Genomic DNA, 72089 nt, shown 5'->3' with positions numbered 1-72089 from the left:
AGGAATCATATCCTTAAACCTAGTTACAGCGCTTTATGAAAGACTTCTACTGTAATGAAACTTATTCCCCATATAGTCCATCAGAGTAAATGTAAATGTTATTAAGAAATGATCAGACAGAAGGGGGTTTTCAGGGAATACTGTTAAGTCTTCAATTTCCATACCAAGATCTAAGGTATGATTAAATTGGTGGGTGGACTCATTTACATTTTGAGCAAAGCCAATCGAGTCTAACAATAGATTAAATGCAGTGTTGAGGCTGTCATTCTCAGCATCTGTGTGGATGTTAAAATCGCCCACTATAATTATCTTATCTGAGCTAAGCACTAAGTCAGACAAAAGGTCCGAAAATTTACAGAGAAACTCACAGTAACGACCAGGAGGACGATAGATAACAACAAATAAAACTGGTTTTTGGGACTTCCAATTTGGATGGACAAGACTAAGAGTCAAGCTTTCAAATGAATTAAAGCTCTGTCTGGGTTTTTGATTAATTAATAAGCTGGAGTGGAAGATTGCTGCTAATCCTCCGCCTCGGCCCGTGCTACGAGCATTCTGGCAGTTAGTGTGACTCGGGGCTGTTGACTAATTTAAACTAACATATTCATCCTGCTGTAACCAGGTTTCTGTAAGGCAGAATAAATCAATATGTTGATCAATTATTATATCATTTACTAACAGGGACTTAAAAGAGAGAGATCTAATGTTTAATAGACCACATTTAACTGTTTTAGTCTGTGGTGCAGTTGAAGGTGCTATATTATTTTTTCTTTTTGAATTTTTATGCTTAAATAGATTTTTGCTGGTTATTGGTGGTTTGCGAGCAGGCACCGTCTCTATGGGGATGGGGTAATGAGGGGATGGCAGGGGGAGAGAAGCTGCAGAGAGGTGTGTAAGACTACAACTCTGCTTCCTGGTCCCAACCCTGGATAGTCACGGTTTGGAGGATTTAATAAAATTGGCCAGATTTCTAGAAATGAGAGCTGCTCCATCCAAAGTGGGATGGATGCCGTCTCTCCTAACAAGACCAGGTTTTCCCCAGAAGCTTTGCCAATTATCTATGAAGCCCACCTCATTTATGTCTTTATGTCGGACAGAGAGAGCCACATTCACATGCAAACTAGTGGAGCAATCCTGATAGTTACACACTCTTTGTTTAAGCACATGAGATTATCATGAGAGGCTCTCCATCTGCTCCATCTGCTTTCACTGATCGCTGTGCGTAATGGCGCAGGGTGCATTGGATCAGCCAGGGGGCTATTCAAATGGGCCAACTAGTAAGATATCACTCCTGAAAACGATCTTTGGCTCATCACGTGAGGTAAATCTGCCCTACGATTGGATTTTGGAAAACCATGTGACGGTGAACCAATTCCGACTGGACACTCACATTGCGCACATCATCACTCAGCTTCTATGAGGAGTACAAAGATGGCCGACAGCTGGCTCGAAAGTCCGCGGAGTTAACTTTTCAGTTAAAAAAAAAGTAAGTTTCTATCTCATATCATTAAAAAGTTATTTATAATTTAATAAAGCTTGGCCTTAGCCATCGTATATGGCAGCGTTGGCCCCAGATGGTTAAGAATGAAAGAGAATGTTAAACTTGTGCATAATCGAGTCAGTAATATGTTCAAACTTCTTTTGTCCCAAGGAATCATGAGATGTCCAGGCCCATTTTAGAAGCATCCTGTCCAGTTTGATCATCGTTCTTTCATTAATGGTCCAGTCAGTTGTCAGTGATCCATGCTAGAACCCACTCTTTTTTCCTTCTTCTTCTTCTTCTTCTTCTTCTTCTTCTTCTGTTTTTTAGATTAGAGAGAACTTAATTCATCCCCTGAGAATACTTCTTCAGGGAAATTGAGGTTCCAGCAGGATTGTATGGCAGCACACAGAGCATCAAAAGTGAAAATAAAAAAACAATTTGCAAAAGGTAAATACAAATATAAATTCCAGAAATACTGCCTGCTACTGGATTACTGGCTGTTACTGTTCTTCTCATTCCCGTCCTTTGTCTTCCTGTTCTTTTGTCATCTTTGTAATCTTACAGCGAATGACCAGAGCTGCTCTTAGATGTACATTGGCGCTCATGAATGGACACATCCTAATGGCGACATACTGTATCCTGTCGGGATTGCCACATATGATGTTGGCTTACTTTATTCCTCATTGTCACGGGGGAAATTGTGCATTAACTCGTGATTATTTGGGCCGGGTCTTGAAGGATACAAGTGTTCTGCCCTTAGTTTTTAGGGTAAAGAAGGTCGTATTCATTGGCTGTATTCCAAGTAGCCTTTGAAATAGGACAGTCTAGCTTCATAGCCGATGCATGTGCTTGAAGGATGTGGCCTTCGAAGGATACGGCCCCTGAATTGGAATGCAGCCGCAGTCTAACTGACTCACTATATGACTCACTTTCTTCACTGTGGGGAAGTGGGTGGTACCTGTCAATCACTCAGCTACTCCCCCAATTTTGAAGGATGCATTTGAAGTTGCAATTCCTTTAGCTGTTCAGCCTAAGAATATCTCCTCCTGTGTGTTTCTCGGGCCAACTCTGCTTTCGATGTGTTGAACGTGAGTTTACGGGAGCCCCCACACTGAGATTGGACAGGTGGCTGGTCGGATGTCAATTGTAAGAAACTAATCCAACCATATTTGAATCTAAATGGCCACAATTTAAATTTTCTGATGAAGTTGCCTATTGATATCAGAAACGTGGCCCTGCCCCCTTCACCCTTAATTGGAATAAGTGGGTTTAGAAAATGGATGGATAAACTAAAGACAAATGGATGCACTGACAAAACACGCACTCTATATTTGAATAGCAGGGATTTTTTTTTTTTTTTTTTTTTTTAGCAAAATACAAAAAAATTCAAATGTTCTGGTTTGATGGAATTATTAGTGATCCAAGTCCAACCACAGCATTTCAGTTTTTACACTCAAACTTTTTCTATTAATTAGTTTCTTTTTGGGTTTGCTCAAGCAATCAAAACCTTTTGAACATCTTAATGATGCTCCACACAGAAGCATCATTTTAAAAGTGATGAATCAGACGTAGTGATGGCTAGTCATCACCAAAATGGATTAAAAGATTAATTTGATTATTAAATGTTTGCAACTGTTGCCCTGAACTAGAAGCCACTGGAGCATTCAGTTCAGCACAGTCAACGCAATAAGCAATGACCCGAATGTGTTAAACGCTCTGAAAACGACCTGATCTGTAAGCTGGAAGAACATAATTAATGCTGAACAAAGATGGAGATGAACTGGATCGGGCTGAGGATGTCTCATCACCGGACCGCCACGGTTCCCCTCTCTCTCTCTCTCTCTCTCTCTCTCTCTCTCTCTCTCTGAGTTTAGCTGTGAAACGACAAGTTGAAATTTGAGAAAGTATGACTGCTCTGCACTATATTTGCTCCACAACAGAGGAGAAATTGTTAATGCAGCATTGTTCCCGCTCCGGTTTAAAGTGAGGTTCCGTCGGCAGCTTCCTCTTGCCGTATGTTCAGACAGCTCAGCCTTGTCCTGCAGGAGCCACCTCAGCCAAGGCGAGTCTGCAGAGGAAGCTGACATAATAGCTCCAAGTTATAAATGACACAAAAACCCAAATAGAGCAGAAACTTCACCACAACTTCTACTTCCAGCAGTTACTGAGGGATTTTTGTGTGTGTGTGTGTGTGTGTGTGTGTGTGTGTGTGTGTGCGTGTGCGTGCGTTGCCTTCACAGAGCAGCTGTTTGTCAGGCTTAACTTTTGATGGCAGCGAACAAAATTAGTGAATTTACTTCTAAATGCAGGAGGAGATCAGGGGCGGATCTCGCTTCAAGTGGTGATGGTGGTGGTGGTGGGGGGTGACTAGTCCCCACACTCAAAAAATGGCTCTTTGGATGAACTCAATTCAATTATGTGCATGATTTCCATCTAATAAATATAAGTAGCCCCAACTCAAATAAAACACATCCATGCAAGATCCTATAATTTAATTGAGTTGGGACTAAATACGAGGTCTGTCAATAAAGTATAGGTCCTTTTTATTTTTATTTTTTTCAAAAACTATATGGATTTCATTCATATCTTTTTACGTCAGACATGCTTGAACCCTCGTGCGCATGCGTGAGTTTTTCCACGCCTGTCGGTGACGTCATTCGCCTGTGCGCACTCCTTGTGGGAGGAGTCGTCCAGCCCCTTATTGGAATTCCTTTGTCTGAGAAGTTGCTGAGAGACTGGCGCTTTGTTTGATCAAAATTTTTTCTAAACCTGTGAGACGCATTGAAGTGGACACGGTTCGAAAAATTAAGCTGGTTTTCGGTGAAAATTTTAATGGCTGATGAGAGATTTTGAGGTGATACTGTCGCTTTAAGGACTTCCCACGGAGCGGGACGTCATGCAGTGCTCCCAGGCGCCGTCGTCAGCCTGTTTCAAGCTGAAAACCTCCACATTTCAGACTGTATTGATCCAGGACGTTGTGAGAGAACAGAGAAGTTTCAGAAGAAGTCGGTTTCAGCATTTTATCCGGATATTCCATTGTTAAAGGAGATTTTTTTAATGAAAGATATGCGAGCGGATTGCAGCGTTGGCTCGCAGCCGCTGCGACGCTCCGCCACAGGAAAAACACCTCTGTTGGAAGCCTTAAGGACAAGTTGGAACATGTCCAGCTGTTAAACAATTTCTCATATACTCACTCCACTGAAAGCCATCAAAAGCCGCCTGGATTTTACAAATGGTTATCAACACGGAGGTGTTTTTCCTGTGCCGCCGCACCGTGCCGGCTGCGTCCCGACGCGCGGACCCGTCCGCACGTCTTTCATTAAAAAAATCTCCTTTAACAGTGGACTATCCGGATAAAATGCTGAAACCGACTTCTTCTGAAACTTCTCTGTTCTCTCACGACATCCTGGATCAATAGAGCCTGAAATGTGGAGGTTTTCAGCTTGAAACAGGCTGACGACGGCGCCTGGGAGTGCTGCGCGACGTCCCGCTCTGTGGGAAGTACTTAAAGCGACAGTATCACCTCAAAATCTCTCATCAGCTGTTAAAATTTTCACCGAAAACCAGCTTAATTTTTCGAACCGTGTCCACTTCGATGTGTCTCACAGGTTTAGAAAAAAATTTTGATCAAACAAAGCGCCAGTCTTCTTCTTCTTCTTATGGATTTCCGGCAGGCTGCGCGCCAGTCAGCGCATTGCTGCCTTTCACTGGCAGACCATGACTACTGCACTCTACTCACAGACTATGCTGCAAGCCAGAGCTAAACACAAAATCCATCAGGGCTTTGTAGACCTCTTGCTGACGTGCAGACGGATCAAGCAGCACTTTAATAGAAACAGACCCAAACCCAAGATCAAAAAGATGTGAGAAAAGAACTCTCCTCTGCTCAGAAAATCTTTTACACTCCATCAGAACATGAGGGATAGTCTCTTTCTTTGTGCAGGTTTCACACAATCCATTGTGGTGTTTACCAATTAGACATAGGTCAGCCGCCAGTCCACAGTGTCCCAACCTCAGTCTTGTTAACAGTACTTGCTCCCTTCTGTTATTCCCCCGGGTTGGGCAGTCACCAAAAACAGACTTCTGCACACTATAAAAATGTCTACCCTTATTTCCATTGTCCCAATCCTTCTGCCATTGAGCCCACACTACTTTTTTAATCATGGCTTTATGTTCAGAGCTGCTATGAGCCACCTCAAGATCTACAGTGTCATGTCTTAAAGCATTCTTTGCAACCTGATCCACAATTTCATTACCCCTAACCCCCACATGTGCCAGGACCCACATGAAGCACACAGCTGACCCTCCCTTCTCCACTCTGAGCAAAGCAGTCAGCACCTCAACCACCAGATCAGGCCTACACCGGGAAGAGGCCGACTCCAAGGACTGCAACACAGCAGATGAGTCAGAGCAGATGACAACCATCTCCGGTCTCACTTCTTCCACCCATTCAAGAGCCCACACCATAGCCAAAATTTCAGCTGTAAATACTCCTACTCCATCAGGAAGTCGTCTGCCAAGACTCAGAGACAGAGCAGGAATAAAAATCCCAAATCCCCCTCTCCGGCTAGTGGGGTCAACGGACCCATCAGTAAACAATTGCAGATACCCATCCCAATTGTTCTGCATAGCCTCCCTCACCACAGTTACAGGACATATTCCCCCCTCCCCTTTAAGGTGATCTTTCACAGTCCAGTCCACTTCCAATTGAGGGAGTAGCCAAGTAGGAACCGCTGGCCAGACAACTACTGGAGCTGTATCCCTCTGACTGAGCTCTGGCAACTCACCCTTCACTTCTAAGATGAAGGTTTTCCCCCTCCCTCTTCCTGACTCCCATGAGTCCTGAAGGAGTCTCCTCCCAGGGTGGTCACCCCTCTGACCCAGGACTTTGCCTACAAACTGGAGTGCTAGCTTAAGCCGTCTCTTTTGAAGGGGCATCTCTCCCACTTCAACTAGGAGGGCTGGCACAGAGGTTGTTCTGAATGCACCACAGCACACTCGAAGTGCTTTTGCTTGGATCACATCTAATTTTGCCAACGTTGTTTTAGCTGCATTTCCATACACAAGACAACCATAATCCAAAAATGAGTGAATCGTAGCTCTATAAATCATCAGTAGTGTAGCTTTATCAGCTCCCCAGTTGCTGCCAGAAAGGCACCGCAATACATTTATTACTCTACTGCATTTATCTACCACCTTCTCAATGTGAGTTTTGAAAGTCCCCCTCTCATCAAAATGGACCCCTAAATACTTAAAAGATTTAACCCTTTCCAAATTTAAACCATATAATTGCAAACTTGCATTGCCCAAATTTCTCTTCCTCCCAAACACTACAAACTTTGACTTTTCCACAGATATTTTAAAACCCCACCTACTTGCCCACTCCACAACATTATTCCTCACGTTACTCCCTGACGGCTGGACTTCTTAATCAGCGAGCTAGCAACTTTTTCAAAGCGCCAGTCTCTCAGCAACTTCTCATACAAAGGAATTCCGACGAGTGGCTGGACAACTCCACCCACAAGGAGTGCTCACAGGCGAATGACGTCACCGACAGGCGTGGAAAAACTCACACATGCGCACGAGGGTTCAAGCATGTCTGACGTAAAAACATATGAATGAAATCCATATAGTTTTTGAAAAAAAAAAATAAAAAGGACCTATACTTTATTGACAGCCCTCGTATATTTATTAGATGGAAATCCAATCCAATGAGTCAGTTTGAGTGAATCACTCAAACAAATAACTCTTTGGATGAACTCAATTCAATTATGAGCATGATTTCCATCTAATAAATGTATATAGACCCAACTCTATTAAATTAGATGATCTTGCATGGATGTGTTTTGAGTTGGGGCTACTTATGTTAATTAGATGGAAAGCCAATCCAATGAGTCATTCTGAGTGTATCACTCAAAGAAATAACTCTTTGGATTAACTCAATGTAATTCATTCATTCATTCATTCATTCATTCATTCATTCATTCATTCATCTTCTACCGCTCAGTCCAATCAAGGGTCGCGGGGGGCTGGAGCCTATCCCAGCAGTCATAGGGCGCGAGGCTGGGTACACCCAGGACAGGACGCCAGTCTGTCACAGGGCCACAAACAGACAAACAAACACAGACACACCCACTCACACACGCAAGGACAATTTTTTTTTGAAAGATTCCAATCCACGTAACCCGCATGTCTTTGGATGTGGGAGGAAACCCGCGCAAACACGGGGAGAACATGCAAACTCCACACAGAAAGGCCACGGGAATTGAACCCACAACCTTCTCGCTGTGAGGCAACAGTGCTAACCACTAAGCCACCATGCTGCCCCTCAATGTAATTATGTGTAGGATTTCCATCTAATAAATATATGTAGCCCCAACTCAATTAAATTAGATGATCTTGCATGGATGTGTTTTATTTGAGTTGGGGTTACTTATATTTATTAGGTGACATCCAATCCAATGAGTCAGTTTGAGTGAATCACTCAAACAAATAACTCACTGGATGAACTCAATGCAATTATGTGCAGTCTGCAAATATAAATATTTATACCAGATATATTGATCATTGCTGGTTTACTGGCTACTCCTGTTCCTCTCATTCCTGTCTTCTATCTTCCTGTTACTCCTCCTCCCCCTGACTGAGGAGTTGTACAGTCTGATGGCCTGAGGGACAAAGGAGTTTTTCACTCTGTTGGTCCTGCCCTTGGGGTTGCTCATATTAGTCCTAAATCCTAACACTTCTTTTTGGGGAAATGCTGTATATGCATACATATTTATGAGGGCATTTTCACAAAAGTAGAGTGTGTGTGTGCATTTAAAAAAAAAATTCACAGCTACTTAAAACTCTTCACTGTCTGCTGGATTCAGTCAGGTTACCATCTGCCTGAGTGTAAGATCTTCCTCCACAGGTCTGTCCTCGCTCATACAAAGAAAGCTGCAGCCTACAGAGTTCGGTAGAACCAGGGCCCACACAAACACCCAGGCGGGTGACTGGAACCGTACACTCATCCAGCATTTGCAAAAGCTACAAAGAAAGGCAGCAATAACCTGTTCTCTCAAAAATAAAATCACAATGGACTTTGTGAAAATGGTTTTTACAATGTACAAAGATTGACAGACCACCTTTTTTTTATCCACAATGAAATGTCACAGCTACAAGGAGTCGCTTTAATAAATTTTATAACAGAATAACAGATGGACCGCAGTTCTGTACTTGCTGTGGGAGCTTTGGGCCAAAATGTAAATCAAGAGAAATTATAACTGTGTGCTAGAAGCTATACAAGAACCTGAACTAACCATCCATCCATCCATCCATTTTCTTCCGCTTTATCCGGAGTTGGGTCGTGGGGGCAGCAGCTAAAGCAAAGCCGCCCAGACCTCCTGATCCACACACACCTCCCCCAGCTCCTCCGGGGGAACCCCAAGGTGTTCCCAAGCCAGCCGAGAGATGTAGTCCCTCCAGCGTGTCCTGGGTCTTCCCCGGGGCCTCCTCCCAATGGGACATGCCTGGAACACCTCTCCAGCGAGGCGTCCAGGGGGCATCCGGAAAAGATGCCCGAGCCACCTCAACTGACTCTTTTTGACGTGGAGGAGCAGCGGCTCGACTCCGAGCTCCTCCCGAGTGACCGAGCTCCTCACCCTATCTCTAAGGGAGCGCCCAGCCACCCTGCGGAGGAAACTCATCTCGGCTGCTTGTACTCGCGATCTCGTTCTTTCGGTCATGAGCCAAATCTCATGACCATAGGTGAGGATCGGAACGTAGATTGATCAGTAAATCGAGAGCTTTGCCCCCCTACTCAGCTCTCTCTTCACCACGATGGTCCGATACAGCGACCGCATCACTGCAGATGCTGCACCGATCCGTCTATCGATCTCACGCTCCATCTGTCCCTCACTCGTGAACAAGACCCCGAGATACTTAAACTCCTCCACTTGAGGCAAGGACACTCCACCGACCTGAAGAGGGCAAAGCACCTTTTTCCGGTCGAGAATCATGGCCTCGGATTTGAAGGTGCTGATTTTCATCCTGGACGCTTCACACTGGGCTGCAAACCGCCCCAGTGCACGCTGAACGTCCTGATCTGATGAAGCCGACAGAACCACATCATCAACAAACAGCAGAGACGAGATTCTGTGGTTCCCAAACCAGACCCCCTCTACACCCTGGCTGCGCTTAGAAATTCTGTCTATAAAAATAATAAACAGATCCGGTGACAAAGGGCAGCCCTGGCGGAGGCCAACATGCACTGGAAACAGGTTTGACTTACTACCGGCAATGCGAACCAAGCTCCTGCTGCGGTTGTACAGGGACCGGATAGCCCTTAGCAAAGGACCCCAGACCTCATACTCCCGGAGCACCACCCACAGGGTGCCCCAAGGGACACGGTCAAATGGCATCTCCAGATCCAAAAAAACACATGTGGACTGGTTGGGCGAACTCCATGAACCCTCAAGCACCCGATGGAGCGTGTAGAGGTGGTCCAGTGTGCTACGACCAGGACGAAAACCACACTGCTCCTCCTGAATCTGAGGTTCGATCATCAGTCGAATTCTCCTCTCCAGTACTCTGGAATAGACCTTACCGGGGAGGCTGAGGAGTGTGATCCCCCTATAGTTGGAACACACCCTCCTGTCCCCCTTCTTAAACAGAGGGACCACCACCCCGGTCTGCCAATCCAGAGGCACTGTCCCCGATCAACACGCGATGTTGCAGAGGTGTGTCAGCCAAGACAGTCTCACAACATCCAGAGACTTAAGGTACTCAGGATGGATTTCATCCACCCCAGGAGCCTTGCCACCGAGGAGCTTTCTAACCACCTCGGTGACTTCGGCCCGGGTAATGGATGAGTCCGCCTCTGAGCCCCCAGTCTCTGCTTCCTCTTTGGAAGACGTGACGATGGGACTGAACTAACCATTTTCACTAAAGACTCCAAAATAAGACGTCTGTTCAAAATTTCATCTTGGGAATGTAGATTTGTGATTGATGGCTGCCTACTAATGTTTATATCGAACATTTGTATATTAACATGGTTTGTGACCAAAATTCTAACAGTTAGCATTGGCACAGGTAGTCATCATAGTACTGGGGGTTATGAAGACTGTTCAGGCTATAGCAGTCTATCATTAGGCCAAAAGGACTTTGACCTTCACCCAAATGATTGGGTGATTACTGGTTGACCTTGCCAGGGCACTTCTGGAGTCCACCTGTGTGCCACATTGGATCCAAACGGAGTTCAAGAAAATCAAACTCCCAAGACCTTGACCTTTGTCAAGGTTCTTTGAGGGCATCACAGAGTTTGGTAGAAATCACCAAAAGGATCTGGGAAGAGTAGCTCAACAAACAAGACAGATGGATATCTTTAGCATCAGTGATTGATCTTTGACAAATTTGACCTTGCTGAGCAATTTCCTCCAACCACCTCCCTGTTGGTGCAAAATTTGTTGGACATCAGAATGAAAATTAAGAAACAAATTGCCAAATGAACCCTTGTGAAGGCAATTCTGGAGTGGTAACTTCCCATTTTGTCTCCACCTAATTTGGACAGTTTTCCCATTTTGTCTACCTTTGTCTAAAAGTGCAGTTTTTTTAATTATGTTTATGCCTAACAAAGGTGTGAAAGCTTTCATCCTTTGATTAAGCTTTGAGCAATAATTAAACACATAGGAGTGACTGATAATTATAATAATTTCATGTGGCAATATCACTCCTTTGATTTATTTACGTATAAGTTCAACACTTTTCCATAGTAGACAAACTAGGAGAAGACAATATAAGAACAGTGGTCAAAATGAGTGTAGACCATACAGGAATTTTGCCGAGTTCAAAATGGGAATTTCAGTGTAGACAAAATGAGAATAAACCTTCTGGAGTTGTCATTCATCCCCACAGAAAATTGGAAAACAGCCATCCCAACGCGCAATCAACCCGTCCGTCATTTCAGAAAGCCCTGGTCCACTGCTGTATAGGTTTCTTCTCTTGATGCTTTGAAATTGAGTCCAGATTGTACAATTTCCAGAAATGGACCAAGAAGAAAGCCAGAGACTTAGATTTAGAGTGGTTTTGTGTGGAGGCCAGGTGGCAGATTGCTGCATTTTCGAGATGAAAGCCAGAGTAGACCCCTGATGTACTGTGGAGCACGCTGCTTCAGGAGATGGATGACAGTCCGCTCTATTTTCTACCTCCTTTCTCTTCTCTGTGCCCGTGAGGGAGTGATGCATCAGGGTCAGGCATGGATGAGCGTTGGGAAGATCAGAGCTCCCAGCACTCACCCACTCATCGTCTTCAGACGCATGAAGATGTCAGATTTGTAAAGAGGAGGCAGTGAAAGAAACGGTGATTGGAAAAGGTGTCAAAATTTTGGCAACGTACCACAACCAAACCTCACCGCATGCGATTCATGTGTCTTCGGCTCTTTTTTGATTTGGTTTTGGAGGGTCGGTGAATGACAAATGCACGAAATACAACGGAATAGAAACGCACGAGTTAAGTGGGTGAAATGTGTCAGCCGGCAGTCGGAACCTTTAGCCTTTTCCCATGAGAACTTCAGCCTACCAACACTCAGATTACAACAGAAAAGGTGAGGCGTTCTCGAGGGCGGACACATTTTTAAAATGAGCTCTATGATGGAAAACAGCCGGAGGACCCCCCCAGCTATAAGGCGTCATTGGCTCACTGTCAGAATAAAACCCACCATTTGCATGTATTTGCATTGCGGATGAGCTCAGGGGCATCTGGATAGACAGGTACTTCATTTGTAGAGGGTGCATGCATATTGTAAATTTTCACACATGACCAGATGTTCACTCGTCTCTGAAAGTCTCCAGTGAAACTACATAGTACAACAGAGTCTACATGCATCAACGCCCAGACTACATTTGGTAAATTCTGTTTTTGAGAAGACGGATGTTTCTTCATATGCCCAGTATTCCCATATTTAGGGTTTTCCTAACAAATTTAACATTTTGTGTTCAGTGACTGATGATTGGTGCGAAGTACCTCAATGGGATAGGAGTTAGGCTACCACTGTAGACCTGAGTAAAATTCTAGGTCCTACTTCCTAAAACAAACCACGTTTCAGTAATGTGTGTTATACCGACCGACCAACCAACAACTCATGTCAGGACACTAATTTACCCATAATGCATTGTGCCATGTGTGTCTAAACGCTAAAACCTTTAAAATTAGTGCATTAGTTTAAAACTAAAACATATAGCTGATATTTTCACTTTGTAAAATGACAGCCATGACATTAATTTTAATAACTTGTCCGGAATTAGTTTGTTTAATATTTTTTTTACCATAAGTCAAAACTGTCTGCCTGTGCATGACTTCTGTGATATGCCGGTGAGTCTGTATGGTGTGAAGAGAAATTACCCTTTTTCTTCCCTCCTTCCTTCTGTCTGTCCATCTGGTAGTTAGCACTCCTCTGTCTGCAGAGGATAGAGCTCTACCACTCATAGATGTCTGTCTGCTACAAACGTGTAACAGGCAGGCACTAAAATCTTTGATTTCATACTTTACAAATGTTTAACTGTTAAGCCTTATTCCCTATGCCAGCAAAAACATGTTAATGGACTAAAAATTATCAGAACTAAATTTATCAGAAGCTAATTGGTCTGCTGATGGTTTTCAAAGATATCTGAAACCCTAATCTGCTAATGAAAATGTTAGTCTTAATAATTAGCGGTTAGCGGATTAGTGGAACTGTGCTCACCACTGTCCAACCCTATTGTCATGAGCTTAAGGTAGCAATGAAAAGAATGGGTTGGTGGCCACAATGAGTTTCCTTTGTAGGGCAGTTGGACTCCTATTTAGAGACGAGGTGATGTCTGGAAGGAACTCTTGAACCGTTGCTCCTTTGCATTGGAGATTGTCGAGACAGGTTAGATATCTGAATGGTGTTTGCCTCTTGGATGCCTCATTGAGGTTTTGCAAGAATGTGGAACTAAATCCAGACCCCAGAATCAACCTAGAACATACTGGAAAGACTGTCACATCTGGTGGGGGGGGGAGGCTTTGAATCTCCATGTGGTTGAGAAGAAGGACTTTGGAGACACCTTAATTTACCTGTTGCCACAGTGACCCGAGCGGTAGAGGAATGGCTTTGCATTGCCATCTTTTAAAATGCAATCATACCTCACTAATTTAATGTGGCGGGAAATCCACAAACGTCCCCATTGACAGATCACTTTTCTTGCCCTGGCTCGGTCCTTTAACAGTTACATCACGCAGCAGAGGGCAAGACAGTCGTATGTGCGCGGGTCTCTTGGGAGTAACTTTAAGACAAAAGGAAAAGATTTAGCAGTAGAGATTAAAATCTCATAGAGTTGGCAAGAAAATGACCCCTTTTGCCGTCCATTTTAACAAAGTTCCATGGACGGAACATCATTATTTATCTTATTTACGGCAGCTCTGACATTTTTATCGGCTTTTGCGCCAGCCAGACTCCATCTGTGCAATGCTCTGACCTTGGAGGAAAGATTCTCACAAACTAACTTTTCTTTTTTCCTATTTAAAAATTACAACTGCTGTTTTCCCGCGAGACCGGGATCCACTGTGCATACGGCCGTTCCGGCGAGAGTGAAGCTTTATTGTGTTTTTTGAATGACGAACCCTCAATAATGTCACAGGCTGGCGAGCGACAGAGACTGCCCATCGCAGCTGTTTTCTCCACTGTTCTTCTCAGCTATTGTCAATTGGTAATTGACTAATTGCTAATTGGTAACTAACTAACTGGTAACTAAGCACCGCTGACATGCCGCAGCACCGTGCTAATGAACACATGAGGTGTTAAGATGCAGAGATGCAGTTGCAGCAAAATGACTTTCCATGCACACGAATTCCACATCTCATGCAATTAATCGTAAAGACACCAGATAAAGTTGTGTATGAAGGCTCCAGATACAAATCGGACAACTGACGTCTGAGAAAGCACTGATGGAGACGATTACATCTGAACCGCAGGAGGATTGAATGGATTTTGGGGAACGGAGTGGATGATATTGGGACATTGGGGACGGGGTTAGGGGTGAAGAAGAAGTAAGCAGCCAGATAAAGAATCTGTCAAGTGTAGAAAAGAAGCTAAACAATCGCACGGAATGAAGGAGAGGGCTGCCTGGGACTTGACAGAAAGACATTAGTCCTTTGTGACAAGGACAGAAACCCTTAACAATAAGCTGCACTCTGCAGAGACACAACAACAAGGGACAGGAGGCGTCCCAGCTCCTGTTTGTTTTGGCCACTGAAGGAAATCCACAAAAGCTCCCCCATGTCTGAATGGTATGGGTTTACTTTGGATCTTTACTTTGTCCGTTTGTCCACCTTACAAAAGCGGCACGTCTGATTTCAACGGCTCTTATAAGGTCAACTGGGAAATGGAAGGAAAGAAGGTTCGAGCAGCTACCTACCTACCTACATCTGTCTATCTACCTACCTACCTATGTCCATCTATCTACCTACTTACCTACCTATGTCCATCTATCTACCTACCTACCTACCTACTTACCTACCTATGTCCATCTATCTATCTATCTATCTACCTACCTACCTACCTACCTACGTCCATCTAGCTACCTACCTACCTACGTCCATCTAGCTACGTCTGTCTACCGACCACAGACTTTCCTAAAAGGCCCCAGCCAAATAAAATTTTAACATCATGAGAAAATTGTCGTTGTCCTGCAAGATTGTAGTCAAGACAACCATAAGAGTCAAGTATTTTTGTTTTATTCAAGCAACCAAATCAAACATCTCATTTTTCAAACCAACATAGCAAAAAAAAAAATGACTGGAGATTGTCTTACTAAACACATTTTTAGTAACGTTATCTCACTCTACTCACTTTGATGCCAAAGAAATCTTTGAAGGAAATGCCCAATCTGGATTTAGCCCATTAGTATGAAGATATGTCATGCTAATGAGTTTTCAAGCTAACATTAGCCCATTAGCATCATGTTAGCATGTATGTATTTATGCGGCATATGCAAGTATTAATTTAAGCGGAACAATTTTGTGCACTGTGCTATGCTACAACACAATGACAGCATTTACCAATTACAACCGCCAACTATATGAAATATATGTAATTTTAAAAGGAACGCTGAACATGTTTCAGTATTTCCCAAAAATTGCTTGAAGAAAAGATGAATGATTAAACAGATTATAGCCAAATTCATTGGCTGTGATCATAATAAAGTGTATATACTTTATCAACTAATATTCCATAAACACCATGACAAAGAAACCTACTAAAATAGTTTGCAATTATTTGAGAGATTTTATATACACTCAACAAAAATATAAATGCAACACTTTTGGTTTTGCTCCCATTTTGTATGAGATGAACTCAAAGATCTAAAACTTTTTCCACATACACAATATCACCATTTGCCTCAAATATTGTTCACAAACCAGTCTAAATCTGTGATAGTGAGCACTTCTCCTTTGCTGAGATAATCCATCCCACCTCACAGGTGTGCCATACCAAGATGCTGATTAGACACCATGATTAGTGCACAGGTGTGCCTTAGACTGCCCACAATAAAAGGCCACTCTGAAAGGTGCAGTTTTGTTTCATTGGGGGGGGGGGGGGGGATACCAGTCAGTATCTGGTGTGACCACCATTTGCCTCATGCAGTGCAACACATCTCCTTCACATAGAGTTGATCAGGTTGTCAATTGTGGCCTGTGGAATGTTGGTCCACTCCTCTTCAATGGCTGTGTGAAGTTGCTGGATATTGGCAGGAACTGGTACACGCTGTCGTATACGCCGGTCCAGAGCATCCCAAACATGCTCAATGGGTGACATGTCCGGTGAGTATGCCGGCCATGCAAGAACTGGGACAGTTTCAGCTTCCAAGAATTGTGTACAGATCCTTGCAACATGGGGCCGTGCATTATCCTGCTGCAACATGAGGTGATGTTCTTGGATGTATGGCACAACAATGGGCCTCAGGATCTCGTCACGGTATCTCTGTGCATTCAAAATGCCATCAATAAAATGCATCTGTGTTCTTCGTCCATAACAGACGCCTGCCCATACCATAACCCCACCGCCACCATGGGCCACTCGATCCACAACATTGACATCAGAAAACCGCTCACCCACACGACGCCACACACGCTGTCTGCCATCTGTCCTGGACAGTGTGAACCGGGATTCATCAGTGAAGAGAACACCTCTCCAACGTGCCAAACGCCAGCGAATGTGAGCATTTGCCCACTCAAGTCGGTTACGACGACGAACTGGAGTCAGGTCGAGACCCCGATGAGGACGACGAGCGTGCAGATGAGCTTCCCTGAGACGGTTTCTGACAGTTTGTGCAGAAATTCTTTGGTTATGCAAACAGATTGTTTTAGCAGCTGTCTGAGTGGCTGGTCTCAGACGATCTTGGAGGTGAACATGCTGGATGTGGAGGTCCTGGGCTGGTGTGGTTACACGTGGTCTGCGGTTGTAAGGCTGGTTGGATGTACTGCCAAATTCTCTGAAACGCCTTTGGAGACGGTTTATGGTAGAGAAATGAACATTCAATACATGAGCAACAGCTCTGGTTGACATTCCTGCTGTCAGCATGCCAATTGCACGCTCCCTCAAATCTTGCGACATCTGTGGCATTGTGCTGTGTGATAAAACTGCACCTTTCAGAGTGGCCTTTTATTGTGGGCAGTCTAAGGCACACCTGTGCACTAATCATGGTGTCTAATCAGCATCTTGATATGGCACACCTGTGAGGTGGGATGGATTATCTCAGCAAAGGAGAAGTGCTCACTATCACAGATTTAGACTGGTTTGTGAACAATATTTGAGGGAAATGGTGATATTGTGTATGTGGAAAAAGTTTTAGATCTTTGAGTTCATCTCATACAGAATGGGAGCAAAACCAAAAGTGTTGCGTTTATATTTTTGTTGAGTGTATTTCATTAATTGTAATAACTTGACTACAATATACAAAGTGTTTATTTTGGGTGAATTTTAGCGAAAGTTACCTGGAACTAAGCTGCTAGCTGCTAAACATACATACAACATACAAACTTCAATAACACTAAATTTTACAGAAATACTGGAGCACAGATTTCTTAAATGATCTGTAGAACAAATAGTACACAGCAAGCCATATTATTATTATAAATATTTGTAATAAATAGACACTGTCCTCTACAACAGCTGGTGATCACGGCTCAGGGCGCACTAGTCTCTTCAATTGATCACAGCCCTAATTATGCCTAACGTTATGGCTTAAAACTTTGTAAACTGGATTATAAAAAAAAAATCACCCCTGTACAGTTGTCATGAAGGGGGAAGCTAGCTATAGACACTAAAACCATTTTTTGTACCAGGCTATTTTATTATATCTATTTATTCTCTAAAATTGTACATTTTAACGTGGGGCTCTATGGATATCTGCTCACTTTTGAAGCCAGCCTCAAGCGGCCATTCAAGGAACTGCAACTTTTTCCTATTTTGGATGTTTCAATTTGACGTCCTGAGGTTTGGGTTTGTGCCGAGATCACTCTGTTACACAAACATCTACAAATATCACCAATAAATAGAGACTGAGAAGCTCGTGGAGTGATTCTGTGTGACCTCTGTGGACAAACGTGAGGTGCTGGTCGCGGTCGTACTGTGTGTCCATGAGCTCCCCAACATGCCAGCTGTCATCAGTATTCAAAAGAGCCCCCTGACCACTAAACTGAAGACCAGTGGGTGAGTGTCTGTAATCTTCTGTGAAAGCAGAGTTCTATGAGGGAAACATCTCAAGCGTTCGGCCATCCATCTGCTCCTTTTGCCGAAGTCAATCAACCGCTTGACTCTTATCTTTGGCTCAGATGGAAGCGTGTGCATGTGTATCTGTGTGCGAGAGTGTTATAAAGAAACATCAGCCGACGGGCGCGCGCACACACCTCCACACAGATGGCTGAAAACACAAACACAGAGAATTCAGTGAGTCATCCATGCGCCGCTCGTGCCCACAAAGCTGAAGGAGACAGGTGGATGCTCGACTCACTCTGGCTGAAAAATGTCCTCCTGACTTTACAAGCTCACATGAGCAGGTGATTGATCAATCTGAGGACAGCACGGGGGCTTCTCATCTGTGAGACGGATGAGGTGAAAGAATGGAGAGTGAACAGCCTGTGGACGGGTTTCACCAGATCTTTTGACTTTGATGCATCATTTTCTACAGTTCCTCCGAACAGATTAATGGTAACCGCTGGCAACGGCACTTGAGTTTTCACGTCAACACAGTTTGACTGATGAGAGAAGGTCAACTTGTGATCTCTTAAACACAACTATTATGTTGTCGTCCCCAGCGACGATAACAATCGACCATTATTAGCAATAATTACTAACGCCGCTGCTGAAAATAAAGATTTGAGAGCAGTGCTTAAAGCTGACCCGTCAATCTTACACAAACGTTTCTCCAACAACTTCTGCATCTCAAATCCACCATGTAATTGTGTCCATAAATGTCACTTTTTGAACTCTACAGCAGCAGATCTAATACTAGGGGTGTCTGAGGGCATGTCCCCCCGCAAAAAATTACTGAAAATCTATTACCCCCCCCCCCCCGAAATATGAAGCCACATTCCTTCATTCGTTTTATTTAATTGATTATATTATGTCCATATTCTTCTATGCTGTAGCGTGCTGGGGCAGCAGGCTGAAGGCATCAAGAGAGCTGGCTCTGTCCTGGGGGTTGAGCTACAGTCTGTGGTGAAGGTGTCAGAGAGGAGGATGTTGAGGAAACTGCTCAGCATCCGTGACACTACCTTCCACCCCCTGCATGCCACACTGACATCCTGTCAGAACATCTTCAGCCACAGAATGAGACCACAGAGGTGCACCACAGAAGGTCTTTCCTAGGTGTGGCAATCAGACTGTATAGTTCCTCCCCCCTTTGCAGGATGAATACATAATGAACAAACTTATTCAGTCACTCAGAGTTATGTGCAATATTATCGAACATCTTGTGCAAATATCTTGCAAAAACCACTGTTTACTCTGGCAAAATAATTTCCTTTGATATAAATAAAGTTGATCGTAATTATGATCATTATGACTGCATGGTCAGAATGACAGTAAAAAAAAAAAAAAGTCAAATCAGGTGAGCTGTGCATTGCAGGAACTAATTCTGCATCCATCAGCATTTGTTTATGCAAGACTTCTTATTCAGCAGTTCATGTTGGGTTGCAACCCCCACCTCCCACACCGTAGATCCGCCACTGCTCTACATTGATACCCACAAGCTAAGCACTTACAAATGTATGGAATTGCTTAGCACTGTTGTCTCACATAGAAACATTCCCAGGTTTGAATCTGGTATTTTGCATGTTCCCTTTGTTTTTGCCTGTCCAGGGTGTACCTCACCTTGCATCCAGTGACTGCTATGATAGGCTCTGCACCACGATGACCTTTTAATGCAACTAAGCTGGTCCAGAAAATGTATGAATTTTTGTTTGGCAATTGCACACCATGTAGGTAGATCATCCAACTACCATAGTAATTACGTTCTGGGTATTCAGACCCCCTACAGATTGAACCTACATTCTGCTTTTTGCTTACTATATATTAAGAGTTCGTGTATTCAGGTGCAGACTCAGGTTTCACCCACAGTTTACCTCATCTGACTTTATGGACCTGGCATTTCCACACCCTATTTTTATGTCTGTGTATTTGCTTGTCAGCAACATCTAAAAATCCATGCAAAAAACATTTGATTTTTGCCGAACAATAACTTGTACCTCTTTTGACACATTTTTAAGGGGTCTGTGTGGCAGTGTCAGCCAAGGTTGAGCATTCTTGGCAAGCATCGGTGTCTTATCCAAGAAAACTTCAACATGAAGTGGGATCTCAACTACCAACTGAATTCTTTGCTCTGGTGGAAAATAATAACATTGGGGTATAATGTATAAAACTGACTACAATCAGATTTCAATGAAGGGCTGAGACGGTCAATGTCTGAGAAACCCGGAAGTAATCTGTGACAGCTGGATGAGGTAAGACTCTGCTGGTGTTCTACTGAGCAGCTGGCAAGTTGTCGCTCTCACGGGAGCAGACACGTTAGCTGGGACACACTCTTGCATGCTTGAACAAGTATCCAACTGAGCTCCTTCCCAATGATGCAATGAGATACGGAAATGTTTGCATTCTGCAAGACAAAGGTGAAGCACAAAAAGAATGGGGAACTATGGAATATGGAGATTGAAAACTGGAAAATGCAGTAATTTGTCTTCAGGTCAGGTTTGGGGGTATGCACCAATAGGGGGCATTGCCACATCCCCCACACTCTGGGTCATGGATTGCAATCACCCAAGGAGATAAGTCCATCTTTGCTTCTGGAAAGTAGCCATCAATCTACGACATTCTGGTGAAATGTGCACGCTGCCTTATTCTACTTGCTAGACTCCTTCACAATTACGGACATTCCATCACTACAAAAGAGTTTTGCCCCACAGAGTCCCCCGTCATTTGACGGTCGTTCCAGTGGTATCCAAGTATTCTCCAGAGTCAGAGTACCAAAGACATCCAGCCGTAATTAGTCTTCTCTAAAAGTGATTCCAACATGAAAGCAATTAGCGTCAAGCCATGTTCTACTGAAAGTACATTGAAGAGGACGTGCAAACCAATATGCTGCCCAAACTCTGAGCCCTGAATGTTCACATAGTTCCTCTGCAGGCAGAAGAATCACCCCAGGTGTAAGTGAAATCTACAGATAGGATTTTCTCATCTGTCATGATGATATCAAAAGCTATTTCCTGTGTTGTCTGACCCGTCGGAAACAATCTGTGACCGTCGGCGCTCGTCATTTCCTCTTAACCTCTTGAATATGCAGTGCTTTAAATCAAGGAACACTTTCATTTTCAAGTACTGTTTCTTTTCAGTTTTTGTTTGAAGTTACATAATTAGAGCTTGTTGCAGTCTGCAGTCTCCTTTTTATATACCTGACTTCTGCCAAGACAAGGGCACTTTCCTCTTCCACCTAATTAGACTAATCTGGTCCCTACAGCGAAGACTGAGGTCTCGTAATTATGCTACTAGACCGGGGTAACCTGGTGCCCCTAGGACACTGGCTTGGTGCCGGTAGAAGTACCCAAAACCCAGTTGGGCAGGTGCAACTGGCAGCCAAATGCTTAGTCATGCTACATTCATGCATCAACTGGTGTCACAAGAAGTTGTTTTTAATGAGGATGGCGGCAAATGGTCTAACTTTCAGAGTCATTTTTAGTGAAGATGTACCCAGTTGTGTGTCAGAATGGCAGGAATGGATACTTCCCAAGCTTATTCTCTGGAAAGTGTTCACATAAATAGCGCAAGGTAATTGGAAGTGTTATTATTTCTGCTACCATGTGTACCATGTCTACCTTACCTGCCGAAAATATTTGCATGAGATATAGTTGAAGGGACCGTCCAACTCTCTGAACATTTGCCACAATGGAGCCTTTCTTCCAACTGGTCTCAAATAACACATTGTGCAATGCATTTTTCATTGGTAGTTTTCACCTGGTACCATTGGTAGAGCAATAGAGTAGTTGGTTGGTCATTATGTAGACCTTGGTTTGATTCCCTGGGACAAGACTCTTCTTCTGCTTCATCTCAGTCCACCAAGCTGTAAATGGTTATCATATTTGTCTGGGGAATTAACCTGTGTCAAATTGGGGTCCCATCTAGGGGAGGGTTGGACTTTCATTTACTGCATGCTATTGAGTCCGGGGATAAGCAACAGCAATGACTTACTTCCATGTGTCCATGGGCTGTTGGCACAGGCCTGCCAACTCAGTTGACTTCTAAAGGGGATGACACTGACTGCTTTGTGATTATGCCCACAATAACATATGTGACTCTTCAAGAGGATGAATCCAGTTCCTATTGTGCCCTATTTTGTGCTCAGATTGGGCACCATAGCAAAAAAAAAAGTTGGACATGTCCCAAATGGACTTGCACTAAGCATCTAAGACCATGTGCCCTAGAATGTCAAGTTAGGGTCTTATATGTTTAAGTCCCCTTGTCTCAAATAAACCAAAGTTGGCACATGGATAGTCCCAGTGGAGAGGAATACATCCAAGCAGCAATGACCTGATTTGTTTCATAATTCTGGATTTTCAATTCAATTTCAATTTATTTTCATTTATATAGCGCCAAATCACAACAGAGTTGCCTCAAAGTGCTTCACACAGGTAAAGTCTAACCTTACCAACCCCCAGAGAAACAGTGGTAAGGAAAAACTCCCTCTAAGGAAGAAACCTCAAGCAGACCAGACTCAAAGGGGTGACCCTCTGCTTGGGAAATGCTACAAATATAAATTACAGAACAATTCACGGACAAATAGACAAGAAATGCTATTGGCGCACAGGACAGGAGGATCGCCAACACGAATACAACTCCCATCTCTGGATGGAGCTGCACCTTAAACAGAGAAAAAACAGAATCAGGCATCAGAAAGACAAAAAATACTGTATAATTTGCCAGCATTAAACAACAAGAAAAACAGAGAAATACTAAGGTGATAGCCGGCCACTAGCCCTAACCTTCACTAAAAGACCCAGAATTTAGGTAAAGTTGAGGCCCCAGCCTGCTCCAATTACTAATAAATGAATTAAAAGAGTAAAAAGCATAAAACAAAAATTGTACCAGTATGCTAGCCATATGAAAGGGAAAATAAGTGCCTCTTAAGTCTGGACTTGAAAATCTCCACAGAATCTGACTGTTTTATTGACGCAGGGAGATCATTCCACAGAACAGGGGCATGATAAGAGAAAGCTCTTTGACCCGCAGACTTCTTACTCACCTTAGGGACACAAAGTAGTCCTGCACCTTGAGAACGTAAAGCCCGGGCCAGTACGTAAGGTTTAATTAGGTCAGCTAGGTAGGGAGGTGCCAGTCCATGAATAATTTTATAGGTTAGTAGCAGAACCTTAAAATCTGATGTCCCTGGGACAGGAAGCCAGTGAAGGGATGCCAAAATGGGTGTAATGTGGTTGTACTTTCTGCTTCATGTCAAAAGCAGTCCTAGTAATATTTCTAATGTGGAGGCCAAAGGACAATGAACGATCAAAAATTACCCCAAGGTTCCTCACTTTGTCATCCAACTTCTCACTGCTGCAAGGCAATCTTCTAAGGATTTTATGTGAATGAGATTACCAGCAGTTATCGGCATGTATAACTGAGTATCATCTGCATAGCAGTGAAAGGTAATCCCAAAACGCCACAATATGTGCCCAATGGGTGCTATATAAAGGAAGAAAAGCAGGGGGCCTAAGACAGACCCCTGTGGAACCCCAAATTTCATGTCACTAAGGTTAGAGGTAGTGTTACTATACAAAACACAGTGAGAACGACTGGTCAAGTATGACGTCAGCCATGCAAGGACACTCCCAGTAATCCCAGAATGATTTTCCAGCCTATCAAGTAGAATATGATGATCCACTGCATCAAATGCAGCACTGAGATCTAACAGCAACAGAACCGTAGTGGTGTCCAAATCCATTGTAAGCAGAAGATCATTCACCATTTTAGTGAGAGCTGTCTCTGTGGAATGATATTTTCTAAAAGCAGACTGCAGTGGCTTAAAGAGATTATTCTCGGTAAAATAGTCTATGAGCTGCCGTGACACCACTTTTTCCAGAATTTTAGAGAAAAATGATAGATTTGATATCGGCCGATAGTTTTTCAATACACTAGGGTCAAGATTAGGTTTCTTAAGTAATGGTTTAATCACTGCAGATTTGAAACATTTAGGAACAGATCCAGAAGTTAAGGAAAGATTAATAATTTCCAGCACAGTCGGCCCAAGAGTGGGCCACATGTCCTTAAACAGTTTTGTTGGTATAGGATCAAATAAACAGGTTGTGCTTTTTGTTGACATTACGAGTTTTGTCAGCATGTCTAGTGAGATACTATCAAATTCTTTAAATCTAGGTAATACCTCAGTAGTGGCGCCCACATCAATAGCAGGGTGTAGTGGCTGGGTTAAGGCATGCCAGGATATGTTTAACCTGATGTCTTCTATTTTCTTCCCAAAGTAATCCAGGAAATCTTGTGCTGCAAAAGGAGAGTGAACGACAGGTGGTTGTCCATGCATAAGTGTTGCCACCGTGTTGAACAAGAACTTTGAGTTATGCGTAGTAGGTCCGCTTTGTAGCCAATAATGCATGCTTATAGTCTAAGATAGCATCACGCGAGGCAAGATGAAATACTTCTAATTTAGAACGATGCCATTTCCGTTCTAGACCTCTTGCTTTATGTTTGAGGTCATGCAGATAATCATTGAACCAAGGTGACTGTGATTTGGGGGAGCGCGGTTTTAACACAGGTGGTGCAATCATGTCGAGTGTACAACCCCTGGCAATAATTATGGAATCACCGGCCTCGGAGGATGTTCATTCAGTTGTTTAATTTTGTAGAACAAAAGCAGATCACAGACATGACACAAAACTAAAGTCATTTCAAATGGCAACTTTCTGGCTTTAAGAAACACTATAAGAAATCCGGAAAAATAATTGTGGGAGTCAGTAACGGTTACTTTTTTAGACCAAGCAGAGGGGAAAAAAATATGGACTCACTCAATTCTGAGGAATAAATTATGGAATCACCCTGTAAATTTTCATCCCCAAAACTAACACCTGCATCAAATCAGATCTGCTCATTAGGCTGCATCTAAAAAGGAGTGATCACACCTTGGAGAGCTGTTGCACCAAGTGGACTGACATGAATCATGGCTCCAACACGAGAGATGTCAGTTGAAACAAAGGAGAGGATTATCAAACTCTTAAAAGAGGGTAAATCATCACGCAATGTAGCAAAAGATGTTGATTGTTCACAGTCAGCTGTGTCTAAACTCTGGACCAAATACAAACAACATGGGAAGGTTGTTAAAGGCAAACATACTGGTAGACCAAGGAAGACATCAAAGCGTCAAGACAGAAAACGTAAAGCAATATGTCTCAAAAATCGAAAATGCACAACAAAACAAATGAGGAACGAATGGGAGGAAACTGGAGTCAATGTCTGTGACTGAACTGTAAGAAACCGCCTAAAGGAAATGGGATTTACATACAGAAAAGTTAAACGAAAGCCATCATTAACACCTAAACAGAAAAAAACAAGGTTACAATGGGCTAAGGAAAAGCAATCGTGGACTGTGGATGACTGGATGAAAGTCATATTCAGTGATAATCTCGAATCTGCATTGGGCAAGGTGATGATGCTGGAATTTTTGTTTGGTGCCATTCCAGTGAGATTCATAAAGATGACTGCCTGAAGAGAACATGTACATTTCACAGTCATTGATGATATGGGGCTGCATGTCAGGTAAAGGCACTGGGGAGATGGCTGTCATTACATCATCAATAAATGCACAAGTTTACGTTGATATTTTGGACACTTTTCTTATTCCATCAATTGAAAGGATGTTTGGGAATGATGAAATCATTTTTCAAGATGATAATGCATCTTGCCATAGAGCAAAAACTGTGAAAACATTCCTTGCAAAAAGACACATAGGGTCAATGTCATGGCCTGCAAATAGTCCGGATCTTAATCCAATTGAAAATCTTAAGTGGAAGTTGAAGAAAATGGTCCATGGCAAGGCTCCAACCTGCAAAGCTGATCTGGCAACAGCAATCAGAGAAAACTGGAGCCAGATTGATGAAGAGTACTGTTTGTCACTCATTAAGTCCATGCCTCAGAGACTGCAAGCTGTTATAAAAGCCAGAGGTGGTGCAACAAAATACTAGTGATGTCTTGGAGCATTCTTTTGTTTTTCATGATTCCATAATTGTTTCCTTAGGATTGAGTGAGTCCATATTTTTTCCCTCTGCTTGGTCTAAAAAAGTAACCGTTACTGACTGCCACAAATTTTTTTCCTGATTTCTTATAGTGTTTCTTGAAGCCAGAAAGTTGCCATTTGAAATGACTTTAGTTTTGTGTCATGTCGTTTTTTTTTTTCCCGGTGATTCCATAATTTTTGCCAGGGGTTGTAGTTTTGAGCACTGAGTTTAAACTATCCACAAGTCTGTCTACTGATTGGGTATTTGTCAAATGTGAAGTTAAGACATCAGGCAGTCTAGCTTCGAGTCTTAGTTGAGGAGTTGATGCATCGCTGTAATGATATATAAGGTTGTTGTTCCACTAAACTGCTGCCACTAAACATGGCAGCAAAACTGTAAACTTAATAAGTGAGTGATCAGACACCACTGATGTAAGAGGCATGATGTCAATATTCGTGACAGCAATACCATGTGCGAGAACCAGATCCAGGGTATTTCCACTAATGTGCGTCGAATCCCGAATGCATTGCCGAAATCCTAATGCATCCACAATTTCCAGAAATGATTTGCAGAGGGGAACAGAAGGCTTATTTATATGAATGTTAAAGTCACCAATGATCAGAATGTTATCTACACTAGTTGACAAGTTAGAGATGAACGCACCAAATTCATCAAGAATTCAGAATATGGGCCAGGAGGCCTATATACAGTGACAAATTAATACGACTGATTTTTATTCTTCTGACCTTGGCAGTGTGTAATATCCTGAGCAGAGCAGAGAATCACATGCTCAAACGAGTTATATTTGTGACCCCCAACAGCTAATAAGCTAAACCTAGATTTATAAATAAGAGCAACACCCCCGCCTTGCTTTGCATCACGAGGAACGTGACTAAATGTATACGCTGATGGGCAGGCCTCATTTAAGGGGAGGACAGCTGTAGGTTTAAGCCAGTTTTCACATAGCCCAATCATATCTAAGTGATGATCAATAATTACATCATTGATCAACAATGATTTTGAGGACAGTGATCTTATGTTAATGAGACCCAGTCTAAGGACCTCAGTGGGGTTGACAGTTAAACTGTTTGGGTTTAGGGGTGGTTCCAGAGTAGCATATATAAGATGCCTAGAAGTAGGTTTAGGTTTGAGACATTCCACGCACGTTGTAGGTAGCACAAAATCTTTGCTATTGCTGGAACAACCACTGGGCCATCCTCAATTTCAACATCATCCAATATAGTAATGGGTATTAAGTTTGGAAAGCATATCCCTCTATGATTTTTATGGGCATGACTACGGAAGCAGGCCACAGTCTCAACTTGTTGAATTTCCCTCCCTGGCAAATAAACTGCACTATCACCATAGTGGATTTTCTGCACTAAATTCCCCGTCTAAGCTAATGGATTCCACACCCACAATTTGTCATAAGCCTTGCAGGGTCCCTAATCAAGTGCTCCGTGGCCTTCTGTAGATTCCTAATGTTACCCTCCCTGTAGAGCTCTATCTATGTTCACATACAAGATGGCAGCACCTTCCCCAGTAGGGTGGAGGCTGTCTGGCATCAGCAAGCCACGGCGGCCCCAGAACGAAGACCAGTTATCAATAAAGCTAAAGCCTTGCTGTCTACAAAACTGCACCAGCCACCTATTTAACGATGTCAGCCTACTAAATGCCTCATCAGTACCCCGGGAGGGGAGGGGACCAGAGACTATTAATCGATGCCGACACATCTCTCTGGCAAGGTCACAAGTCCTCTCTATGTCCATTTTTGTGACCTCTGAGTGCTTCATCCTGATATCATTGGTGCCAATGTGAATAACTATGTGACTATATCTCATGTCATGTTCCTTCATCTGTCTTCGCTTCTGCAGCGTCAGCACCCTAAGATGAGATGCAATGTCGGGAGCTCTGGCCCCAGGAATACATTTAATGTCAGCCGGCGTCTGTAACATGACTTTGTGGGTGATAGAATCCCCTATCACTAAAGTCCGGTGGTTCGGCCTAGAGACAGGAGTGGAAGTCACTTGTGGGCTCAGAGAATTCACATCAGGCAAATCCAAGGGGGAGAACCGATTCACAGTTCGTACTTGCGAGTGTGATCAGGGTGCCACAACCGGGCACCAAGCCCTACGGGGCGTCCTCCGCCAAGCCACAGTCCGAAAGCCAGCCTCCACAGCCGGCGTTTCTAAACTGATGCTAATGGGCTCGCTAGCCGGCCCAACACTAACTTCATCTGGAGTGCCCATAACATCTAACTCCACTGTGCTAAGAAGCTGCTCTAACTTACGGACACGGCTCTCTAAGAGAGCCACCCTATCTTCCAACATCACGCAGGATTTACGGAGGGTGTAAAGTAGGATTTGTAGTGTACTTTTGCACTAAGAAATTCAAGAATGTAGCCAAGCAAACATGAGCTAACCAATAATGTAAGTAAGTAAGTAAGTAAGTAAGTAAATTTTATTTATATAGCACCTTTCACAGACAAGAGCCACAAGGTGCTTCACAACATAAAAGCAGAGTACACCACACAATACATCAGACAATGGCCGAGACATAAAAACATAAAACATAACATAGGATAACAGAGCAGCCTAAAAGCTAAGCAAACGCTTGAGTAAAAAAGAAAGTCTTAAGTTGGCTTTTAAAAGTATCGACAGAGTCCAGTGAGCGCAGAGAGAGCAGGAGACCATTCCAAAGCCTGGGAGCAACAGCCTAGAAGGATCGCTCTCCTCTGGTTGCAAAATGGGTGCGAGGAACCATCAACAGATTTTGGTCCACAGACCTCAAAGCCCTGGCAGGGGCATAAGGCTGGATAAGGTCACAGATATAGGGAGGCGCCTGGCCATGTAGAGCTCTAAAACTTAAAACCAAAATTTTAAAATTGATCCTGAAGGACACTGGCAGCCAATGAAGCTCCTTTAAAATTGGGGAAATATGAGTCCTTCTGTTAGCTTGTGACAGAATTCTTGCTGCAGAGTTCTGTACCAACTGCAGTCGACGCAACTCCTTCTTGTTTAGACATGAAAACAAACTGTTACAATAGTCTAAACGTGTTGACACAAAAGCATGAATAATAAGCTCTAAATCATTTCGAGACACCATTTTCCTGAGCTTAGAGATGTTTCTTAATTGAAAGAAGCAATTCCTCGTCAGCTGTTTACAATGCTGTACCAAAGACATGTCTTTGTCAAAAATGACACCCAGGTTTCGAAGACATGATTTAGTAGACTGGCCCAGGTCTCCCAAGTACTGCTGAATACCTGGAATATGGGCATCAGGGGCAATAACCAATGTCTCTGTTTTGTCTGCATTAAGCTGAAGAAAGTTATTCGTTAGCCATTTAAGCCGTTTTTTAGCCGTTTAATTTCCGCCAAACAATGGAGGAGGGAATCAAGCCTCTTAATCCCAGATGGCTTAAAGGAGCAGTAAAGCTGGATGTCATCCGCAAATAACTGGTAAGAGACATCAGTAAATCTTTGAATGATCCTACCTAAAGGGATCAAGTACAATAAAAACAAAATGGGGCCCAATACAGAACCCTGAGGGACTCCACATAACAGGTCCGCAGACTCTGACCTTATCTGGTTAGCAAAAATGCTAAAGCTGCGCCCAGACAGATATGAAAAAAACCACCGAAGAACTGACCCCGACAGTCCGACATGATCCCTCAGTCTATTCAGCAGGACCTAGTGGTCAACAGTATCAAAGGCAGAGGACAAATCCAAAAGAACCAACACGGTGGTTCCACTCCTAATGCTCACACAGACGCAAATAAATGAATTAAAATTCACAGCCGTTACACTGAAAAACTAACAGAAGTATTAAACAGGTAAAAAAAAAAGCAGCAGCTATAAAATACACTAAACAGTTAATTAACTAACAGAAGTATAAAAAAAATGAAATGAAAAAATGACGGGGTCAGAAATAGCTAACGCAAGCTAACCGCTAGCGAAAATCCTAGCTGCTCCTAAGATTTTACACAGGAGTAAAATAATAAAACAGAAGTATTAAACGGGTAAAAAAAGAAGCAGCTATTAAAAGTAAGGACGGGGGGAGGGGAGGAGTCGACCTAGCTAGTGAATGCTAACTGCTAGCGATTCACAACAGGACTGTTGTTAAATAACGTTCAGAGTAGATACAATTAATAACCAGAAGAGTGCTAAACAGAAATAAAAGAAGCGTATACAACCTTGTGAAGTTCAGAGTAGTGTCACAGCAACAAACAATCCATCAGAAGCAAGTTGCCAGATCTGTGATGTGTGGATGAAGTCAGCTGTTTTGCCTGAGACTATATTACTTGGGACACGCAGACCAAATTGGTAGCATGGCCTACAAGTGACTCCCAGGTATCTGTTAAGTACCAGATGACTTTACTGTTTAGCTCATGAGGTCATACAGTGCAGGCAGCATGGTGGCTTAGTACATAGTAAGAAGACCATGGGATTGAGTCCCACCGGTCGAGTTCGCATGTTCTCCCTGTGTTCGCGCAGGTTCTCTCCGGGGGTCCGGCTTTCTCCCACATCCAAAAAGACATGCAGGTTAGGTGCGTTTGAAAGTTTAAATTATTCTTAGGTGTGAGTGTGAATGTGTTTGTTTGTCTATATGTGGCCCTGCGAGAGCCTGGCGTCCTGTCCAAGTGTACCCCGCCTCACGCTCTATGACTGCTGGGATAGGCTCCAGCCCCCCGTGATGCTTAATTGGAGTAAGCGGACATAAAAAAAAATGGATGGATGGATGGTTGGTTGTCCAATGCAGAATTTAACATTGGAGTGGGCGGGGTATTTGGAAGTTCATGGCTGGTAGTTTTTCCCATGACAACATTATCACATTTCATGTCTTATGACTGATGGTGATGCTGCTGCAATTACAGGATGAGATTCTGTCAAAGATAAAGCAGCCTCTACTGACATAAATGTTACCCCGGTTACAAATACAGAGCTCTCTATGGTCATTTGTGTTTTTGTTGAGGGTTTTGTGGCGCAATCATGTCTGTCCCAAGGACTGTGATGCCATCAACATAATGCATTCACATGCAACTTATTTGAATTGGCTTTTTTTAAACAAAGTATTTGCTGTGCATAAATACTATCCTGTCATGTTGGTGTCCAGTTTTGTAATTTTTAAATGCCCACTCCTGGTGATGATAGACTAAGGTTGCACTAACAGTGATAATACAGCTGCATTAAAAAAACAAACAAACAAACAACAAAAAAAAAGCCTCTTCTTTCTTTTTAATGAGACCACTGAAAAGTACGAGCAATACAAGTACTCGTACAATAGCAAGTCAGAGTAAATTAGTATGCGTACAACAGTCAGCTGTTTTAGGTCCTCTTGACAATTGTGAGAAGTACGTTTGTTTTCAGTCCTATGTTCAAACAAAATAATTCCATTTTCTTCCACTTTGGACTAAACCTGGTCATAACTGAGGGCCAAACAAGGATGGAGCAATTTTGAGAAAGATCAGTTAAAGTTCAAGGTCACAAGCCAGGCCCAATACTTAGAAATGCAGCATAGGTTCTACCAGATGACTCAGTTTTTTAAGTACTCATTCAAAATATGTTAATTAACATCAGTTTTAATCTCTAAATGGAACCCCACACATTCCTAAAAACAATGTTCTCACTCATTGCTTTCTGTTTACAGATCACTGTCAAGACCTCCCCTCCTCCACCACCACCCATAGGTTCCTGTTTTCTGCCTGGGGGCAGGTTCTACTCCTGCTTATTTTCATTTGCAGGATTTGTGATCATGTCATGGCAAAGGTGTGGCTCTGCTGATGTGTTGAGTTCTGGTCTTACTGTAAGACTTGGATGCTGCTGTTTCTTGCCACGTTAACAATCTGACTCTCCCTCATGATGCATATTATGGTATATTGTCACCAGCAACAATGGGGATGTTTTCTCATCTTTACAATAATAATCTGACAAATAGATGTTTTGTGTAATAATGATGAAATCTAATATTATTGTCCCTACATTATGAATCTTGGAAATAATACCATATTCCTGAACAATGAACCATGGACTAGGAATTCTTATTAAAAGGGGTGGCATCAGTATGGCATGTATTGTCGTCAGCAAACAATTTAAGCAGTAACAAGCTTCATCTGGTTCTCTGTAACTAACCTTTCTTTGGACAGTTATTCCAGTGGTCCCCAAGAATTCTTGAAAGACTGACTTACTAAAGGTATCTCTGGTTTTTGTGCAGGTTTCACAACTCCTCAAGGATTCTGCATAAATGTTTCATATTTTCAGAGAAAAATAAGTTATTTCATGATATATTCTCCAGTAGATCTCCCACATGTCGCTTATTGGCAGGTTAGAAAAACTCGCAACTCTTAGTGAAATAAGTCTCTGGGAGTTCTGAAGCCTTGACTTGTGTAATAAAAACCTCACTTCTGTCTGTTGTTGGGGGGGGAAAAAGGAATATACTAGACACTGAGTTTTTTGGCCTCTAGACAAAATCTTAGAAAAGCTGCATGTGAACTCTCAAACTCAAGAATAAAATAGTAATAAATTTGTTTTTGCGTGAGAACAAAAGGGAGGTTGCAGATGAGAAGTACGGTGAATATCTGATTGGAGACGCGATGGTAGACGAGGTTATAGTAGACCATCCATGGACAGTGCGATGGAGGGGGAAGTGTCCAAAAAGACTGGAAGACACAATGTCATAGGAACGGTTTGAGATGGAGCCAGATTGTATCACACACAAGCCAGTGCACTTTACTGAGATCAGGCAGATGGTGCATGTGTGGCGAGGAAGCAGTGCCTGAGGCTGAGAACCTGCTGAAGACTCTTCAACTGGGATTCAGATGGCTCGTTGGAGATGGATCAGTGCAAACTGGGAGACAGCTCAGGTAATCGGGTATCTGATTTACAGCTTATGATTACTGTCGCAAATATAATTAAATATCAAGCAACTTTGAGGATTGAGGGAAGATGCAGTTTTGTCAACAGGTGTCATATGATGCTGCATTGTCATAAGTGGGTTAGTTTGTCCACTAAATACCAGAGGTGGTGGGAGTAAGTCGCTGTTAAGTCAGTCTCAAGTCAACTTGCAAACAATTGGTGGTCATTATGACTTGAGACTTGACTTGATGGTGATTTACTCCCACCTCTGCTAAATACTGAGTGGGCCAATCAGTGTTCATTAAGTCTTTGTCAGCAAAGTTTTATTTATTTTTTAAATAAAATGTAAAGTCCAAAATGTTTCCAAACCCTACATTTGTATGTTTGTTCCTCTTTGAGCTTATACACTAATCAAATAACCAATATTGATGCATTGTGCCAAAGCAACGATCATCACCTCCAGGAGAAAATTAAAATGATTTATGTCATACTTTTTGTACTGTGAATGAACTGGATCTTGAATGGAAATTACAAGTTTAAATGTTATATGATCATTTAGCTATTAATGTGCATCTTGATCATCTCTTGAATGCATGCTAACTTTTTTTTGGGGGGGGGGGGGGGGGGGGGACCTCTGTGTATTATGGTGTAACAAATAATAATGTTCCAGTTCTTTTGGTCTGTTTTTGTGCCGTTTTAGAGCAAACAAAAAAATAACCAAGCGAAAGCTAAATATGCCACTGGTGGTGAGAAGGTCGAGCTTTGCGTTAATTAAACCAAATTGTAAAAAAAAAATGCTTGTTTATTTCATGGTTGTTTGTTTTAACAAAATTTTTATTTGAATTTTTGTTTTATATGGGAAGATTTTGGTTTTGATTTATTACAGTTATTCAGTTATTTGAGTTATTGATTAATTATCAGTTATGTGCAGTATTGGCAAACATCTTGTGAAAATTTCTTCTTCATTTTGCATAAATTTGTTGTATCTGTGTATAAAAAATGTTAACAGTTTACTCTTCGGTACTCTGGCAAAATAATTTTCTTCGGATTAATAAAGTTCATCTCATTCTTATTGTGTACTGTATTATTTATTTTTGTAAAAGTGGTATTTTTGTCATTGGTATTGCAAAGTACTCTGAAATGTATTTCTAATGAAAGTATTATATAAATAAAGTTGTTGGTGATTAGCTGGTATCTGTAGCTCCAGTATCCATTTCACCTTATCAGTTACTGTAATTTGTAGAGTATAATCCTTTTTTAAACCAGTCTGGGAAGTTGTGTCACTTGTATACTGAAAAATCACGTGTTCATTACCACTAAAAGTAAATACTTATATATGGCTTTTCATCAAATCCTGCTCCTTCCCAAGTGCAGGACCAACAGGCTGAAAAACTCCTTTCTCCCTCAGGCCATCAGACTGTACAACTCTTCACTCAGGGGGAGGAGGAGTAACAGGAAGACAGGGGACAGGAAGGAGAATGAGAGGAACAGTAGGAGCCAGTAACCCAGTCTTCTTTGTCTTTCAGCTGTTCCACCCAGTATAGATCGGTATGTTTGGTATTTGTATTTATACGTATATTTTGAAACTGTTTTTTCTTTTTTCACTTTTGATACTCTGCGTCCTTCTTACCCTCTGAGCTGCTATAAAATGCTGCTGGAACCTCAATTTCCCTGAGGGAGTCTTCCCAAGGGATCAATAAATTTGTATCGAATCAAATTTAACAAAGGAAATAAACTGAAATAGGAAGCATTTTTTTAACAGGTGCATATTATACTCTGAATTATGTAAAATTTTCAGTTTCCTTCAGTCTTTTCGGGTAGCTGTGACCACCCCTGTTAATTCCAGGAATAAATGAAATGGTTATTATACCTACATACAATCTTTGAGATGTTTTGATGCAAAGTGTAAATGTGACCATTATTGCAGTATACTTTACTGCCCAACCTTTTGATTTCCTCTTGGGGGGAGAGAAAAAAATTGCTCACAGCATTAATATATTAAAGCAAATCTATTATAGATTTGGCCCAGCCCTGTAAAATACCGTAATCAATTATGCATGGGTGCTGCCAGCGAGCAGAGTGCAAGCTTTTCTCTCCGCCACAGATTCAGGAGAGCCTGTGTGCGGTCCGTCTGACAGAAAGCTGATATTGTGAAACTAATTGGAGCTCTGTGTCAAAGTAAACAACCTATTACAACATCTATGTTACCTATAGGTTTGTACAGCTCAATGTGCAAATGGTAGCTCGCAGTAACTTGGTCGTACCTGTTAATTTGACAGGCTGTTTGGGGAAAAAAAGAACCCATCTATAACGTTGTCACGCATTGAATTTGCTGTCATAGTATTATAAAGTGAGCATCTGTTGGTGGCGTCCACTGAGCCGCGAACATCCTGACAGCACAACCATATGCTCGGTTTGTTTTACATAAGATGTCGGAAAATTTCCAGCAGTCACTGTGATTGTTAATAATAATAATACTAATAATAATAATAAAAATCTGCCTCAAAAAATGCCAATAAATCTGATTTACTAGGAATAAAAATGAAAAAAAAAACTAATTTTCTTTCATTTCTGATAACATAGAGCCAAAAATGATCCTTGTAGAGACAAAACATAGAGCTTCTAAGGTCACCAGTGGAGATGAAACAGGTTGATAATAAAAGTTTACTTTTTTCAGCTGATGGGGGGAAAATAATTACGTGTTCCAGTTTCTTGTTACATCAATTTATCTCACCTCTGACATTTTACGGCAGTAGCTCCTATTTGGGGTTTGTTACCGGGCACTGACAGACAAACAAAGACAATACCTCGCCTCACTGAGGAAGATTTAAAATGAAGAACTTCAACAACTCGCTTTGCATTCCTGATGACACTTTAATTAAAACCGGCTAAAACAAACCTCTCAAACCTGGGCATAACGCGATGTTTGCTACAGTTACACATCCAATTTATGTCTAAATGCGTGGGTAGATGTCCACACGGTGGTAAGTTTTTGTTTTGCCGTCTGTAGCGGCTCGATTTTACAAGCTTCATGTTCATTATCTTAAAAAGTGACATTGAATCCAGATTTTCAAGTTAATGTTAAAAACAACACAGCTGCTGAGCTGTGAAAAACACAAAACTTCCCCAATTATTTGTTAACTCGCGCTGGCTGAGCAGAGACCTGAGTGGGGAGAAGCAGTCGTCCGATAACCCAAGCATGCCGCAATATTTACTTTTTTGATGTCCGCCTTTGACTTGGCCGGAAAAAGTTTAATTTGCATGTTTTCAAAGAACTTTGAGAGTTTGTGGTCTGTAGATTTTCAGCAGTGTCACTTTTTTAATGGATCCCAGTGGGCCCACATGTTTCCCGAAAGCTGATGAAAGCCTTCTTAGCAATGTTCATGGTGGCTCAATAGTCACTTAGAGACTTGAAGGGTATAAATTATTGATTAAATCATCCTAAATCCTGCAAATATCTAACTGCCCAATGCAAATCTTGTATTTGTGTTTGCTGACAGCCGGAGTCCCAACACTGCTAAGACTTGTTAATGGGATCAGATTGTCAAAGTAAAATCATCAGCTTTGGTGACTATGAACTGCAACTTTGGTCTTCTGGATCCGGTTTTATGAAGCAGTACGAAGGGAGATTGACTAATGTTTGAGTACAAAGTCTCAGTCTCTGGGGACATACAGTAGTGTTCTGAATAATATGTAGTAGTGCTATGTGACGAAAAAGATTAATCCAGGTTTTGAGTATATTTCTTATTGTTACATGGGAAACAAGGTACCAGTAGATTCAGTAGATTCTCACAAATCCAACAAGACCAAGTATTCATGATATGCACACTCTTAAGGCTATGAAATTGGGCTATTAGTAAAAAAAAGTAGAAAAGGGGGTGTTCACAATAATACAACCCCTGGCAAAAATTATGGAATCACCGGCCTCGGAGGATGTTCATTCAGTTGTTTTATTTTGTAGGAAAAAAGCAGATCACAGACATGACACAAAACTAAAGTCATTTCAAATGGCAACTTTCTGGCTTTAAGAAACACTATAAGAAATCAGTAAAAAAAATTGTGGCAGTCAGTAACGGTTACTTTTTTTAGACCAAGCAGAGGGAAAAAAAAAAATATGGAATCACTCAATTCTGAGGAAAAAATTATGGAATCATGAAAAACAAAAGAAAGCTCCAACACATCACTAGTATTTTGTTGCACCACCTCTGACTTTTATAACAGCTTGCAGTCTCTGAGGCATGGACTTAATGAGTGACAAACAGTACTCTTCATCAATCTGGCTCCAACTTTCTCTGATTGCTGTTGCCAGATCAGCTTTGCAGGTTGGAGCCTTGTCATGGACCATTTTCTTCAGCTTCCACCAAAGATTTTCAATTGGATTAAGATCCGGACTATTTGCAGGCCATGACATTGACCCTATGTGTCTTTTTACAAGGAATGTTTTCACAGTTTTTGCTCTATGGCAAGATGCATTATCATCTTGAAAAATGATTTCATCATCCCCAAACATCCTTTCAATTGATGGGATAAGAAAAGTGTCCAAAATATCAACGTAAACTTGTGCATTTATTGATGATGTAATGACAGCCATCTCCCCAGTGCCTTTACCTGACATGCAGCCCCATATCATCAATGACTGTGGAAATTTACATGTTCTCTTCAGGCAGTCATCTTTATAAATCTCATTGGAACGGCACCAAACAAAAGTTCCAGCATCATCACCTTGCCCAATGCAGATTCGAGATTCATCACTGAATATGACTTTCATCCAGTCATCCAGAGTCCACAATTGCTTTTCCTTAGCCCATTGTAACCTTGTTTTTTTCTGTTTAGGTGTTAATGATGGCTTTCGTTTAGCTTTTCTGTATGTAAAGCCCATTTCCTTTAGGCGGTTTCTTACAGTTCGGTCACAGACGTTGACTCCAGTTTCCTTCCATTCATTCCTCATTTGTTTTGTTGTGCATTTTCGATTTTTGAGACATATTGCTTTACGTTTTCTGTCTTGACGCTTTGATGTCTTCCTTGGTCTACCAGTATGTTTGCCTTTAACAACCTTCCCATGTTGTTTGTATTTGGTCGAGAGTTTAGACACAGCTGACTGTGAACAACCAACATCTTTTGCAACATTGCGTGATGATTTACCCTCTTTTAAGAGTTTGATAATCCTCTCCTTTGTTTCAATTGACATCTCTTGTGTTGGAGCCATGATTCATGTCAGTCCACTTGGTGCAACAGCTCTCCAAGGTGTGATCACTCCTTTTTTAGATGCAGACTAACGAGCAGATCTGATTTGATGCAGGTGTTAGTTTTGGGGATGAAAATTTACAGGGTAATTCCATAATTTTTTCCTCAGAATTGATTGAGTCAATATTTTTTTCCCTCTGCTTCGTCTAAAAAAGTAACCATTACTGACTGCCACAATTATTTTTCCTGATTTCTTATAGTGTTTCTTAAAGCCAGAAAGTTGCCATTTGAAATTACTTTAGTTTTGTGTCATGTCTGTGATCTGCTTTTTTTCTACAAAATTAAACATCTGAATGAACATCCTCCAAGGCCAACAATTCCATAATTATTGCCAGGGGTTAGACATGTGCAGAAGAGGTTACAATTTGCCAATGAACACATCAACTGGCCTAAAGAGAAATGGAGGAATATTTTGTGGACTGATGAGAGTTGAGAGTTGATTGTTCTTTTTGGGTCCAAAGGCCACAGACAGCTTGTGAGCCGACCCGCAAACTCTGAATTCAAGCCACAGTTCACAGTGAAGTCAGTGAAGCATGGTGGTGCAAGCATCATGATATGGGCATGTTTCTCCTACTATGGTGTTGGGCCTATATATCACATACCAGGTATCATGGATCAGTTTGGATATGTCAAAATACTTGAAGAGGTCATGTTGCCTTATGCTGAAGAGGACATGCCCTTGAAATGGGTGTTTCAACAAGACAATGACCCCAAGCACACTAGTAAACAAGCAAAATCTTGGTTCCAAACCAACAAAATTAATGCCTCACAGATTTGAAGAAATCATGAAAAACTGTGGTTATACAACTAAATACTAGTTTAGTGATTCACAGGATTGCTAAAAAAGCAGTTTGACAATAATAGTTTTGAGTTTGTAGCATCAACAGCAGATGCTACTACGAGGTCTGTCAATAAAGTAACGGTCCTTTTTATTTTTTTCAAAAACTATATGGATTTCATTCATATGTTTTTACGTCAGACATACTTGAACCCTCGTGCGCATGCGTGAGTTTTTCCACGCCTGTCGGTTATGTCATTCGCCTGTGAGCACGCCTTAAAGCTGTAGTAACAGTCCTTATTCTCTGTGAAGCCCGTAAAATTTTCACCAAAAGCCAGATAAATTTTTCGAATGGTTTCCAGGTGCCAGTTTCTAACAGCTTCTGAAAAAATTCTGATGGAAAAAAAGTCCTTTTCATTCTGCCATTTCCAGACAATGAAAATCTGACGAGGGGGCGGGACCACTCCTTCCCAAGGCATGCTCACAGGCGAATGACGTAACCAACAGGTGTGGAAAAACTCACGCATGCGCACGAGGGTTCAAGCATGTCTGACGTAAAAACATATGAATGAAATCTATATAGTTTTTGAAAAAAATAAAAAGGACCGTTACTTTATTGACAGACCTCGTATTATTGTGAACACCCCCTTTTCTACTTTTTTTTTTTTTTTTTTTACTAATAGCCCAATTTCATAGCCTTAAGAGTGTGCATATCATAAATGCTTGGTCTTGTTTGATTTGTGAGAATCTACCACCCATAAAAGGTGGTTTCAACCTGTTAGTCGAAGGTCAAGATAGCTGCGTAGGTTAGTTTTTAGGCTAATGACGTAGCCCAAGACCTTTTTAGTAGCACTTCATAAAACTGGGCCATGGAAACTAAGACTTTTCTTAATGATTTGCTAACTACAATACTGGTTTTGACAAGAGTCCACATGTGTTAAAAACAGCCCGATTTCATGTTTTTTATGCCCCGTCATGTTTCTTTTTAATTTTGCTATTTATACTGTTATGAAAAGTAACAGGGGCATGAATATAAATTAGCCATTTTATACCTGCAATTATACTTTTTGTTTCCACTTTGTTTCCAGTTAAATTCTGATGAAAATGTCCCTCAGTGTCTATAATCATTTATAGCTTGCATTTTAAATTAATTTCTTCCTGACACGGGGATTGATTTCCAGTAGAACACTCAAGAGAAATGAAGGAAATTTTAAACATTTCTTTCTAATAGACAGCAGGTAAAACAAAGTTCAGACTAGAGCTGAAACAACTAATCGATTAAAATCAATTATTAAAATAGTTGTCAACTAATTTAGTCATCGATTAGTTGCTAAATAACTAAACCAAATGTTTCGTTTCTACCACACAATCAACCAAGCTTTGCTTTGAATCTTGAACCAATGAAAGAGTGCTTCGAGCTGCTGCTTTGTTGGTTTCATTTGATTTATTTTGCTTTATCTTAGTTTTTCTCCACTAAAACCCTAAAGAGCATATGTCTGTGAGGAATACTTACCTTTTTATGTTAAACTGACCTGTTATGGTCTTCTGAAACAGTTGATAGATGTATTTTATGCTAACGCCGATGCTAATGCGTTAGCATGTCTATGGAGTTTTCAGTGTTAAAGTTAGCATTAAGCTGCTGGCATTTCAGCATGTTTGTGCATTTGTTTTCTGTATAATAATTAATGGCTCAGCGTTTGTTGTCGTAAAAAAGTCAAATGTATTACAAATTATAATATTTTTATTTATTTTTATGTATATATTAATAATAATAGCAACAATAATAATAGTAATAATAACTAATAATGCTACAATACAATTTTAGAGAAAGAGACATGAGTCACATGTGTCATTGTGAAATGACCACATAGTTTACAAGTTATACAGAGAATGTTGCACATATAATGAGTCAGACTACAGTTTTTGATTTAGGTTTTATGGTTAACTGGTTATGCTATTTGCTCATTTGCAGCAACAAAAATACCTCTTTTTTCACCATGTATTTTATAACATTTATATGTTGCAATGTTTTATGGCAACTCAGCACTTTGATAAAGCAATGTCATTTGAAATAATTATTTTTGTTCTTTATTATAAACTTTTTTATTCTTTATTATTTTATGTTTCAGCAGCCAAGGGACATTTGATGATTTGTTGATTTTTCAAGTATTTTAAGTTTTCCAATAATGTTCTCTTGTTAAATAAAGTGACGGAAGGAGAGAGAAATTATTTCCGTGGCACATTTTTAAAAAATTCCCCGCTAATCCCATTAATCGATTAATTGTGTCAAAACCCCATCAGATTCATCGATGAGCCAAATAATCATTTGTTGCAGCCCTAGGTCAGACTCAAGAATTTTTACTGATTGTGAAAGATTTCTCAACAAACCTACTTTAACTTTTCTATTATTATTTATCTATTAATTATCTTCTTACGTGAAAATAATTTTGTTGCACTTGTTGTAACTTTGTTGCACTTGTTGTAATGACAATAAATGTATCTATCAAAAGGGAGCTTAAGATTATTTTTATTTATTTTTTTTTTTGTGGAACTGAAAATATTGATGTATTAGAACGTGTTGAATAAATTCCGATTATTCTTACTTTGATTATCAGCACGATATCTCAAAAGTGATGAAGTGATTTAAATAAAGACTGATGGAGATGCAGAGCTGATAACATTTTATAACATCTGGATCTTGCTTTAGATTTGTGATTCTGATCTTGTCTTTGATCCTGTAACCAGGATCCCTGATTAATTTCTTTTTAAACATGACCAAAGCGGAACAGACAAACACAAATTGACCCGACTTTTGCAGAGTGGTGTACCTGCTCAGGAGAACTCTGCTCAGCCCAGGTGGTTGGTTGCTGGTTCAATTTTCTGGTTTCAAACTGTAGGATGCAATTTTTAAAGAACAGCATTGGAAAGCTGTTATCAGGAGCACTTTTTGTGCTGCTGCAGGTGTTAAAATGCATTAAAGAATTTCAACTAAATGGTAAAGGAAATGTAAACAGAGACTAATAATGAGGTGGCTTTGATATATTTGGTGATTTCACAAATTTCTGAAGCAGTAGGTTTCTGGTAAAGTTTAAAGCATAAAACAGTGCTGTATTGATGCTTATTTTTCTACTGCGATATGAAAGTTTTCCAAAAACGACCCAAACACTCTAATTGTATTGTCAGTGTGAAAAGCTGCAGAACACAGGTGATGGAAAAGCATATCTCCATGACAACAGTGCCGGCCATGCCCACATCAGACATTTTGTGGTACATTATGTGTATTTGCGGCTGAGACGACTGGTGGACTCCTGGACACCAGCTACAAAGTGAACAATTGCAAAGACTGGATCTGAGACGGCATCAGTTTGAATAGGTGTCCCTGAACCCCGGGGTAAAGGAGAAGGCTACGTTATCATCATCAGCCATGAATGATGCAACAGCTCACACTGACGTACGCTTCTCAGGGTGTAGCTCTTGCACATAACCGAGGGGGTGGAAGGAAACATCTCTGAAGTAAAGTTTTATTGTCAAGGAGTAGTTTGGCTGCTTCATCAACATGAGATATTGGACGAGATCCCTTAAATTATCGGTTTGGGACTCCTCTGCTTCCTCTTCATCATTTAATCCATCTTTGTGATGTGATAAGGCCTTTGTTGCATGCAGCTAATGCAATACCCCCAACACTGAGGCGTAGAGATTAATCTGTCAATTCTCCCACAGCACACACGAGATGATTTATGAATGGAGGACGAGCGCAAGTTGTGGTGACACCTCTGGCTGAGCATCACCGTATGCAGGTCTTGTAACCTCTTGGATCATGTGGTGCAAACTTGTAGCCAGCTTTTTAACTTGAACTGGTTGTAAGGTAGCATTTCTGGACACTACGGGACAGGAAATGAGCACAGGAACTGGTACACATATTGATTTTTTACCCGAGGCCAAAATATGGCCATTGGGTATTGCGAAGGCCTTGGTCCATCTGGTCGTCTCTCCTTCCGTCTGTCCAGTCCTATTATTGCCAGGGTCTTCAAATTCACAGGGAACATTATTGAGACACCAGCCTTGGACATTTTTTCAAAGATGGCTAACCTTGACCTATTTTAAAAGGTCAAAGGATCACATTCGGTTTCCTATTATTATGCTCATGCATCCAAGGGTATTTTAGCATTGCATTATATTCTAATTTGTTGGCGCGGACATAATTTTAATTCTCTTCTGAACCATCAATATGAACAAAAATGCTCAAGATCCTTCGGCTGGGGTCAGATGTGCTTTTAGAAATGGGTGGGTTAGATGCAATGATAGCATTTGGACTGTTGTTTAAAATATGAAAAAAATTGAAGATGGCATGTTATCTAAATTTGGTGCTTTTACCATAAAATGCTCAATTGTTTCAAATATCTGCCCCTTTTATAAGACCACGATAGGAGGCAGTGGTGGCACTTGTGCCTCACAGTAAGAGGGCCCACCTTTTGGGATCCAACTGTATCTCCAAACGGTCAAGAACATTTGGCTCAATGCATTTCATCTACTTTGGTGACTCCGTTCAAAATGAAAGCCGTCAAAAGAATGGTGCAGTCATGGTGCGGGGGTTGAGTAACTGGAGCCTGAAGCTGACTGTTTTATTGATTTCTGAATTTCACATGATACCCAGTGTTCAAAAGCATGTGTTTGGTCAATATTTCCAGAAGTCAGTCATGCTTGTACCATCAGCTCCCTTTAGCTATTTTTGGCTTCAATATTGGCGGTACACCTGATAGGAGCAGCGGCCCCTGGTGAACAACCCAGTGGCAACCAATCAGAAAATCTTGGCTTGCCACATGATTTAACTGCTCACCTGTCCAGGTTGTATGTGACCTCTCTCCCATGGAATTCGTAACATCCAGGAGGTGCACTGGAACCCTCAGCAGGATCAGCAGAGGAAAATGCATGAAGTTGAGCTGAATTAATGCTCCTTGTATCTCACATTGGTGCAACCTTTTCTGCTAAGTACATGCTGCACAGGCCTCATATTATTCCTACTTTAGGCGACGGCAGCTGACACAGCTGGAACGAGGACGTACAAGGTTCCCGCGGAAAGTTAAGCTGCTGCTTACATCAAAGAATCAGAGTTTAAAGGTGGATAAAAAGATAAGCCTTGCAGAGAGAAGGCGAAAAGAGAGCGTTTAAAGGTTTAGTGGAGCTTTATTTTTCCAGCATGTGAGAGAAGGAGCGAGTGCATTGAGGAGTCTGAGGTTCTCTTTACTTACTCCAAAACAAAGTCAGTTGCCAGTTTTTAGCTGCCACAGCACTTCAACAATTGTCATATCCATTTTCCAAACTAAGCAAAATGCCAGTCAAAGCAGACTGCTTAGTGAGTGGAAGTAACCACATTTTCTGATTTTTATTTTTGGGTCTTGTTTTGAACATTGGGGGTGGGGGATTTGTTTTCTGAGGGGTATTTTGTTGAACAGCGGGTATAAAGTCATCTGTAATGGGGACACATTTACAACCACCTCCCAGAAACCTGCCAGCTACATGTTTGATGGCCAACAGCTTTGAGTTTCTACTGCAGTATCAACAAAATTTCACAATATTAGGACGCTACGAGGCAGACTGATGGCACATCACGCGTGTGCATGTGTTTCTGTTGTTGTAGCCCAGTATCTCAACAACGTTTGATATTTTGTTGCTATGCAGTTGTGGACTTCACCATTTGGCGTCTATGTAAACCCTTGCAAAGGTATGATTTTTTTGGCATTAGCAGAAATAGTTAAAATTGAACAATTTTGGGGAATAACCATTAAGTCATTCATCAAAACTCAATTTTCAAGGTATGACTGCATCAATATGTGAACCCCTAAATCAATCTAAATGTACCTTGAACTGGTTCATGGCTCGATTTAATGTCATGAATCAGTTGAGTTACTATTTCCATGTCTTCAAAGTATCTTAATCCTTAGAGCTCTCAGGATATTTTCTGGGTTTTACCATGCTATAGGCAATTCCCCTTTTTAAAGTACTTTCTTTGAGTATGATGCCAGTCTGTTGCATATCAAAATGTTCAGAACAACCTGAGATTTTTTTTGTTTTTTAATGTGAGACACATATTTGTCTAGAACACTGGGTAAACACATGATCTATGAATATATTTATGATGAAAAGTAGACTGGGATGCAGGAAAGCGTCATTAGGTCTTTAAGGGTTAAAGCTTAAAAGGTTGGTGCAAGGCTCTTGTGAGACTCGTCAAAGGAAAACCTCAACGTCTGATAATGGGAGGTGGTATAACAGGTAAATGTACCCATTTGAACTTTGTTCGATTTACAATTTAATGCTGTCATACTACTTTAGCATTGAAAGATTATGATATGATAACACAAGATAACTTCTTTGCTTTTATGTTGTGCTCTTCTGCTATGGTATGTTGTGCTGCCCCTAGTGGGGAATAAGACAAGCAGAGGCAGTGCCAACATGCTGCAGCGCAGTAGCAAAAACCTAAAGGTCCTTGATTTTTCATGAAATCTGTATTTGAAGGTAAGAAATGCCGCTTTTGGTTTATTATAATTTATCATGGAAATAAAGAATTGTGTCAGATTGCATCATATCAAATTGAAAGTATCACACCTGTATCATATCGTGACATAGCTTGAATCTACATGTGTATGTGTAAAGTTTGACCACATTACACCCATTTCGGTATCTCTTCACTGGCTTCCTGTCCCAGTGAGATCAGATTTTTAGGTTCTGTTACTAGTCTATAAAATTGTTCACAGACCGGTACCTCCCTACCTAGCTGACCTAATCAAACCCTACGTACCGGCCCGGGATTTGCGTTCTCAAGGTGCAGGACTACTTAGTGTCCCTAAGGTGAATAAGACAACTGTGGGGTCATAGAGCTTTCTCTTATCATGCCCTGTTCTGTGGAATGATCTCCCTGCGTCAGATTCTTTGGAGACTTTCAAGTCCAGACTTAAGACGCACTTATTTTCCCTTTTGTATGGCTAGCATACTGGCATAGTATATTTCTAAGCTTTTTTGCTCTTTTAATTCATTTTATTAGAAAACGGAGCATGCCGCAGCCTCAATTTTATCTAAATTCTGGGTCTTTTAGTGAAGCTTAGGGCTAGTGGCCGGTGATCACCTTAGTACTTCTTGTTGCTTAATGCTGACAAATTACACTGTACTTGTTGTCTTTCTGATGATTGATTCTGTTTTTTTTTTTTTTTTTTCTCTGTTTGAGGTGTGGCTCCATCCAGAAATGGGTGTGATATCTGTTCCAGAAACCAACCTGTGCACCAATAACTTTTCCTGTATGTTCGTTTTGTGAATTGTTCTGTAATTTATGTTTGTAGCATGACCCAAGCAGAGGGTCACCCCTTTGAGTCTGGTCTGCTTTAGGTTTCTTCCTCAGAGGAAGTTTTTCCTTACCACTGTTGCTCTGGGGGTTGGTAAGGTTAGACCTTACTTGTGTGAAGTGCCTTGAGGCAACCTTGTTGTGATTTGGCGCTATATAAATGAAAATAAATTGAAATTGTGCCATTTTTTTTTTATAGAGACGAGTGCACCTAATAATAAATCATAACATCAGACTTATTGTTGTGAAAGTGTAGTGACACAGACCCACAACAGGGGGCGTAAATGAATGGACAATGAATGAGCCGAAAATAGAACACTTTGCTGTTGTGAATGTGCACAACGAAATACAGACGATTACAGAATTTGTATGTAGTCAATCTACAAAGGTGACGTGTGGGCAGGCTCGAGGATAGAAGACGTCCGTCCAGAGAGGAGCCGGAACCCACACGATTTCCACCGCCACCGAACCCGGAGAATACTGGAGCCACCAAGTCCCGAGTCCCCAGGTGGTCACTGTCTCCGGCTGTCGGATCTGGTACTGCTGGCAGGAAGCAGAAACAATCAAGAGTGGGTGTGTGCACACCCAGTTAACACAGTCAGATCCGTTAGATTTCTCCTTTTGTGGGAGAATCTCCACCTCCAACACAAAAACACAGAAACGTGCAGAGACCGACTATTACGTCTCTGGTTTGGAAACAGGAGTGAAGTCCGTCACTCTTCTACATCCAAAACCCAGCTCCCAACTGACTGAAGATAACAGGTACTCCTGCAAAGGTTTCAAAAGACAATGATAAGTGCGCTCAGCACAGCCACGGCTGAGAGTTTTACCTTCTTCGCTTGAAGATATCTCGGCAGCGAGGTGGAGATGTCATCTGGCTTTATGGAGGGGTTGATGAATGACAGCTGTTGGAGATGATGATTGACAGCTGTCCTGAAGAGGCGGCAGCACCCTCTCGTGCCTGAAGCCCGCACTTCAGGCAGGGCGCCCTCTGGTGGAGGCCAGCAGTACCTCCTCTTCAGCGGCCCACACAACACTTATGTTTTTAAAAACTCTTTGTCTATGAACAAATAGTGACATGTTTCTTGCACGTGCACACATACTATAGATAAAACGTTACTTAATGTGAACTCCCCAGATTGAGATTGCATTTAGTATTCAGTGGATTTCCTGAGTACCTGCTGCTTTTTATTACACTTACTGCCACGGGAAAGGTTCTTACCTACAGGCCTTAATTGTTTTTGTCTCAGCTGTCTGACTTCCATGCGTTACGTTCTGTAACCCCCACTGAAAAACTAATGGAAGAGACAAAATGTCTTGCTGACTGCATTGATGGGCTGTCTTAAAAGGAGCTGGCGGACAAAGCCAGCAGGTTGGTGAAGTAAAGATAATGGCCATTATCTCCTTACCACTTTTCATAGATACCAGATGTCCAATGACCCTGCCCCCACCCAACACCACCACCACCCATCCAAAAACATGATCTCTTTGCCTCCTTCCCTGCTGCTTGTAGCTGACTTAAGGTTCTGCTGTGATTTAGTCTTGCAGTGATACAGTGGTTATTGCACAACATCAACACGTCTTCTACAAAGCCACATTTGGTTGCGTTGGATCCAGTCAATCCAAGCACTTGAGGATGGGGCCAAAATTATAATATTTTTGTCTGTAGACTTGCGTATTTGCTTTTCTCCAACATCTGGGCCAATTTGGGACAGTTGCAAAGGAATAGCAACGAGAATCGGCACTTTCAAACATACAGTAAAGCCCTGGTCATCTGCTGAAATCAGGTTTCAGCCCCAATTCAAGTCAACTGTTTGGATTTTGGACATCAGTGGAGGAAATCGAAGAAATTCCATCAACAATCTGTAATCTGCACATGAGAACTGCAGTTAAGAATCATAGTCCAGATAACAAAGCCATACATGTTTCAGGACAGAGTGAGGAACTCTGACATGTGAAAGGTGATCAGACTTGAGCTACTGTTCCGCTGCACTGAACTGAATTGTTACAGGTGGTGGGACAGTTTGAGAAGGCCTTCTCTACCTCTCTCTGGAAGATTTTGGGGGCACATCCATCTATGAGTAGACCCCAGGTCATCCCAGAATGCTATTCTTCCACTTTTAGATCTTTATCCCATATACATGTGGGATTGATTGTGGTAAGTACCCCAAGATTGAACATTTTGGGGATCTGCAAGGACATGTTGACACCCATTCACAACTGGCCATTGAAACTAAGACCTCTGGATTATGGCCAACCTGCTCTACAGTCTAAAGCCCATTCTTTCATGGATATGCATCCATGAAAATTGAGTAAGTTATATCTTATATATTAGATTCCATTTCTAAGGTGGAAATATGCTAGTATACTAAGGCATATCTAAAAAGGAAGAGTAAAATGGAAGAGTAGAAAAGAGTAGAGTAGAGCCACTTAGGTGCCTGGTCTTGAGAACCTTGGATGATTTTGTCATGGTTGCCCACAAATGTGATGCAGCAGACAGCTTGACATGAAGCTTAAAAGGTTTGTACCATGTTCATGCTCATAGTAGAACATTAGTACAACTTTAGCTCTTCTGGTTCATCACAGCCACCTTCCTGGACCTTCCTTGGACAAGGTTTGAAATCATGAGCTTCGTTGAGGAATATCCATGAAAATGAGAACAGGACTTGAGGTAGAATGGAGAATGTAGGTGGTAAAAGTGGCATCTTTGCTACTTACTCTGCTGGATTGGTTTTAACCCACAAATGCAATTTAACTTCTCCAAAATGCATTTGCTGGCAAAACATCAGGAGTTGCCACCCTTGACCTGTATTCTCATTGGGCCATATAATTGAAATTCCTAAATTAAACCACTAAAAGCCTTAAATAAAAGCAATTTTTGGACACTTTACAATATCAAATCCAAGTACCACTGGAATCACAAATTCTATTTTGTCACATGCTGACGCATCTGTAAAACAAGCATAACTACAGCTACAGCGGCAGTTAGCAAATTTAGTTTTTTTCCAGATCGTTTAACATCAATCCTTCTCGAGTGCACTATGAAGAATGTAGCTACAAAGAAAAAAGTAATCCTGTGTGCTCTTTTACTCCTCGCATTGCAAAGACAAACCTCACAAGGGTGTTGGCGATGGGGGGCGAGAACCCCGTCGCCCTGCTGAGAGCGAAGCGTGCCTGCGTGGCGGATGTGTGCCTCAAAACGGGAAATGAATCACTTCCAAATGGGAGGGACGTCATTTCAAAGCTAATTCTACTTTTGTTCTTTTGGAAGGATGCATTTGAAATGGTATCAAATCCTGTTGCTAGGAGACGCCAGTTGCGGTCCATAGATAGGATGCAGGCGCGGTAATGAGTAGTCACGCTGACTTGAAACCATCGCCAGCAGTGAGATCAGATCTGACAGAGAGGGAAAACATGTGGCAGAGAGGTGCGCAAAAGAGGTCCTGCCAAAAGAAAAATAAAATAAAATAAAAAAATGGCCCAATGTAAAACTCTAGTAAATTAATAAGGGGGAAAAAGCAAATCTGTAGCTGGTTATTTATTTATTTATTTATTTACTGGGTGAGGGGGGGAGGGTGTCCTTCACGTTACTTCTCCAACTTTTGAGTTTGAACTGCTGCTCCCGTAGTGCGCCTCCTCCAAATAAATCCTTCACACACAGCAATCATGCAAGTATGAATTTTTCAGCGCCTCCAAACAACTCTCATATAATCATTTAATGAGTTTCTCCTGTATCTCTTTGCTTCGATATACTTGGGTGAAGATAAGTTGCTTTCTGCAGCAAAAAGAAATAATGCACTAGTTTGTGTTTGGAGATCGCTTATCAGAGCTGGATTGCTCTTTAGACAGAGTCATGCATTTTTATAAATTTTTAATGAAAAACAAACTGAGATTAATGGAATTACAAGATTAGTGAATCTTCCAAACTGTAAGCCGTAAAGACAATTACAGTGTTTACAAAGAAGCATCTACGTCTGTTTGAGCATCAGCCGAGCAGCACGTAGGTTAGATTACTGCCAGCGCTCGTTTCATTGATCACACTCTGTCATTCAGATTTATCTTTGGGGGCTTCACATCATTACCAAATTAAAATACGGTCAGAATCTTCAATGTCATTTGTGCAAAAAAGGGAAACTCAAAGCACACTGTAAAAGCTGATAAGTTAATTTAACTAAAAACAAACCTGAAACTGGATACATTTTTTTTTTTTTTTTAAGTGGCAACATTTGCATTTCTTTAAGTAGTAACTTTAGGTTAAAATCTGAGCTTGTTCTGAGCATTTTGATATGCAACACATGGTCATTATGCTATATAGAAGTATGTTAAAAGGGGATTTCTGAAAGTATGACAAAATGAGGGCAGTGTGGGTTAGTAGTTAGTGTTGTTGCCTCAATCCAAGAAGGTTGTGGGATCACTTCCCACCTGATCCTTTTTATTGTCTGTCTATGTTGCTGGTGTCCAGTCTAGGTGTATCCTGCCTCACACCCTGTGACTGCTGGGATTAGGCTCTAACCCCTCACATCACCCTTGACTGGAACTTAGGTTAAGACCTTCTATCATTGCAATTCATTCACAGACTGCTTTTCCTAGTTGGAATTATTGTTTGCACTGAAGGAGAAAGTTACCAAGAAATGGAAGATGAACATAAAATACATCATCTTCAACTCCTCCTTCAGTCACTCAGTTGTTTCTGTTAGAGGTGGGCGATACTGGGAATTTTGGTATTGATCCGATACCAAGTAAATACAGGCCCAGTATCACCGGTACCAATACCGATACTTTCATATTTAAGCTTCATAGATCCAAAGGATTCAAAAGACCTAGGATAGAATTTCGCCAAACATTGTACATGACAACAAAATATTTTATTATCACAATCAACATTTTTGTTTAAAAAAATATCTCTCAACACAACTTAAAACAAAACCTCCTGAGGTAGAGGGCTGACAAACCACAATACAAGGGTGCGCTGCTCTATGTTGTGTGACACAGCGCAGCTCTTACAGAGTAGACTGATGAATCTGTGTGCGCAGCAGTCAGTGCGTGTGGGAGAGAAAAAAAGCTTGAGTATCGATCTTTTTACACGAAGATGCTTCAATATCAATACCAGCGTTGGTATCGATATTATCAAAATTAGGATCGATCCGCCCACCTCTCATTTCTGTCCTTTTGAAATTCCACATTTCAAACTAACTCCATCTGAAACTGAACATCATTGTATCCAAAATTGCTTGATGCTTGCCCAATCAACCAGTGCCCAAATGTGGGCACCAGTTTGACGTAAACGCTTCCACTGTCACACCTCGTTGCGTCCATTTGACCATCCTTAAATGAGGTGATGTGCAGGTGTTGGTGCCATTTCCACGAAGTATAAATGACATGGAATTGAATGAAACAGTTCTTAAAACCTTTAATTAAAAAAGCAATCTTGGCTTTTCATGTGTCTCAAAGTGTAGTGATTTTTTTGTTGTTGTTTCTTGTTTCGACATGTTTGAGATTACTAGCACACAAACAGACTGCAGATGTACAATACTGTCATTTTGATCACAATCCAAATTGAAAGGTTTTTTGTTTCGATCGAGGTACAGTTGTCACCCTGCATGTCTTACATGTCATGATTTGAGATGTTAAGTGGTGAAATTCACTTAAATAATTTAAGAAATTCTGCATTTGAAGATGTCTGCTGCACATTTAAATGACATGAAATTTTATGATGGGGAATTTATGTGCTAGTGCAGTTGCTGTATTATTTTATTATTATTATTTTTTGTAATGACTGCTGTGGTAAAGCTGAAAAAACAGCTCAACCTGAACACAGTAGATGCTTCTTCTGCACTACTCACTCAAAATCCAAGTCAAGAAACACTATACTTGTATATTTTAACATTTACAAGGATGTCAAGTGCCTTGAACATGGTTTCAGTTCAATTACACATAAGAACATGTGGTTTTTGACAACAGCACCAGGTATCCAGACGGCAGGAAAATACAGCTCCTAATTAAGTGTAAGTGTCAAGGATGTCAGTGTTACTCTCCACTATCTGCCAAAGTGCGTTCCGCATAATTCTTCTCCATGTGGGAAAATGTGACGCATCAGCTCAGGTGTTCATCGATGCAGACGATTGAGGGAATCAAATGTTTTGTTATGAAGAGAAATCACTTTAATTACTGAGGTGAGTGTGATATCAGATTGTTTTATGGTGACAAAACACTTGCAAAACTTTAACGTGTATCACAAGGATGAAGCAGACCTCGCACAGTACACACAATGATGTAGAAAAGTTTTTGCCCCCTTGTACTATATTTTATACTGTCAGTCAAAAAGCTTTAATGTATGTCATAAAGATGAAGCGGAACTCGCACAGTACATACAATGATGTAGAAAAGTTTTTGCCCCCTTGTACTATATTTTATACTGTCAGTCAAAAAGCTTTAATGTATGTCATAAAGATGAGGTGGAACTCGCACAGTACATACAATGATGTAGAAAGGTTTTTGCCCCCTTGTACTATATTTTTTAACCCATCAAAAGAGTTGAAAAACTTTAACATATGTCATAAAGATGAATCTGAACTCACACAGTACACACAATGATGTAGAAAGGTTTTTGCCCCCTTGTACTATATTTTTAACCCATCAAAAGAGTTGAAAAACTTTAACATATGTCATAAAGATGAATCTGAACTCGCACAGTACATACAATGATGTAGAAAGGTTTTTGCCCCCTTGTACTATATTTTTAACCCATCAAAAGAGTTGAAAAACTTTAACATATGTCATAAAGATGAATCTGAACTCGCACAGTACACACAATGATGTAGAAAAGTTTTTTGTCTCCTTGTACTATATTTTTAACCCATCAAAAGAGTTGAAAAACTTTAACATATGTCATAAAGATGAATCTGAACTCTCACAGTACACACAATGATGTAGAAAAGTTTTTTGTCTCCTTGTACTATATTTTAACCCATCAAAAGAGTTGAAAAACTTTAACATATGTCATAAAGATGAATCTGAACTCACACAGTACACACAATGATGTAGAAAGGTTTTTGCCCCCTTGTACTATATTTTATACTGTCAGTCAAAACTTTAATGTATGTCATAAAGATGAAGCAGAACTCGCACAGTACATACAATGATGTTGAAAAGTTTTTTGTCTCCTTGTACTATATTTTTAACCCATCAAAACAGTTGAAAAACTTTAACATATGTCATAAAGATGAATCTGAACTCGCACAGTACACACAATGATGTAGAAAGATTTTTTCCCCCTTGTACTATATTTTTAACCTGTCAAAATGGTTGTGAAATTTAAACGTGTCATAAAGATGAAGTGGAACTCGCACAGGACATACAATGATGTAGAAAGGTTTTTGCCCCCTTGTACTATATTTTATACTGTCAAACAGTCAAAAAACTTTAATGTATGTCATAAAGATGAAGTGGAACTCGCACGGTACATACAATGATGTAGAAAGATTTTTGCCTCCTTGCACTATATTTTACTCTGTCAAACAGTCAAAAAACGTCAATGTATGTTGTAAAGATGAAGGAAAACTCCCTCAGTATGTACAAGGATGTAGAAAGATTTTTGCCCCCTTGCACTATATTTTATACTGTCAGTCAAAAAACTTATTGTACTATATTTGTAACTTCTACTTACCAAGAACCAGGATATACTGATGAGAAGTAGGCTCCTGGAACGAGACCCACATGGTAAGGACTGTGTATATGTACGTATGCAAAACTTTAGGACTTAGCATTTAATATTAGTACTCCACCATTAGTTCTCATAAATGATCACCTCTTGTTTCATTATTACAACTTGCTACTCACACTTGCCCCATGATGCCGTGGGGGATCTGACAAGCTGGCAGAGAGGAAGAAGCAGTAAGGCAACAACAGAACAGCCTTCTGCTGGATAAACATCATCATTTATTAATAGGATAATATAATGGCAACAGAACCATTATATTCAATATAATTTACAGTACAGCTAAAGTAATTAAATTGAACTCAACTGACAGGTCTACTTTTTTTTATTACAATCCTCATCATATTAACTCTTTGGCAAATAAGCGTTTGATGCTGTAGTCACTTCTGAAAACGAAATGCACGGTTAACACAAAGGCAAACTTTAACTGTTAAATGAATTTGGATTTATTGGTGATTCGAAATAGGCAGATTAATAACTGCATTGAGTACTTGTTGGCATGGTTTTGTGAAATCTAACTGGTGTGAGGAACAAAAGGACCAAGAATAAACCCACAGGAACAAGCAGAGAATGTGTTCCCTCAGCACATAAAGAATGAGATCGATGAACTGGAGTTTGTTTTGCTTGCAGGTGACGGGTGACACTTTTTTGATAAGTGGCTGAATAGAATGTGTTGAGGATTTGTGCCTTACTGCCAACCCGTGCAATCACCACAAATAAACAATACAGTCCGACAGACATGAGATCGACTAACTCTCTGCTCCTCTGCAGCTTCATTGATGGAACTACACAAGTGTGAAGAAACAGTGCACTGCAAGTAGCATTTAAAAGACAGAGGAACAGATTCTGAGGTGCTCCTGTACCATCCAGCCCTGGAGAGTGTTGCATATATAGGCCTATATAGGTCCTGAGAACTGTAGGTATCTCCAGATTCTGTAGTGGCAAGCGGATAAGAGTCTATGACTCTCTCTGGACAGGGTGCCAGTCTGACAGGTTACTTGCCCAGCCAAGGCTGGTAGCCATTAACAGCTGGTTGGACTGAGACAATGTAGGTTAAGTATCTTGTCCAAGGACACAGACAGGCAACATGAGCATGATTTGAGCCCATGTTTATGTATTATGTATTGTGTTGAGAGATATTTTTTTTTAAACAAAAATGTTGATTGTGATAAAGTATATTGTTGTCACGTACAATGTTTGGCAAAATTCTAGCCTAGGTCTTTTGGATCCTTTGAATCTATGAAGCTTAAATATGAAAAAGTATCGGTATTGATATCGGCGATACTGGGCCTGCATTTACTTGGTATCGGATCAATACCAAAATTCCCAGTATCACCCACCTCTAATAGGTGGTCCACAAGATGTTTATTTATTTTTCATTTTTATGATTTATTATTGGTTAAGTGGTCCACAAGTTGAAAGTTTACTTAAATTTACTGAAAAGGCGCTGAATTAATTACAGCACCTATAACACCTTTAGTGTCGTCACAATTTGCGCCGTTTTGGTTTGACGTCAGTGATTTGGACTTTGCTTTTCAGAGTAACAACTGGGTTAGATGTCAATACTTTTCATATCAAAATAACCTTCTTTGATAACTGTCATTGCTAAAGCTCAAATGTGGGCGTTAGCGTGTTTACCGACATTCGTGCACAAAATGTCAGTTTGGCATTTTGACCGTTAATTAACATAGTCACGGAACTCAAATAGGCTTAAAACAGATTAAAAATGTTTGATTCACGATGCTTTTTATCCAGAGTTTAATGTTCAATGGGAAGATTTAAAAATAAAATCTAAGAAGATCATTATTAAAGGAGTCATATTATACAAAATCACCAAACTCCCACAATTCTGAGTGTTTTTACAGACATTCTCCTGATTTAAGATCAATTTACAGCACAGCTTGTTTAACACCTCCTTGACAAATGTAACAGAAATAACCCTGATCCTCTCATTTTACCGCAGACTATTAAATTCCCCAAACACACACAGATCTGAGGAGTGTTATTTTTGAAAAAAAAAACATACATCCAATTAAATGCGATTCATTCAGATTAACAGACCTTGTAATCAATTAGATTATTTTTTTAATCATGTGACATCACTAATTCTAATATGTATGCTGTGTGTGTTTCAGATGGTTTTCTCAGAGTCACTACTGCAAAACCTTATGAGTCGGAATGGGACGCCTTTGTCGCCGTGCGCCTACACGTTATACACCCGTTTATATTTCACTGTGAATTTTGAACAATACATTTTTGTACTTTTTGAAGAAATGTCTCCACTTTTCTGTAACATACGTTTGATTTGTAAAGGTTGCCAAGATTTACTGGCATAAATGAAACGCTAAAAGATTGGAAAGCTGTTTAAGTGTAATCCAGTGCTAATTAATGCTAACTAGCTGGCTCATGTGAACACGAGCTTCGACTCAAAATATCCTTGTTTGTTAAAGTGCGCTTCCCACCAACGGGATAAGTAACGTTAAACGGTGCTTTCAAGCAGACAACAGACTATAAAGTCACAAGAACACACCATCGTCGCATCCAACAAAGCCATGGCCGAGTCGAGGTCACCCTTCCTCCCGCTGCTCACTGGTCGGCGCCTGTAAATGGTGTCCATCTGGTTGAATCATTTACAATTCAACCCACTCCATCCATTTTAGTCTTTGATGGTCTAGGAGTGTCTCTCCCTTATTTAGCAGGAGTAGGGGAAAAACTACAGAGGATCTTCAGACAGCACAAAATCCCAGTTTACTTTAAACTGGTTAACACCTTGAGACAGAAATTAGTTCACCCTAAGGACATGATCCCTAGTTACAAACAGAGCAATGTAGTGTATTCTATCAGATGTCAGGAAAACTGTAATGAACACTACATAGGTGAGACTAAGCAACTTTTACACAAAAGGCTATACCAGCACCGCAGAGAGGGCGCCAGTCATCTCCACCTGAAAGACACTGACCACATGTTTGAGGACAAGGAAGTTAAAATCTTAGCCAGAGAGAAGAAATGGTTTGAGAGAGGGGTCAAGGAAGCATCCTTTGTAAAACAGTTGAAACCCAGCCTTAACTGGGGAGGGGGTCTCAGACACACTTTGTCCCCTGTTTACAATGGGGTACTCAGGTCAAAGCAGTTTCAGTCTTTTGTTCATGGTAATGACTCATTCACGTCATCAGGAGAGTCATCAAGGGAGCCATCAGGAGAGGCTTCCGTCCCATCATTAGGAGGGACAGCTGCCCTGTCATTAGGAGGGTGCTAACTAGAGCACAATAGGTGCTAATTAGAGCTATTGTTTAGTCACTAGCCTGTAGCAGTCTGCCTCTCGGTAGGTGGGGTCTGGTTAGGTTAAAAACTCCAGCTTTTGTTGGCTTCTGTTTTATTCTTCTCTACAAGAGTCAAGACAGACGTCAGACTACCAGAGCAAGAATTTTAGCTGAGGAAGCTTCTGCGATTTGAAGCGAAACGTCCTCACGTCAAGCAACCCAGTCCAGTCGAAGATTCAAGCTTCTCTACTTTGATGGTCTTGTAGTCACTTTAAAGTTCTTTCAGTTTTCCTCTGCATTGTTGGGATGTCCTGGAGAACCGGTGAGCGACCATTTTGGATTTGAATATTCTCATCTGCCACCAAACTAGAGAAATGTCCGCACCTCATCGACGGACCACAGTGTGGTTTTGCACACATGAGCCATGTTGTTAAAAAAAACTCTTGTGCAATGAAAGACAAACTAGCTGTAACACTGTTGTGACTTTAAGAATGGCGGGTTTGATTCTCGTGATGACACTCTCTGACCAATCAGTACTGGCTTGGCTTGCTTGGAACCTTATCTGGGCAGATAAAAAAGTAATGGAAAAGGGCCTTAACTCTTCTCTTCTGACAAACTCAAGGATCTGAAGACAGACTTTTCTGATTTATGATTAAACTTTTGAGGTCATGCTAAAGTTGTGTATAATCCTATTAATTTTGTTCCAACCTGTTATCTCTTTGCTGTCAAACAAAGTTATAAGAAGATGTGAAGTCACGATAACGGTCGCTAGCTGGTTTATATCGCCCTCCAGGGTATCCTGCAAATCAGTCGTGATGGAACATCTAAAGACAAAAATTCGTCTAATATCCTGTCTCAAGGAATTAAAATTTTCCTATCACAGGTTTGGATGATTATTTTCATCTCAGGTTTGACATAATTTGCATTTAATCATATCAAACATCGTGCAGCTTTGCACAAAACTGTATAATCTCCAAAACAGGTAAAAGACGAGCACACAAGAGCTGCTCTCATCTTCTTGACGCCCCCCTTTCTAGTCACGGTGCAGGCTGTCACATACTGAATGAAGCTTGATTTTTATTGTAGATATCAAATTATAGACCTATTTTTTCGAGACGTTCTGTAAGATGAGTAAGAACGTCTCGTATCTCAAGCTCACCCCCCCTTCAGATAAACTGTCCTGGGGAATTTTAAAAAAGGAACATTCAGCTGAGCGAGTGGCGTTCTTTACATCGGAACGATGCTGCCGGAGCTTGAGTGTGGCAGAAGATAACAAGAAGTGTTGTATCTGCGTATATACGGAGAAAAATACATATTGTGTTTGGAGATAAACACGTAGATGCATTTACTTAATGGTCCAGGGACAGTGCTGGGAGAGTTGTTTAATGGCACTGATACGAAAATGATAGATAACTAAGCTGCTGCTGAAGATAAAGAGGACAAAAGAGGTTTTAAAAAGTCTAGAGGACATGGTGCATTTAGGTGGAATAATTTTTAAGTAAAGAAATGTGCATCAGTGCAGGTCGCGGTAAAACAATCTGTATTTTAAAGTACTGCACAACTCCTCATGGATTTATCTTTCTCAGTTCAGGAGTGTTACCATTTCTCAGAGAGCAAAATATCTATGGATGCAATTGGCGAGACCTACAAGTAATCAAAGTAATAAAGCATGAGCTTCTTCACTCAAGATGAAGCCATTTAGATCTGCTGACAAGCTACGAGTACCATAACTTTGGTTAATAAGACTGTTGTGAACCCACCAGGACTTCTGGCTACAAAATCAATTACGCTTCTTAGTTGCTTTTTATCAGAAGCAGGGGTTGGTGGCCAAGTGGTTAATGTGCTTGGTTTCAGTTCAGAAGGTTCCGGGTTCAAATCCCACCCCTGCCACATTTCTCCATGTAATGTGGAGTTGCGTCAGGAAGGGCATCCGGCGTAAAACCTGTGCCAATTCAACATGCAGATCCACCTTGGATTTGCTGTGGCGACCCCAAGTGCAAAAACAAGGGAGCAGCCGAAGGGACTTACTTAGTTGCTTTTTATCAGAGGTGGGATGAAGTCACATTCAAGTCACTCTCAAGTCATCAATCTGCAAGTTCCAAGTCAAGTCTCAAGTCAGCTTGCAAACAACTGGCGGTCATTATGACTTGAGACTTGCTGATTCATGACTTGAAAGTGAATTGATGGTGGAACACGTGTGCGCTTTCATGATTCATTCAGTTGCAACTTGGAAATCTCTAGTGGAGAGACCACTGATATTCCACAGCAAAAGCAGAGGACTTTCTGCATAAATCCAATGTTCACTTGCATTCACTCTACCGTACTGTTGTGACGAAAAGGCGGATGACCCAAAAGGTGAAGCTCTTGATCTAATGGTCAATCTTCATTCCAACTCTCACCTATGGTCATGAGGGTTGGGTCATGATCGGAAGAACTAGACTGTGGTTGCAAGCGGCTGAAATGGGCTTCCTCAGGAGGGTGGCTGGTGTCAACCTTAGAGATAAGGTGAGAAGTTTGGTTAGCGGTGGGGAGCTTGGAGTAGAGTCACTGCTCCTTCGTGTTAAAAGGAGCCAGCTGAGGTGGTTCAGGCATCTTGTAAGGATGCCTCCTGGGCGCCTCCCTAGGGAGGTGTTCCAGGCACGTCCACCTGGGAGGAGACTTCGGGGAAGACCCAGGACTAGGTGGAGAGATTATATCTCCACACTGGCCTGGAAACGCCTTGAGATCCCCCAGTCAGAGGTGTCAGTGTGGCACGGGAAAGGGAAGTCTGGGGTTCCCTGCTGGAGCTGTTGCCCCCGCGACCCGAACCCGGAAAAGCGGTTGAAGATGAGTATGATTACTTTTCCGTCTTGCTGACTGTAAGCCATCCATCAATTTTCTTTTCCAAACTGTGCCAAAGAACATGTCCAACACAGTTTTATTTGTCCATCTTGCTTTATTAAAAAAAATAATAATAATTAAGTCCTTATGTTAAGTAATAGCACATCCTGTGGTGTGCACATGTGCTACAAATTTCCTATTAATTGTTAAACTCACACCTGGGGAAACAGTAATAAACAGGTGCAACTTGTACTGTGTTGTGACTTTTATACACCCCCCCCCCCCCCCCCCGCCCTTCCTAATGCATTTTTTTTATTTATTTTTTTTTACATGTGCAACTTATACTGTTGTGTGGGCCGCTGAAGAGGAGGTACTGCTGGCCCACCACCACCAGAGGGCGCCCTGCCTGGAGTGCGGGCTCCAGGCATCGGAGGGCGCTGCCGCCTCACAGGAGCAGCCAGGGTGACAGCTGTCACCCATCACCTTGAGACAGCTGATATTAATCAACAGGGAGGTATATCAGCAGGACGGCATCTCCACCTCATGGCTGAGATATCGTTCTACCAAAGAGGTAACGAACTCAGCCAATTGTGAATCCAGAGGAATAATACTTTGTTGCTTGTGCTTAGGGTCATCTGAAGACCATATTGGACGTGATTGGATAAGTACACACATTCCAGTCTACAGTGTTGTTTTTGAGTAGAGGTGGAGGTGGTGTTTCCACCCTCCGTGTTGCTGGGTGCAGCCGCACCCACACCTGACTGTTTCTGTTCCTTGCCAGCAGTACCGGATCCGACGAGCGGAGGCAGTGGCCACCTGGGAGTTCGGGACTTGGCGGCTCCAGTATCCCCGGGGTTCGGTGGCAGAGGAAATCGGGTGGTTCCGGTTCGACTCGGACAGACGTCTCCTATCGTCGAGCCTGCCCACACGACACCATTGGAATTCAGTTACTGCTGTATTTGTAATCTGTTGTGTTTGTTGTGCGTATTCACAACAGTAAAACTTTGTGATTTGACTTTCTCCATTGTCCGTTCATTTGCGCCCCCTGTTGTGGGTCCGTGTTCCTACACTTTCCCAACATATACTCCAGAACTACAGAAATTAATGAGGATAAAACAAAAGGAATTTATAAAAAAGTACAAAAAAAGTGTTAAGTAATAGAAAATATATAGAATATACAGTAGTGTTCAGAATAATAGTAGTGCTATGTGACTAAAAGATTAATCCAGGTTTTGAGTATATTTCTTATTGTTACATGGGAAACAAGGTACCAGTAGATTCAGTAGATTCACACAAATCCAACAAGACCAAGCATTCATGATATGCACACTCTTAAGGCTGTGAAATTGGACTATTAGTAAAGAAAAGTAGAAAAGGGGGTGTTCACAATAATAGTAGTGTGGCATTCAGTCAGTGAGTTCGTCAATTTTGTGGAACAAACAGGTGTGAATCAGGTGTTCCCTATTTAAGGATGAAGCCAGCACCTGTTGAACATGCGTTTCTCTTTGAAAGCCCGAGGAAAATGGGACGTTCAAGACATTGTTCAGAAGAACAGTGTAGTTTGATTAAAAAGTTGATTGGAGAGGGGAAAACTTATACGAAGGTGCAAAAAATTAGAGGCTGTTCATCTACAATGATCTCCAATGCTTTAAAATGGACAAAAAAAAAAGAGACACGTGGAAGAAAACAGAAAACAACCATCAAAATGGATAGAAGAATAACCAGAATGGTAAAGGCTCACCCACTGATCAGCTCCAGGATGATCAAAGACAGTTAGAAGACACCTGTGTGAAGCTAATTTATTTGCAAGAATCCCCTGCAAAGTCCCTCTGTTAAATAAAAGACATGTGCAGAAGAGGTTACAATTTGCCAAAGAACACATCAACTGGCCTAAAGAGAAATGGAGGAATATTTTGTGGACTGATGAGAGTAAAATTGTTCTTTTTGGGTCCAAGGGCCGCAGACAATTTGTGAGCCGACCCCCAAACTCTGAATTCAAGCCACAGTTCACAGTGAAGACAGTGAAGCATGGTGGTGCAAGCATCATGATATGGGCATGTTTCTCCTACTATGGTGTTGGGCCTATATATCGCATACCAGGTATCATGGATCAGTTTGGATATGTCAAAAGACTTGAAGAGGTCATGTTGCCTTATGCTGAAGAGGACATGTCCTTGAAATGGGTGTTTCAACAAGACAATGACTCCAAGCACACTAGTAAATGAGCAAAATCTTGGTTCCAAACCAACAAAATTAATGCCTCGTAGATGTGAAGAAATCATGAAAAACTGTGGTTATACAACTAAATACTAGTTTAGTGATTCACAGGATTGCTAAAAAAGCAGTTTGAACATAATAGTTTTGATTTTATAGCGTCAACAGCAGATGCTACTATTATTGTGGACACCCCCTTTTCTACTTTTTTTTTTTAACTAATAGCTCAATTTCATAGCCTTAAGAGTGTGCATATCATGAATGCTTGGTCTTGTTGGATTTGTGAGAATCTACTGAATCTACTGGTACCTTGTTTCCCATGTAACAATAAGAAATATACTCAAAACCTGGATTAATCTTTTTAGTCACACAGCACTACTATTATTCTGAACACTACTGTATGTAGAAATCCAAAATTAAAATATACAATGACTTTCCCATAATACTGTTACATTTTTAACTGCTTCTTCTAAAAAGGCCTTGAGACTGAAAAAAAATCACTTCAATTACAGGATAAGACATTTTGAAGGTAATGAAAAATTAAATAACCTGATCTATGCCGTTTCAGTCCCAGAAAACTTGCAACATGTCCTAAAAACAATGGAACATATGCACCCCCCCACCAAAAAAAAAACAAAAACCTTGAGATGGGGACCCATATCTAACCCTGTGTCCCAAAATCTCCTGTATTCAACATCAAACCCTTCCAGCATTTTCTGCACATCACGAGAGCAGACGGAGAGCTCGAACTGTATGGTTAGAGGATTGGATCGCATCCTCAAAAGCCTTTTGAACCTCTGTTTGCACGAACACACAGTTTTTAAAAAGAAAACAAAACCGAGCCCAAGGCAATACAGAGGAATAGTTGTGTACTGGCAGTGAGGAAAGATGAGTCTGGCAACCACACATTTCTGCACATTTTATCTCTGCCCTTTACAGCTCCACTCAGATGTCATTTATCTTAAAGATGCCTTGTTCTGGACCAACAAGTACCACAAAGTGAAAAATCATTCCTTGGGGGCATGTTGTGATTATTGCCTGTTATGACTCTCCTGGCAGAAGGTTGTTGCATATTTTGCTCACAAGAACGCCGTCTAACTTGGATGGATGGGTTGGGACAAAGGGTCCTATCAGAGGTCAGGTCTGTGAGGATGCACCATGTGTCACTGCATCCACACTGGGTCCAAGATGGCAACCACCAAGACAACTGGTCCATCTCCATGTCCCAAAAGTTGCCTTCTATGTGCCACATGGCCACCAGGTGCACCTCATGCACCAATGTGCTTGAGGTCCTTCAAAGACTAGATTAACCCTTTATTACTGGCGGCAAATACCTGCTATACTGTGGACATTTTTCCCAAAAGCTGATGTTCTGTCATATACAAACTAGAGCAGGTAGTCCAGGGGGATAAGGAGTTGGGCTATAAATATTTAGACCTGGGTCCAATTCCCAGTTGGGTTACTGTGTCTGTATCCTTGGACAAGACTCTTTATCTGCATTGTCTGTCCATCCAGCTGTAAATGGGGACCATGGCTACAACATGCATCAGACTGGTGTCTCTTCTGGGGATGTGCACCAGGAACAAGGGCACCACAAGGGATTTTGGGCACCATGAAAAGAAATCTTGCTGCCCCCCAAAATATTATTTCGTCAGCACTATAATTGTATTAGCAGCCTCTCTGGGCCCTGGTCAATCATGGACCCCTAGAATACGTCTCCTTATTCTCCCCTTTTCCGTACCCCTGCCAGGAACAGTGGGTCTTGGGGTCAATATGGGATGTACAAAAATTCATACATTAATTTTCCTTTCCCACTTATTCCAATTAAGATTCATGGGGGAGCTGGAGTCTATCCCAGTAGTCATTGGGCGAGCAGCGGGGTATACCATGGATAGGCCAAAACTCTACTGTATTACTATTATTAAATATTATTGTTATTCTGCTGCAGAAAATATTGTTCGATTACAGGTTTAGAACTTTAACTCCAGTGGTTGTGTTGGAGATCAGTAGGCATGAACCAGTTGTTTGCCTGGTTGGTCACCATCCAGGATCTGTGGTGATAAGTGGCACCATCTGATGCTCCCAAACCTGACCTAGTTAGTGGTTCAAGTGGAATGTCAAAAGAATAGTTAAATAGAAGATGTTTATTTTAGTTTAGACTTTGTGTCTCTTCCATTTCGAGTTGCCTCTATTTTACCATCCCATCAAAGAATTTCTAGGTGACCTTAAGGGGTGCAGATAATTAAAATGTACGAGTCTGGGGATAAAACAGCATACTCGATCAAAAACAAAAAGTTCAAAGGCGGAATCCAGCATTTTGCCAACTGTTTTTTGACTTTTAAAAAATGGGCCCAAATTAAGATTTATAGAAAAGTAACAAGAGAACAGAACAAGAATTATGTCAACTTTAAGATGAGATAGAGTATTTAGTCATGAGTGTCCTTTTTTCATTATCTTTGACTGCAATAAATGACAACCACACATTAACTCATCAGCGTGAATGCCCTGTAATACCATTTTATCACAGCTATTAGTGCTCTTTTGTCTTTGCAGTAATTTTCCAAATTATCTGGTGTCTCTTGTGTTTTGTCATTTCTCACATTGTTTTGAATTTGTTTGTCGGATGCGATGCGATGCGATGTCTTTATCTGTTGCTGCTTCATTTCCATCATTTTTGTGTTTATGGATGATTTGTCACAATTATTTGCTACAGATAAACAACAAATTAAATCCGTTTTCATATTTTCGGTGGTTAAACAAACGACTGTTTTACAAGTAAAATCTGGCAACGGTGTGTGAACAGTATGGAGAAATAAAACTCATAAAATTCAACACGTTCCTCACATTGTACTGCTGTTTCCAAAAATGTCTAATAAGAGGTTTAACAGAAAACTTTGGAGTTACAATAAGTGACAGGGTCACTCACGGGGCAGAAATGGAGATCTATAAAAATAATGGCCACACAAACACTCTTTTCAGGCTGTATCCTCTTTTTTTCCTGTCTGTTTGGCACAGGCACTCGACTACCTGAACAACCCAACACTTGTCTTGCATGCGCCATAATTATCGCCTGATTAATTTAATTAACAGCCACCTGTTGTTCCACTGAGGCCAGCTCAGTGGAACAACAGGTGGCTGACTTCCTGCAATCTAAAGGTATTCAAATGGACTGTAATAACATTGAAGCGTGCCACCCCCTGCCCAGGAGAGAGGATGGAGACAAGCGAGCAGTTATAATGAGGTTTGTCAACAGAAAACATAAAATGGCATTGTTAAAACAGGGACGGAAACTCAAAGGAACAAATGTATTCATCAATGAACATCTGACCAAAAGAAACACAGACATCGCCAGGAAAGCTCGTTTCTTAAAAAAGCAGGGAAAAATTCAACAGACATGGACATCCAACTGCAAAACATTTATCAAACTGAACGGAACACCAGAACAAGCGAAGGTTATGGTAATCAGGAACATCGAGGAACTGGACAAATATGACCAATAAGGTATGAGGACACAAACACATCACAACACCATGACACAGACCAGAGGAACCTATTCATCTACTACATCATCTACATCTGGAGACAAGAAGGATATAACTCAAAGGATTGCTGATCATGGAAAAGTAGAACTGAGAACATTTAAATACACAGACCACAATGTACTGGACTTGGAGCACGATATAGACCCGGACAATAATTTCTTCTCAAATATCAATGACAGTGGTTGCTATTATACAGATGAACAGTTTAATCGGATCATTAAAACGGATAACAAATTATCAATAATCCATTTCAACAGCAGAAGTCTATATGCAAACTTTAACAACATTAAAGAATATTTAAGTCAGTTTAAAAAAATATTTAACATAATTGCTATATCAGAAACATGGATCAATGAAGATAAAGGAATGGATTTTGAACTGGATGGATATGAATTTAACTGTGTAAACAGAAAGAATAAGAGTGGAGGAGGAGTGGCTGTGTATGTGGATAAGAACATGGATTATAAAATAGTAGACAATATGACAACTGTGACTGATAACTTATTAGAATGTATAACTATTGAAATATGTGAAGAAAAAAGCAAAATGTATTAGTCAGCTGTATATATAGAACACCAGGATCTAGTATTGAAACATTCACTGACTGTATGGGAAAAATGTTCTCAAAAACTAATCAAAAAACTGTGTTCATTTGTGGTGACTTAAATATTGATCTGCTCAATCCAAATAAGCATAAAATAACAGATGAATTTATCAGTATAATGTACAGTATGAGTTTATATCCAAAAATCACCAGGCCAAGCAGAATTACATCCCATAGTGCTACCTTAATTGATAATATATTCAGCAATGATATTGAGAATAACACTGTGAGTGGATTATTAATCAATGACATTAGTGATCATCTACCGGTTTTCATCGTTTATAATAGAAACCATCGGCGGAATCAGCCAGAGGAGAAAATAAAATACAGGCGAGTGCGGACAGAGGAAAACATGAACACACTAAAGAAGGATTTACAGGAGCAAAACTGGGAAAAGGTATACAGTGAAAGTGATGTTGATAGTGCATATGAAACTTTTTTACAAATATTTACATCATTATATGATAAAAATTGTCCAATTAAACAAGACTACAGAAAACAAAAAATCCAAGCTCGACCATGGATGACGAAAGGGTTACGAAATGCATGTAATAAGAAAAATACACTGTATAGAGAATTCATAAAACTAAAGACTAAAGAGGCAGAAAATAGATATAAGAAATACAAAAATAGATTAACTAATATTATACGGGTATGTAGGAAGGAATATTATAGTAACATATTATATAATAACAAAAACAATATTAAAGGAATTTGGGATATATTAAATAGCATTATCAAAAATGGTAATAAAAAACAGAGTTACCCTCAGTATTTCATTGATAATAATGTCAAGAAGGAAAATAAGGATGAGGTAGTCAACGGTTTTAATATTTTTTTTGTAAATATTGGACCAAGCTTGGCAGAAAAAATTCCCGATTCCCAACCTGAGGATTGGGATAATAATCTCATAGAAAGAAATCCCTGTTCAATGTTCCTCACAGCAGTGGATGGAAAAGAAATTATAGACATTGTGAATAATTGTAAATATAAAACATCTACCGATTTAAATGAAATTGATATGGTGGTGGTAAAACAGGTCATTGAATGGATTGTAGAACCATTAACATACATCTGTAACGTATCATTTCAAACCGGTAAATTTCCCAATCAAATGAAAATAGCTAAGGTTGTGCCGCTGTATAAGACTGGGGATAGACACCACTTCACAAATTATAGACCTGTTTCTTTGCTTCCACAAGTTTCCAAATTATTACAAAAGTTATTCAATAATAGATTAGACAAATTCATAAATAAACATAAATTACTTACTGATAGTCAATATGGATTCAGAGCACATAGTTCAACATCACTTGCATTAATAGAATCAGTTGAGGAGATTACAAACGCCATAGACCACAAATTACATTCAGTTGGAATATTTATAGACCTTAAAAAGGCTTTTGATACAATCAATCATGACATATTAATCAATAAACTTGAACAGTATGGGATTAGGGGGTTGGTGTTGCACTGGGTGAGAAGCTACTTAAGTAACAGAAAACAGTTTGTGAAGTTGTGGGAATATACATCATCATGCTTGGACAATGCTTGTGGCGTCCCACAGGGGTCAGTATTGGGTCCAAAACTGTTTCTAATTTATATAAATGATATTGTCAATGTTTCCAAAATATTAAAATTAGTATTATTTGCAGATGACACAAGCATTTTTTGTTCAGGGGGGATTTGCAGGAGTTACTGAGGAGGATCAGTATAGAAATGGGAAAATTGAAAATATGGTTTGACAGAAACAAATTATCATTAAACTTAAGTAAAACAAAATACATGTTATTTGGCTATTGTAATACAGACATACAGGTTCAGTTACAAGTCGAGGGGGTAGATATTGAAAGGGTACATGAAAATAAGTTTCTGGGGGTGATAATAGATGATAAGATAAACTGGAAGACTCATATAAAACATATACAAAGTAAACTGTCAAGAAGCATTTCAGTTCTAAACAAAGCGAAACATATTCTGGACCACAACTCACTCCGCATTCTTTACTGCTCACTGGTTTTACCATATTTACAGTACTGTGCAGAGGTATGGGGTAATACTTATAAAGGTACAACACAATCACTATCAGTAATGCAGAAAAGAGCTATAAGAATTATTCATAATACTGGCTATAGAGATCATATAAATCCACTATTTTTACAATCCAAATTCTTAAAATTCACAGACTTGGTTCATTTTCAAACAGTACAAATTGTGTATAAAGCAATAAACAATTTACTTCCAGCAAATATTAAAAATATGTTTTTTAACAGATCAGGGGATTACAGTCTGAGGGGGAAATTTAATTTAAAGCATCAGTGGGCACGAACAACATTAAAAGGTTTCTGTATTTCTGTCTGTGGGGTGAGGATGTGGAACAGATGGGAGTGGGGCTCAAGCAATGTCCAAACATGAACCAGTTCAAACAGCGGTACAAAATATGGTTTTTTCTAGGTATAGGGAGGAGGAAGGGTAATGAGGGTTAGGGTGTTTTTGTTTTTTGCTTCGGCTTGTAAATATATAGTATTTTGTATGTAAGTAGGTATGTGTAGGTGTATATTTATGTTTGTGTATATGTGTGTGTATATATATGTATATGTGTATATGTGTATATATGTGTATGTATATGTGTATGTATGTTGATGTGTGTATGTATATATATGTGTATATATATATATATATATATATATATATATATATATATATATATATATATATATATATATATTGATATATATATATATATATATATATTGATATATATTGATATCGGTTTAGGTGTGTAGGAATCTATGTGTATATGTGGCAAAGGGTATTACTGGTTGTGGGGAAGAAGGGGTAGGGATAAATAAGCTGATGCTTCACCCTACCCCTTTTCGGACATGTTGGGTACACAGTAGGAACTTTTTTGTTGTTGTCTTTACTGATCTATCTTGTAATTGTTGTTGTATCAAATGTTCGAAATAAACAGTTTTCATTCATTCATATGGTCTCTTGCTCCCTCAAACTTCTGCCGCACAAATTAGAACAAACAATAATAACTTTTCTTCAAGGAAAATGCCTGGTAATGTTTTAAAAAAAACACACAAAAACTAACAAAATGGACAGATTTTGGCATTCCTGTTTAAAATAACTTTAAAGCCCTTTCACGTTTTTAAAAAAAGTTGTATGTGGCAGAAGGGTGAGCTGAAATTCATAAAATATTAGCAATTATGACATAGAACTTTAGTAACATACAAAAGAATGTCAAAATGTAGCAAAATTTTAAAGTGATCAAATTCTTTATTTTCTTAACTGTACAGGCGGCAGCCTTTTTCCTTCTCATATTTGCACAAAATAAATTAAAATGCTACTGTAACATTTCTCCGGTGACAGAATTTAGCATGAATATTCCATATTAACAACTAATATGTAACACAGAAAAGGGTAGTGATGGTGAGATGAAGCCTGGTTAATGTCTCCAAGTCTTGACACATCAACGAATCTCCCAGCCAGTTGCTTCACCTAAACCTTCATTACTTGAAGCCTCATTGAAGCCTCACAATTTTTTGCAATATTAGTTCCTGACAAAATGATTAGATTGATCTGAAATCACACTAGTGCAACATGTGCTACTTTGTTTTGGATGTTGCCATGTTACGTTGTACACTCAACAAAAATATAAATGCAACACTTTTGGTTTTGCTCCCATTTTGTATGACATGAACTCAAAGATCTAAAACTTTTTCCACATACACAATATCACCATTTCCCTCAAATATTGTTCACAAACCAGTCTAAATCTGTGATAGTGAGCACTTCTCCTTTGCTGAGATAATCCATCCCACCTCACAGGTGTGCCATATCAAGATGCTGATTAGACACCATGATTAGTGCACAGGTGTGCCTTAGACTGCCCACAATAAAAGGCCACTCTGAAAGGTGCAGTTTTATCACACAGCACAATGTCACAGATGTTGCAAGATTTGAGGGAGCGTGCAAATGGCATGCTGACAGCAGGAATGTCAACCAGAGCTGTTGCTCGTGTATTGAATGTTCATTTCTCTACCATAAGCCGTCTCCAAAGGTGTTTCAGAGAATTTGGCAGTACATCCAACCAGCCTCACAACCGCAGACCACGTGTAACCACACCAGCCCAGGACCTCCACATCCAGCATGTTCACCTCCAAGATCATCTAGCACGGGCCGAGGCGGAGGATTAGCAGCAATCTTCCATTCCAGCTTATTAATTAATCAAAAACCCAGACAGAGCTTTAATTCATTTGAAAGCTTGACTCTTAGTCTTGTCCATCCAAATTGGAAGTCCCAAAAACCAGTTTTATTTGTTATTATCTATCGTCCACCTGGTCGTTACTGTGAGTTTCTCTGTGAATTTTCCGACCTTTTGTCTGACTTAGTGCTTAGCTCAGATAAGATAATTATAGTGGGCGATTTTAACATCCACACAGATGCTGAGAATGACAGCCTCAACACTGCATTTAATCTATTATTAGACTCTATTGGCTTTGCTCAAAATGTAAATGAGTCCACCCACCACTTTAATCATATCTTAGATCTTGTTCTGACTTATGGTATGGAAATTGAAGACTTAACAGTATTCCCTGAAAACCCCCTTCTGTCTGATCATTTCTTAATAACATTTACATTTACTCTGATGGACTACCCAGCAGTGGGGAATAAGTTTCATTACACTAGTCTTTCAGAAAGCGCTGTAACTAGGTTTAAGGATATGATTCCTTCTTTATGTTCTCTAATGCCATATACCAACACAGTGCAGAGTAGCTACCTAAACTCTGTAAGTGAGATAGAGTATCTCGTCAATAGTTTTACATCCTCATTGAAGACAACTTTGGATGCTGTAGCTCCTCTGAAAAAGAGAGCTTTAAATCAGAAGTGCCTGACTCCATGGTATAACTCACAAACTCGCAGCTTAAAGCAGATAACCCGTAAGTTGGAGAGGAAATGGTGTCTCACTAATTTAGAAGATCTTCATTTAGCCTGGAAAAAGAGTCTGTTGCTCTATAAAAAAGCCCTCCGTAAAGCTAGGACATCTTTCTACTCATCACTAATTGAAGAAAATAAGAACAACCCCAGGTTTCTTTTCAGCACTGTAGCCAGGCTGACAAAGAGTCAGAGCTCTATTGAGCTGAGTATTCCATTAACTTTAACTAGTAATGACTTCATGACTTTCTTTGCTAACAAAATTTTAACTATTAGAGAAAAAATTACTCATAACCTTCCCAAAGACGTATCGTTATCTTTGGCTGCTTTCAGTGATGCCGGTATTTGGTTAGACTCTTTCTCTCAGATTGTTCTGTCTGAGTTATTTTCATTAGTTACTTCATCCAAACCATCAACATGTCTATTAGACCCCATTCCTACCAGGCTGCTCAAGGAAGCCCTACCATTATTTAATGCTTCGATCTTAAATATGATCAATCTATCTTTGTTAGTTGGCTATGTACCACAGGCTTTTAA

General features: G+C 40.7%; 1 long non-coding RNA gene across 1 annotated transcript; it reads left to right on the top strand.

The window, feature by feature from the left end:
• Window positions 1-30614: 30614 nt before the first annotated feature.
• LOC117504177 lies at window positions 30615-56693 on the top strand. The gene is made up of 3 exons (XR_004558736.1): window positions 30615-30626; window positions 47044-47051; window positions 56591-56693. It is a non-coding gene; the product is annotated as an uncharacterized LOC117504177 (long non-coding RNA).
• The last annotated feature ends 15396 nt before the right edge of the window (window positions 56694-72089 follow it).

The sequence above is a fragment of the Thalassophryne amazonica genome, chromosome 22 (assembly GCF_902500255.1).
Source record: "Thalassophryne amazonica chromosome 22, fThaAma1.1, whole genome shotgun sequence".
NCBI lineage: Eukaryota > Metazoa > Chordata > Actinopteri > Batrachoidiformes > Batrachoididae > Thalassophryne > Thalassophryne amazonica.
This window is presented reverse-complemented; position numbering and strand designations above follow the sequence as displayed.